Below are 60948 nucleotides of genomic sequence, written 5' to 3' on the forward strand. Positions count from 1 at the left end.
TCAAAATGGCTAAGATCAAAAACTCAAGTGACAACACATGCTGGAGAGATTGTGGAGAAAGGGGAACCCTCCTCCATTGCTGATAGGAATGTAAACTTGTACAACCACTTTGGAAATCAATCTGGCGCTTTCTCAGACAATTAGGAATAGTGCTTCCTGAAGATCCAGCTATACCACTGCTGTGTATATACCCAAATTTTGCTCAAGTACATACACAACAAGGACATTTGCTCAACCATGATTGTAGCAGCTTTATTTGTAATAGCCAGAACCTGGAAACAAGCCAGATGTCCATTAACAGAGGAATGGATACAGAAATTGTGGTATTTTTACACAACGGAATACTACTCAGCAATCAAAAACTAGGAAATCATGAAATTTGCAGGCAAATGGTGGGGTCTAGAAAAGATCATTCTGAGTGAAGTATCCCAGAAGGAGAAAGACAAACATGGTATATACTCACTTAATAGACCTATAAGATATGATAAACATAATGAAATCTATACACCTAAAGAAGTTAAACAAGAAAGCAGGCACGGGGTAAGATGATCAATCCTCACTTAGAGAGACAAATGGGATGTGCATTGAATATAGGACAGGAGCCTACCGCAGAGGACCTCTGAAAGACTCTACCTAGCAGTGTATCAAAGGGATACTAAACCCCATAAACAAACCTTCTGCAGAGTGCAAGGAATCATATGAAAGATGGGGAGTTAGTATGACATGGAAAGGATAGGAGTTCTACAAGGACCAAATATATCTGGGCACAGGGGTCTTTTCTGAGACTGACACTCCACCAAGGACCATGTATGGATATAACCTAGAACCTCTGCTCAGATGTAGCCCGTGGGAGCTTACTAACCAATGTGTTTCCCATAGTAAGGGGAACAAGGACTATTTCTAACAGGAACTCAATGGTGGGCTCTTTGACCTCCCCAACCCCCCAATGGAGGAGCAGTCCTGTTAGGCCACAGAGGAGGACTTTGCAGCCAGTCCTGAAGATAGCTGATAAAACAGAGTCAGATGAAAGGGGAGGAGGTCCTCCCCAATCAGTGGACTTGGAAAGGGGCAGGGAGGACATGAGGGAGGGAGGGTGGAATTGGGAGGGAATGAGGGAGCGGGATTCAGCTGGGATGCAGAATTAATAAAATATAACTAATAATAAAAAATAAAATTAAATTAAAAAATGAATAATAGGAATAGAAAAAGGTGAAGAGTCCCACCTCAAAGGCAAAAATATATATTTTCAACAAAGTCATAGAAGAAAAATTTCCCAACCTAAAAAAAAGAGATGCCTACAAACATACAAGAAGCATGCAGAACATCAATTAGATTGGAGTAGGAAAAAAATACTCCTACCACATAATAATCAGAACACTAAATCTAAAGAACAAAGAAAGAATATTAAAAGTTGCAAGGGGAAAAGGTAAAGTAACTTACAAAGGCAGAGTTAGATTCAAGGTCTCAACAGAGACTCTGAAAGCTAGAGGGGCTTAGACAGATGCCTAGCAGCCTCTGAGATTTCATAGATTCTAAGCTAGATTATTGTACCCAATAAAACTCTCAATCACCACAGATTAAGAAAATTATAAGACAAAACCAAATTTAAACAGTATCTATCCACAAATCCAGCACTATATCAAATACTAGAAGAAAAACTCCAACCCAAGGGTGTTAACTACATCCAAAAAACCACAAAAAAATAATTCCGCATCAGAAAAAAGGAAGGGGAACACACACACACACACACACACACACACACACACACACACACCATCACCACCACCAACAACACCACCATCAAAATAACAGGAATTAACAATCATTGGTAATTAATATCTCTCAACATCATTGTATTCATTCCCCAATAAAAAGACAAGCGAACAGAATAGATGGGAAAATAATATCCAAGGAAGGCATAACAATAATCAAAGATGTGCAAGTTTTCCAAAGAGGAATATCCAAAATCATATATGCCAAGTACTCTTATAGTGTTTTCTGTAAATGGAGGTTGTTGTGGCCAAAGGATGGCCAGAATATTGATGGAAAAACAAATTTTTCAAAAAAAGATAAGCAACTGGCTGTTTTTCAAATCCCCAAAGAGGAAATCAATATACACACCAAGACAACCAGATGTATAGAAATTTATTTTGGAGTATGCAGATTTTTTTAAATAGAAAATTCAATTATCTTTTTATTTTTTATTTTAATTCTTTATTAATTATACTTTATTCACTTTGTATCACCCCTGTGGTTCCCTCCCTCCTCCCTTCCCAATCCTTCCCTTCCTCCACCCTTTGCATCCATGCCCCTCCCCAAGTCCAAGGGACTTCCCCAAGGGAAGGTCTTCTTTTCCTTCCTTCTGATCCTAATCAATTAGGTCTTATCAGGAGTGGCTGCATTGTCTTTTTTGTGGCCTGGTAATGCTGCTTTCCCATAATGGGGAGGTGATTAAAAAGCAAGCCAATCAGTTCATGTCAGAGATAGTCCCTGTTCCTATTACAATGGAACCCACTTGGATACTGAACTGCCATGGGCTATAATCTGTGCAGGGGTCTTAGGTTATCTCCATGCATAGTCCTTGGTTGGAGTATCAGTCTCAGGAAAGACCCCTGTGCTCAGATTTTTTGGTTCTGTTGCTCTCCTTATGGAGTTCCTTTCCTCTTCAGATCTTACTATTCCCACTTCTTTCCTAAGGTTCCCTGCACTCTGCCCAAAAGTTGGCCATATGTCTCAGCATCTGCATTGATAGTCTGCAGGGCAGAGCCTTTCAGAGGCCCTCTGTGTCAGGCTCCTGACTTGTTCCCTCTTTTCTCCTTCTGGTGTCCATCTTCTTTGCCTTTCTGGATAAGGATTGAGCATTTTAGCCAGAGTCCTCCCTCTTGATTAGTTTCTTTAGGTGTACAGATTTTACTAGGTTTATCCTATATTATATGTCTATATGAGTGAGTATATACCGTGTGCATCTTTCTGCTTCTGGGATAGCTCACTCAGGATGATCTTTTCCAGATCCCACCATTTACCTGCACATTTCATGATTTCCTTGTTTTTCATTGCAGAGTAAAACTCCATTGTGTAGATGTACCACAATTTGTGCATCCATTCCTCCACTGAGGGGCATCTGGGTTGTTTCCAACTTCTGGCTATCACAAATCAGGTTGCTTCAAGTATGGTTGAGCAAATGACTTTATTATGTACTTGAGCCCCTTTTGGGTATACGCCTAGGAGTGGTATGGCTGGATCTTGAGGAAGCACTATTCTTAATTGTCTGAGAAAGCACCAGATTGCTTTCCAGAGTGCTTGTACAATCTCACATTCCCACCAGCAGTGGAGGAGGGTTCCCCTTTCTCCACAAACTCTCCAGCATGTGTTGTCACTTGAGGTTTTCATCTTGGCCATTCTGATGGGTGTAAGGTGAAATCTCAGGGTCGTTTTGATTTGCATTTCCCTAATGGCTAATGAGGTTGAGCATTTCTTTAAATGCTTCTCTGCCATTCGATATTCCTCTACAGAGAGTTCTCTGTTTAGCTCTGTACTCCATTTTTTAAATAGATTACTTGATTTGTTGCTGTTTAACTTCTTGAGTTCTTTATATATAGTGGATATTAGCCCTCTGTCAGATATAGGGATGGTGAAGATCCTTTCCCAATCTATAGGCTGTCATTTTGTTCTGATGACAGTGCCCTTTGCTTTACAGAAGATTTCAGTTTCATGAGGTCCCATTTATTGATTGGGACTGTTATTCTTAGAGCCTGTGCTGTTGGTGTTTTGTTCAGGAAGTTGTCTCCATTGCCAATGAGTTCAAGGCTCTTCCCCACTTTTTCTTCTAAGTGGTTTAGTGTGTCTGGTTTTATGTTGAGGTCTTTGATCCACTTGAAATTTAGTGTTTTCCAGGGTGATAAGTATAGATCTATTTGCATTTTTCTACATGTAGACATCCAGTACCACAGACACTGAAGAAATCCAAACAATAATTAGGACTTACTTTAAAAGCCTATATGCCACAAAATTTGAAAATCTAAATGAAATGGACAGTTTTCTTGACCAATTCCGCATGCCAAAGCTGAATCAAGACCAGGTAAATCAATTAAATAGTCCTATAGTTCTATATCCCCTAATGAAATAGAAATAGGAAAAACTCTACCATGCAAAAAAAGCCCAGGACCAGATGGTTTCAGTGCAGAATTCTACCAGACCTTCAAAGAAGAGCTAACTCCAGCTCTCTTCAAACTATTCCACAAACTAGAAACAGAAGGAACAATACCAAAGTCATTCTATGAAGCCACAGTAACCTTGGTACCTAAACCTCATAAAGACCAAGCAAAGAAAGAGAATTTCAGGCCAATCTCCCTCATGAACATCGATGCAAAAATACTCAACAAAATACTTACAAACTAAATACAAGAACACATCAAAAATATCATCCACTATGACCAAATAGGCTTCATCCCAGGCATGCAGGGATGGTTCAGTATGTAGAAATCCATTAATGTGCTCCACCACATAAACAATCTGAAGGAGAAAAACCACATGATCATTTCCTTAGATGCTGAAAAGGCATTTGACAAAATCCAACATCCATTCATGTTTAAAGTATTGGAGAGATCAGGGATACAAGGCACACACCTGAACATACTAAAGGCTATATACAGCAAGCCTATAGCCAATATTAAACTCAATGGAGAGAAACTTAAACCAATCTCACTGAAATCAGGGATAAGGCAAGGCTGCCCACTCTCTCTGTATCTCTTCAACATAGTTCTTGAAGTCCTTGCTAGAGCAATAAGACAATTGAAGGTGATCAAGGGAATACAAATTAGAAAGGAAGAAGTCAAAGTATCATTATTTTCAGGTGATATGATAGTATACCTGAGTGACCCCAAAAAATCTACCAGGGAACTCCTACAGCTGATAAACACCTTCAGCAAAGTGGCCGGATACAAAATTAACTCAAAAAAATCAGTAGCCCTCCTGTATACAAAAGACAAAAGGGCTGAGAAAGAAATTAGGGAAACAACACCCTTCACAATAGCCACAAATGACATAAAGTACCTTGGTGTGAACCTAACCAAACAAGTCAAGGACTTGTATGAAAAAAATTTCAAGTCTCTGAAGAAAGAATTAGAAGAAGATATCAGAAGATGGAAAAATGGCCCATGCTCATGGCTTGGCAGGATTAACATAGTAAAAATGGCCATCTTACCAAAAGCAATCTACAGACTCAATGTAATTCCCATCAAATTTCCAACACAATTCTTTATAGACCTTGAAAGGAAAATTCTCACCTTCATATGGAACAACAAGAAACCCAGAATTGCTAAAACGTTTCTCTACAGTAAAAGATCTTTAGGAGATATCTCCATCCCTGATCTCAAGTTGTACTATAGAGCAACAATACTAAAAACTGCATGGTACCAGCATAGAAACAGATTGGAGGATCAATGGAATCAAATAGATGACCCTGACATAAATCCACACGCTTATGGACATCTGAATTTTGACAAAGATACCAAAACCATTCAATGGAAAAAAGACAGCATCTTCAACAAATGACGCTATTCGAACTGGATGTCTACATGTAGAAATTCAGCTATCTTTAAGCAAAGTTGAAAGAGATTGAGTTCCTGTGGTGTGAAAGGAATCCATTGCGATCATCCTATCAGAAAACACATGGAAACAAATGCCACATATTCTGTGGACAGCATGCTCTGGTGCAGACTGAAGACTATCTATTCCTTGTTCAGCAGCTGGAGAGGCTTTTGTTTTATGAACCAGTGTACTGTGTTTCAAGAATGGAAAAGAAGGCAGGTTCTGAGATGGAAGTAATTGTTATTCTGAAAATTGAAACCAAAGACATCCAGCATGGTTTATCCTGGTAGAATAATTAAAAACTAAGCAATTCCCGGGAACCCTTTTTTAATAACTAACAATGTTCTGTGACACATTTTTATCACACCCTTTTGTCTTTAAGAGGCCTGGATCTATGAATATATACATAGAAGACACTAAGTCAACATGCTGCAGACACACTTGCATGTCCATATTTATTGCCGTACTAGTCACAGCAGTTAGGAAATACAGGCAGCTGAGATGTCCTCGGGATGAAGAAAGTCTGATAAAATATAGTTTTAAGGTCTCTGCTGAGAGTGATACTCCAACCAAGGACCATGCATGGAGGTAACCTAGAACCCCTGCACAGTGTAGCCCATGGCAGCTCAGTCTCCAAGTGGGTCCCTTACTAGGGAGAACCAGAGCTGTCTCTGAAATGAACTCAGTGGCTGGATCTTTGATCACAGCCTCCTAAGCAGGGGAGTAGCTTTACCAGATCACAGAGGAAGAAAATGCAGACAGTCCTGATGAGACCTGATAGGCTGGGGTCAGATGGAAGAAGAGGAGATCCTCCCCTATCATCGAACTTGGGGATGGGCATAGGAGGAGAAGAGGAAGTAAGAGTGGGATTGGGAGGGGATGAGGGAAGGGGCTAGAGCTGGGATACAAAGTTAATAAATTGTAATTAATAAAAATAAATTAGTTAAAAAAATAAAAATAGTTGTAAAAAATAAAATCATGACATCTGTAGAAAGTGGATGGAGGTAGATATTATGTAAAGTGAAATAAGCTTGCTTTGCATAAAAATCTCCTTAATATATAAAAACTATATTTAAAATTGTGAGGGGTTATGGAGGAATTGGGTGGGGAAACAGGGAATAGCTATGATAATGTTTCACTGTATTAATGTCTAAAAATTCAAAAGTAAAAATGCCTTAAAATTATATATGTGTGTATAAATATGTATATAGATTACATACATGTGTATGCAACTTACAGCAGTAGAAAATCACCACAAGAAGGAAAAATGGTCATAATAATAATATATAAGAAAATCCATAACAAAACCCACTGTTTATATCCTAAGTTTTAAAAAACTTTTGGAAATACAAGATAGGATAGAAATGACAATGAATCTGGTAAAAAAAAAATGTTATAAGAAGTATACAAACTTACCTAAAATTGAGCTAAAGTTATCACTGAAAATAAATATCTATTTGTTGATGGAAAAAAAAACAATATCCATTATTCTGCTGAAACATGAAATACACATCAACAACAAATAAATGTTGCCTCATGTTAAAGAGCTGGAAAAAAGCTTTCTAAGCAAACAGACCCAGGAAACAAGCTGGAGTAGCCATTCGAATACCTAGTAAAATAAACTTTCACCGAAAATTAATCAAAAGAGATGGGGAAGGACACTTCATACTCATCAAAGGAAAAACACACCAAGATGATGTCTCAATTCAATTATATATATATATATATATATATATATATATATATATATATATATACATATTCCTCAAATGAAACACTACTAAAGCTTAAATCACAAATTGACTCCCCACATATTAGTAATAGGAAAATTCAACACTCTTCTCTCACCAATGGACATGTCATCAAGACAGAAACTAAACAAATAATGAAACTAACTGACATTATGAATCAAATGGATATAACAGATATCTACAGAACATTCTACCCAAACATAAAAGAATGCACCTTCTTTTCAGCACTTCACAGAACCTTCTCCAGATATTACCACATAGCAGGTCACAAAGCAAATCTCAGCAGATGCAAGAAAATTGAAATAAACTCTTGTATCATATCAGACCATCTTGAATTAAAGCTGCACTTCAACAACAACAGAAAGCCTACAAAATAATTGACACTGAAAAACTCTCAACACAATGTTCACTGGTTCAGGGGAGAAATAAATTAAAAACTGTAGAATTCAGTGAAAATGAAGGCACCATATACCCAAACTTATGGGATACAATGAAAGCAGTGTTAAAGGGAAATTTCATAGCACTAAGCTTCTACATGAAGAAATTAGAGAAACCTCATACTAGCAATTTAAAAGCACACCTGAAAAATTCTAGAACAAAAAGAAAAAACCATGTCCAAGAAGAATAGACATCAGTAAATAATCAAACTCAGGATTGAAATCAATAAATTATAAATAAAGAGAACAATAAAAAGAATCAACAAAGCCAAGAACTGGTTCTTTGAGAAAATCCATACTATAAACAAACCCTTAGCCAAAGTAACTAAAAGGCAGGGAGACAGCATCCAAATTAAGAAAATCAGAAATGGAAAGGGTGAAGTAACAACAGACACTTAGGAAGTCCAAAGAAGCATTAAATCATTCTTCAAAAGTCTGTACTCTACAAAATTGGAAAATCTGAATGAAAATGATGATTTTCTTTATAGATACCACTTCCCAATGTTAAATAGAGATCAGGTAAACTATTTAAATAGTCCTATAGCCCCTAAGAAAGAAGCAGTCATTAAAAGTCTGCTAACAACAACAAAAGCTCTGGGCCTTATGGTTTTAGCAAAGAATTCAGCCAGCTTCAAAGGCGAACTAATACCAACACTTCTTAAGCTATTCTACAAAACAGAAACAGAAGGAACATTGCCAGACTCATTCTGTGAAGCCGCAGGCACCCTAATACCTAAACTAAACAAAGATTCAACAGAGAAAGAGAATTTCAGACCAATCTCCCTTATGAACGTTGATGCTAAAAATTACTCAATAAAAAATTCACAAACTGAATCCAAGAACACATCAAAAACATCACTTACCATGATCAAGGATGCTTCATCCCAAGGATGCAGGGATGGTTCAACATATAAAAATCCACCAATATAACCCACCAAATAAACAAATTGAAAGAAAAGAAAAACCCACATGATCATCTCATTGGATGCTGAAAAAGCCTTTGACAAAATCCAACACACCTTCATGTAAAAAGTCTTGGAGAGATCAGGGATACAAGGGAGATCCCTAAATACAATAAAGGCAATATACAGCAAGCCAATAGCCAACATCAGAATAAATGGAGAGAAACTTAAAGCAATTCATCTAAAATCAAGAACAAGACAAGGCTGCCCACTCTCTCCTTCAATATAGCACTTGAAGTTCAAGCTAGAGCAATAAGAAAACTAAAGGAGATCAAGAAGATGAATACAAATTAGAAAACGGGAAGTCAAAGTATCACTCTTTGCAGATGATATGATAGTATACCTAAGTGACACCCAAAATTCTACCAAGAACTCCTACAGTTAATAAATACCTTCAGCAAAGTGTCTGGATAAAAAATTAACTGAAAAGAATTGGCAGCCTTCCTTTATAGAAATAATAAACACTCTGAGGAAAAATTAGGGAAACAACAGCCTTCACATTAGCCACAAATAATATAAAATATCTTGTTGTAACTCTAACCATGAAAATAAAAGACCTGTATGACAAGAACTTCAAGTCTCTGAAGAAGAAAAAAAAATGAAGATATTAAAAAATGGAAAGATCTCCCATGCTCATGGATTGGTAGGATAACATAGTAAAACTGGCCAGCTTATAAAAAACAAACCACAGAATCAATGTAATCCTCGTAAAAAATACAAACACAATTATTTACAGACCTTGAAAGAACAATCCTATACTTCATATGAATAAAACAAAAACCCAGAATAGCTAAAACAATCCTGTACAATAAAATAACTTCTGGACTTATCTTCATCCCTGACTTCAAGCTGTACTACAGAGCAATAGTAAAAAAAAAAACCAAAAACAAAACAAAAAAAAACTGCATGGAACTTCAATAGAAACAGGCTGGTTGATCAATGGAATTGAATGAAATACCCAGACATAAACTCACACACCTACAGATACCTGATTTTTAACAAAGAAGCCAAAACCAAACAATGGGAAAAAAATAAAGTACTTTCAACAAAAGGTGCTGGTCTAACTGGATAGCTACATGTAGAAAAATGTAAATAGATCCATATTTATCACCTTGCACAAAACTCAAGTCTAAGCATATCAAATACCTAAACATAAAACCAGATACACTAAATCTAATAGAAGAACAAAAAATGGGGAATAGCCTTGAATTCATTGGCACAGGAGGCAACTTCTTGAATAGAACACCAACTGCTAAGATCAACAATTAATAAATGGGATCACATGAAACTGTAAAGCTTCTGTAAGGCAAAGGACCAAACAGCAGCCTGTAACATGGGAAAATATCTTCACCAACCTTACATACAACAGTATATCCAAAATATATAAAGAACTCAAGAAATTTAACATCAACAAACCAAATAACCCAATTAAAAACGGGGTAGAGAACCTAAACTGAGAATTCAAAGGAATCTCTAATATCTGAGAAACACTTAAAGAAATGTTCAATGTCCTAAAAGTCATCAGAGAAATGCGAATCAAAATGACTCTGAGATTCCATCTTACATCTGTCAGAATGGCTAAGATCAAAAACTCAACTGACAGCACATGCTGTTGAGGATGTAAAACAAGGGGAACACTCCTTGATAGCTGGTGGGAGTGCAAACTTGTATAACCACTGTGGAAGTCAATCTGGAGGAATCTCAGAAAACTGGAAATGGATCTACCTCAAGAACCAGCTATACCACTCCTAGGCATATACACAAAAGATGCTCCACCATACAACAAGGACACTTGCTCAACTATGTTCACTGAAGCTTTATTTGTAATAGCCAGAAACTGGAAACAACTTAGATGTCCCTCAACCAAAGAATGGATAGAGAAACTGTGATAACTTTACACAGTGAAATACTACTCAGTCATTAAAAATGAAAACAATAAGCAGGAAAGTAGATTGAACTAGAAAAGATCATCCTTAGGAGGAGATGAGGGAGGGAGGGTGAGATTGGGAAGGGTCTAGGGAGGGGGCTATAGCTCAGATACAAAGTAAATTGTAATTAATAAAACAATAAATAATTTTTAAAAGAGATATTAACAGTTAAAAGAAGAAAAAAGCAGGACCAGATGGTTTCAATGCAGAATTCTACCAGACCTTCAAAGAAGAGCTAACTCCAGCTCTCTTCAAACTATTCCACAAAATAGAAACAGAAGGGACATTACCAAACTCATTCTACAAAGCCACAGTCACCTTGGTACCTAAACCTCACAAAGACCCAACAAAGAAGGAGAATTTTAGGCCAATCTCCCTTATGAACATCGATGCAAAAATACTGAACAAAATACTTGCAAACTGAATACAAGAACACATCAAAGATATCATCCACGATGACCAAGTAGGCTTCATCCCAGGTATGCAGGGGTGGTTAAATATACAGAAATCCATCAATGTGACCCACCATATTAACAAACTGAAAGAAAAAAAAAAACACATGATAATCTCCCTAGATGCTGGAAAAGCATTTGACAAAATCCAACATCCATTCATATTAAAAGTCTTGGAGAGATCAGGGATACAAGGCACATACCTAAACATAGTAAAGGCAATATACAGCAAACCTATAGCCAACATCAAAACTCACAGAGAGAAACTTAAAGTAATCCCACTGAAATCAGGGACAAGACAAGGCTGCTCATTCTCTCCATATCTCTTCAACATAGTTCTGGAAGTCTTTGCTAGAGCAAGAAGACAATTGAAGGAGATCAAGGGGATACATATTAGAAAGGAAGAAGTCAAATTATCACTATTTGCAGATGATATGATAGTATACATGAGTGACCCCAAAAAATCTACCAGGGAACTCCTATAACTGATAAACACCTTCAGCAAAGTGGCTGGATACAAAATTAACTAAAAATAATCAGTAGCCCTCCTGTATACAAAAGACAAAAGGCTGAGAAAGAAATTAGGGAAACAACACCCTTCACAATAGCCACAAATGACATAAAGTACCTTGGTGTAACCCTAACCAATCAAGTCAAAGAATTGTATGAAAAAAAAATTAAGTCTCTGAAGAAAGAATTAGAAGAAGATATCAGAAGATGGAAAGATCTCCCATGCTCATGGCTTGGCAGGATTAACATAGTAAAAATGGCCATCTTACCAAAAGTAATCCACAGATTCAATGCAATTCCCATCAAATTGCCAACACAATTCTTTACACACCTAGAAAGAAAAATTCTCAACTTCATATGGAATAACAGGAAACCCAGAATTGCTAAAACAATCCTCTATAATAAAAGATCTTCTGAAGGTATCTCCATCCCTGATCTTAAGCTGTATTATAGAGCAACAGTTATAAAAACTGCATGGTACTGGCATAGAAACAGACTGGTGGATCAATGGAACAAACAGAAGACCGAGAAATAAACCCACACAGTTATAGACACCTGACCTTTGACAAAGATGCCAAAACCATCAATGGAAAAAAAGACAGCATCTTCAACAAATGGTGCTGGTCTAACTGGATGTCTACATGTAGAAAAATGAAAATAGATCCATACTTATCACCCTGCAAAAATTGAAGTCCAAGTGGATCAAAGACCTCAACATAAAACCAGACACATTAAATCAGTTAGAAGAAAAAGTGGGGAATACCCTTGAAGTCATCAGCACCGGAGAAAGCTTCCTGAAGAGAATACCAACAGCACAGGCTCTAAGAGCAACAATCTTAGATAAATGGGACCTCATGAAACTGAAAAGCTTCTGTAAAGGAAAGGACTCTGTCATCAAAACAAAACGACTGCCTACAGATTGGGAAAGAATCTTCACCAACCCTTTATCTGACAGAGGGCTAATATCCTGTATATATAAAGAACTAAAGAAGGTGAAAAGCAGCAAACCAAGTAATCCAATTAAAAAATGGGGAACAGAGCTAAACAGAGAACTCTCTGTAGAGGAATATCGAATGGCAGAGAAACACTTAAAGAAATGCTCAATGTCATTAGCCATTAGGGAAATGCAAATCAAAACAACCCTAAGATTTCACCTTACACCCATCAAAATGGCCAAGATGAAAACTCAAGTGACAACATATGCTGGAGAGGTTGTGGAGAAAGAAGAACCCTCCTCCACTGCTGGTGGGAATGTAAACTTGTACAACCACTCTGGAAATCAGTCTGGCGCTTTCTCAGACAACTAGGAATAGTGCTTCCTCAAGATCCAGCCATACCACTCCTAGGCATATATCCAAAAGGAGCTCAAGTACATAATAAGGACATTTGCTTAACCATGTTTGTAGCAACATTATTTGTAATAGTCAGAAGCTGGAAACAACCCAGATGCCCCTCAACTGAAGAATAGATGCAGAAATTGTGGTACATCTACACAATGGAGTATTAATCTGCAATGAAAAATAATGAAATCATGAAATTTGCAGCTAAATGGTGGGACCTGGAAAGGATCATCCTGAGTGAGCTGTCCCAGAAGCAGAAAGACACACACAGTATATTCTCACTCATATAGACATATAACATAGGATAAACCTACTAAAATCTGTACATCTAAAGAAACTAATCAAGAGAGAGGACCCTGACTAAAACGCTCAACTCCCATTCCGAAAGGCAAAGAGGATGGACATCAGAAGAAGAAGAAAATGGGAAACAACCTAGGAACCTGCCACAGAGAGCCTCTGAAAGGCTCTGCTCTGCAGACTATCAAAACAGACACTGAGACTTATGGCCAACTGTTGGGCAGTGTGCATGGAATCTTATGTAAGAAGTAGAAATAGTAAGATCTGGAGAGGACAGGAACCCCACAAGGAGAGCAACAGAACCAGAAAATTCGAACACAGGGGTCTCCCAGAGACTCATACTCCAACCAAGTACCAGGCATGGAGATCACCTAGAACTCCTGCACAGATGTAGTCCATGGCAGTTTAGTGTCCAAGTGGGTTTCATAGTAATGAGAAGAGGGACAGCCTCTGCCATAATCTGATTGGCCTGCTCTTCGATCACCTCCCCCTGAGTGGGGAGCAGCCTTACCAGGCCACAGAAGATGACAATGCAGTCACTCCTGATGTGATCTGATAGACTAAGATCAGAAGGAAGGAGAGGAGGACCTCCCCTATCAGTGGACTTGGGGAGGGGCATGCATGCAGAAAGGGGAGAGAGAATGGGACCGGAGGGGAGGAGGGAGTGACTTATGGGGGGATACAAAGTGAATAAAGTGTAATTAATAAAATAAAATAAAATTTAAAAAAAGAAAAGAAAAAGAAAAAAGATATCCTGAGTGAGGTAACCCAGACCCAGAAAGATACACATGGTATGTACTCACTTCTAAGTGGACATTATCTATAATGTGTAGGTTAGCCACACTGCAATCCACTGACCCAAAAATGTCAAGGAGGACCCAAGAGAGGATGTTTGAATCTTAGTCAAAAGAGGACATCTGAAGTAAATGGAGGGAACTATCTAAGAGAGGGAGTAGAGAGGCTAACAGGGGTGAGGATCAGGAGTAGGGAGAGGGAGGTCAGAGGTGGAGAACAGGAGAGAGAATGGAAATCTGTGAGGTAATATCTCTGGGACACGGAAGGTTTCCTGGAGTCTATAGAGGTGACGTTAGCTGAGATCCCTAACAGAGGGAGCTATGGAGCCTGATTTTCTGTAGCCAGGTGAGAATTCCACTTACAGAAAGTGTGGGGATAAAGATGAAGCAGAGATTGGGAGAATGTCTAACAAATGTCTGGCCCAACTTGAGTCCCACCTCATGAGAGAAAGCCAACCCCTGACACTATTAATGGTATTCTGCTTTGCTTGCAGACAGGAGCCTAACATATCTGTTCTCTAAGAGACTTCACCTAGCAGCTGATGAAAGCAGGATACAGCAAAACATTAGGTGGAGCTCTAGAAGTCCTGTAGAAGAGTTGGGGGATGGATAGAGACACCTGGAGAGGTCAAGGACACCTCAAGAATACCTACAAAGTCAACTAACCTGGCCCATGGGGGCTCACAGAACCACCATCCAAAGAGCATGCATGGACTGGACCCCTACAGATATGTAGCTGATTGGCATCTTGGGCTTCATGTGGGTTTGCTAGCAAGTGGAACAAGGCTGTCTCTATCATGGATTGTGTTGCTTGCTTTCCTCCAGCTAGGAAGCCTTGTCTGGCCTCAGTGGAAATGAATGTGTTTAGTCCTGATTCACCTTGTAGTACTTACTGGCATGGTTGGTATGGGGAGGGGGAGGGCTCTCATTTTCTTGGGAGAAAGGGATGAGGGAAAGGGAGAAGAGGGTGGAAAGTGGGGCCTGGAGGAGAAGAGGGGGTGGCTGTGATGAGGAAATAAAGTAAATAAATAAATACATTAATGAGAAAAAAATTAAAGATACTTAATGATAGAAAGGTAATGTTACACTTTTATATATGAAGCTGAGTATCCATTACTCTGAAATACTGATAGAAACATAAAACTTTTAGTGTGTCAGATAATTTATGTTTCTTATAAATAAAAAATAAAAACACACTTGTGTTTATACAAAATTAAGAATGAGAATTGATGTAATCCTTAAAGATTACGTTGTTTGTGTGAAACAAACTGTTCAATAGTCACTAGAGAACATGATAATACTCCCTTGTGTGCTCCAAGTCACTTTTGACTCTCTAGACTTATCAGAGACCTAGCAAAAACAGCAATAAAAGACAGCTTAGAACTGTATGATCAGAATAACTTTGGATTTCTGCCTGCACTCTGGACTGATTCTGAGTTTATGAGGTAAGATTTAGGTTTTGTGAATTAATCTGATTTATTGATTTCCCTTTACTGCTTGAAAACATGTATATGTACTCTTCAAAATTGTGTCCCCCAGCTATCATTTAGAAATAGAGTAGACATATTCAGTTGGCACCTTTGAGTGGATTAAATTAATTTTTTCTTTATGGCTACATTGGCATAATTTCAGTTTTAATTTATACAACAATAATACCAGAATTCTACACAGGTTTAACAGCATATACTTAGCATTCAAACATAATGTTTAAAAAAGTTAGTCTTTGAAATGATTTAACAGAGCAATATCAAAATATCTTTTGGGAAAACTACTTTGTGTATTATTGAATTCCCTGCAGCATTGCAGACACTAGACACTTTCGATAATGACTAGAATATCAAGGCCAGAATCTCGGTAAGTGAGTCAGCTTCATCTCCAGCTATGAGAACCTAACAAAGTTCACTGTTTACCTGTCTAGTATCCAAATGTATTCACTAGTACACAATGGTAAAAGTCACATTATTTCATTCCAACATGTTGCAGTTAGATAATATTGTTATGCTAAGAAAAGATTTTATGCAGATAAATAAACAACATCACAATACTGTTCTGATGTTTATGTAACACTTTGCATAATGCTTGGATTGATATTTTAGTGGATGAACAAAGTAATGGCTTAATTAGCATTGTTTAGAATGATAAATTTATGCAAAGGTTTAGTTTCAACTTTTTTATTTTTTCTTCTTTTCAATGAGATTGTATAAGGTTTTTTATTTTTTCTTTCTTTCATTTGTATTTATTTATTTATTTGATTATTATAGTTTATTCTCTTTGTATCCCAGCTATACCCCCATTCCTTACCCCCTCCCGATCCCACCCTATCTCCCTGTTCTCCTTCCATGCCCCTCCCTAAGTCCACTGATAAGGGAAGTCCTCCTCCCCTTCCATCTGATCCTAGCCTAACAGGTCTCATCAGGACTGGCTGCATTGTCTTCCTCTGGTACAGCCTCACCTCCCCCAGGGGGAGGTGATCAAAGAGCCAGCCACTGAGTTCATGTCAGAGACAGTCTTTGCTCCCCTTACTAGGGAACCCAGTTGGTAACTGAGCAGCCTCTGGGCTTCCTCTGAGCAGGGAGCCTAGGTCCTCTCTATGCATGGTCCTTGGTTGGAGTATCCGTCTTTGCAAAGACCCCTGGGCACAGAATTTTGGTTCTGTTGCTCTCTTTGTGGAGCTCTTGTTCCCTCCAGGTCTTTCTATCTCCCCCTTCTTCCATAAGATTCCCTGCACTCTGCCCAAAGTTCGGCTATGAGTCTCAGCATCTGCTTTGATATCCTGCTGGATAGAGTCTTTCAGAGGCTCTCTGTGGTAGGCTCCTGTCCTGTTCCCTGTTTTCTTCAGCTTCCGATATCTATCCCATTTGCTTTCTGAGTTGAGGACTGAGCAGCTTCCCTAGGGTCCTCCTTCTTGTTTGGCTTCTTTAGGAGTAATAATTTTTGTATGTTTATCTTATATTAAATGACTAATATTCACCTATAAGTGAGTAATACCATTTGTGTCTTTCTGCTTCTGGGATACCTCACTCAGGATGATCTATTCTAGTTCCCACCATTTGCCTGCAAATTTCATGATTTCCTTGTTTTTAATTGCTGAGTAGTACTCCATTGTGTAAATGTAGCACAATTTCTGTATCCGTTCCTCTGTTGAGGGACATCTAGGTTGTTTCCAGACTCAGACTATTACAAATAAAGCTGCTACAAACATGGTTGAGCAAATGTCCTTGTGACAGACAATGTAAATCATGTAAATAACTAGAGATCTCTTTATACACTGGCCATCAGAACTGAATGTTTAACCTATTTTCTTTCTATTTACAAGATATCCTACTCCATTGTACCTAATAAGTAATTTCATTTGAGGAATAGTTACAAAAAGAATAAACCAAATCCAACTTGGAGATTCACATTCTGATTTTATTAATATAGACAATCTTAGATAAATTACTGGACATTTTCCAACTTAGTATCTGCAATAGTAAGTTGGAAATAATAAAAATACTTAATAATTTTATGGATATTTAATAGAATTAAATGCACAATGGTAATTTTGTGCCCATCATCTAGTAAGCATGACATAAATGCCACTCAGGCTCAGTGTTCCAGCTGAGACAGAAACAATTTGAGGTTTTATGTGTTTGTTTTTTATATACTAAGACAATTTTAAATATTCTCTAAAGTTTCATTTTTTAATCTTTGAATTAAAAACATATTTATGACATATGACATATGGATTAAAAACATATTTATTTGCTTGAGACTATTGTTCCACCTTTTAAAAAAAGGTAAATTATAGAGCTCCATTGCACATAAACCAATAAACATTGAACACAATCCTTAGTATAAAATAAAACAAAATTTAAGTTTAATTTTTTTCAACTTGCCCTTTCTTATTGTTAAATTATTTACTTTACAGATTGTAGCTTCCCACCTCTCCTCTCCTCCCAGTCCCTCTCTCTCACCTCTCCCACCATCTACCCCTTTTCTCCTTCTCCTCAGAAAAGGGAAGGCCTCCCATGGATATCAACCAGCCTTGGCATATCAAGTTGCTGTAAGACCAGGAGCATCTTCTTCTATTGAGCTAGACAAGGCTAGTTAGGGGGAAGGGATCCAAAGGCAGGCAAGGTAGTTAGAAACAGCCCCTGCTCCTGATTTAGGAGTCCCACATGAAGACCCAACTGCACAACTGTTACATGTGGGCAGAGTGCCCGGGTCTGTTCTGTGCATGCTCTCTGGTTGGCAGTTCAGAATCTCCGAGTCTCTATGGGCCCAGGTTAATTGATTTGGTAGGTTTTTTTGTGGTGTCCTTGACCCCTCTAGCTCCTTCAATCCTCCCTCCCTGTCTCCCACAGGATTCCCAGAGCTCCACTTAGTGTTTGGCTGTGGGTCACTGCATCAGTTCCAATCAGTTGCTGGGTGAAGCCTCTTTATGCTAGGCTCCTGCAAATATAGCAGAATAGCATTAATAGTGTCAGGGGTGGGCTCCCAATCATGCATGGATCTCAAGCTGGGCCAGTCATCAAGCTGGGCCCCTCCCTCAAGTTATGCTCCATCTGCTATCCCTGCACATCTTGTAGACAGGACAAATTGTGGGTCAAAGGTTTTGTGACTGTGTTGTTGTCCCAGTACCTCCATTGGAAGTCTTGCCAGGTTACAAGACATAGCCAGTTCAGGCTCCATATCCCTCATTGCTAGGAGTCTTAGCTAGGGTCACCTTCATAGAGTCTTGGGACTGTTCTATATTTCTAGCTCATCCAAGAGATACCTCTCCCACCCACCACCCCTGCAATCCAGTTGTCTCTGTCAGTAATCTCTCCATTTGTCCTCCCACAACTCATTCCTCCTGTTCTCAACCCAACCTCATCCCCCACTCTACCCAATCTTCCTCCTTCTATCCACCCCCAATGTCTAATCGATTTCCTCTTCTCACTAAAATTCCAGCATCCCCCCTTGAGCCTTTCTTGTTATTTAATTTTTTTCAGTCTGTAAATTGGAACATGGTTATTCTGTATATTATGACTAATATCCACGTATAAGTGAGTACACATCATATTTGTTTTGATAAGTGTGGGTTACCTTTCTGTTTCCATCCATTTGCCTGCAAATTTCATGATGTCATTGTTTTTAATGACTGAATAATATTCCCTTGTGAATATATATTTTCTTTTTTAATTTTTTATTAATTTCACCTTATTTACTTTGTATTCTCCCCTGTAGTTCCCTCCCTCCACCCCTCCCAATCTCTCACTTCCTCCTCCTACCCAAGTCCACTGGTAGGGGAGGTCTTCTTTTCCTTCCTTCTGATCCTAGTCTGTTAGGGCTCATCAGGAGTGGCTGCATTGTCTTCCTCTGTAGCCTGGTAAGGCTGCTCCCCCCTCAGGGGGAGGTGATCAAAGAGCAGGCCAATCAGTTCATGTCAGAGACAGTCCCTGTTCCCATTACTATAGAACCTACTGGGAGACTGAACTGTCATGGGCTACATCAGTGCAGGGGTTCTGGGTTATCTCCATGCATGCTACTTAGTTGGAGTCTGAGCCTCAGGAAAGACCCCTGTGCTCAGACTGTTTCTCTCCTTGTGGGGCTTCTCTCTTCTCTAGATCTTACTATTTCCCACTTCTTTTGTAAGATTCCCTGCACTCTGCCCAAGGTTAGCCATAAGTCTCAGCATCTGCTTTGATAGTCTGCAAGATAGAGTGTTTCAGAGGCCCTCTGTGTCAGGCTCCTAACTTGTTCCCTGTTTTCTCCTTCTTCTGATGTCCATCCTCTTTTCCTTTCTGGATGGGGATTGAGCATTTTAGCCAGAGTCCTCCCTCTTGATTAGTTTCTTTAGATGTACAGATTTTAGTAGGTTAATATACATTTTTTAATCCATTGTTTGGTTGAGGAACATCTAGGTTGTTTCTAGTTTCTGACTATTACAAATAAAGCTTCTATGAACAAAATTGAGCAAGTTTCCCTGTGGTATGGTGGAGTATCTTTAGGATATATGCCCAAGAGTGATATAGCTGGGTCTTAAGGTAGAACTATTCCCAATGTTCTGAGAAACTAAATTGATTCCCAAAATGATTGTATAAATTTGCCCTCTCTCCAGCAACGGAGGAATGCTCTTTTTGCTCTCCATCCTAACCAGCAGGAACTATCATTTGAGGTTTTGATCTTAGTCATTCTGACAAGTATAATATGGAATCTCATAGTCATTTTGATTTTCATTTCTCTGATGACTAAGAATGTTGAACATTTTTTAAGTGCTTCTCAGCCATTAGAGATTCCTCAGTCAAGAATTTTGTGTTTAGATCTATATTCCATTTTTAATTGAGTTATTTGGATGTTCAATTTTTTAAATTATTTTTATTTTTATTAATTACAGTTTATTCACTTTGTATCCCCCCTGTACCTCCCTCCTTTCTCCCCTCCCAATCCCATCTTCCCTCTTCCCCACCGGTGACCCTCTCCCAATCCACTGATAAGGGAGGTCCTCCTCCCCTTCCCTCTAATCCTAGTCTATCAGGTCTCTTCAGGAGTGGCTGCATTGTCTTATTCTGTGGCCTGGCAAGGCTGCTCCCTGCTCAGGGGTAGCTAATCAAAGAGCAGGCCAATCAGCTCCTGTGAACTGCCATAGGCTACTTCCATGAAGGGGTTCAGGCCATCTCCATGAGTAGTCCTTGGCTGGAGTATCAATTTCAGAAAAGACCCCTGTGCCCAGACTTTTTGGATCTGTTGCTGTCATTGTGGAGCTCCTGTCCTCTCCAGGTCTTACTATCTCCCACTTCTTTCATAAGATTCCCTGTACTCTGCTCAAAGTTTGGCTATGAGTCTCAACATCTGCCTTGATACACTGCAGGGTAAAGCCTTTCAGAGGCCTTCTTTGATAGGCTCCTGTCCTGTTCCCTGTTTTCTCCTTCCTCCGATGTCCATCCTCTTTGCTTTTCTGAATGGGGATTGAACATCTTAGCCAGAGTCCTCCTTCCTGATTAGCTTCCTTTGGTGTACAGGTTTTAGTATGTTTATCCTATGTTATATGTCTAATATCCACTTATGAGTGAGTATATACACTGTGTGTCTTTTCTTCTGGGATACCTCACTCAGGATGATCTTTTCCAGTTCCCACCATTTACCAACAAATTTCGAGATCTCCTTGTTTATCGTTGAATACTATTCCATTGTGTAGATGTACCACAATTTGTGCATCCATTCCTCCATTGAGGGGCATCTGGGCTGTTTCCAGCTTCTGGCTATTACAAATAAAGCTGCTACAAACATGGCTGAGCAGATGTCCTTGTTGTATACTTAAGTGTCTTTTGGATATATTCCTGGGAGTGGTATAGCTGGATCTTGAGGAAGCACTATTCCTAGTTGTCTGAGGAAGCACCAGATTGATTTCCAGAGTGGTTGTATAAGTTTACATTCCTACCAGCAGTGGAGGAGGGTTCCCCTTTCTCCACAACCTCACCAGCATTGTTGTCACTTAAATTTTTCATCTTAGCCATTCTGATGGGTAAAAGGTGAAATCTCAGGTTCATTTTGATTTGCATGTCCCTGATGACTAAGGACATTGAACATTTCTTTTAGTGTTTCTCTGCTATTCAATATTCCTCTATTGAGAATTCTCTGTTTAGTTCTGTACCCCATTTTTAATTGGATTATTTTATTTGTTGCTGTTTAGTTATATAGTGGGAATTAGTCCTCTGTCAGATATAGGGTTGGTGAAGATCCTTTCCCAATCTGTAGGCAGTTGTTTTGTTCTGACAACAGTGTCCTTTGCTTTACAGAAACTTTTCAGTTTCATGAGGTCCACAGAGCAATAGTAATAAAAACTACATTGTACTGGCATAGAAACAGAATGGTGGATCAAAGGAATTGGATAGAAGACCCAGAAATAAACCCACACACTTATGGACACCTGACCTTTGACAAAGATGCCAAAACCATACAATGCACAAAAGATAGCATCTTCAACAAATGGTGCTGGTCTAACTTGATGTCTACATGTAGAAAAATGCAAATAGATCTATATTTATCATCCTGCACAAAACTAAAGTCCAAGTGGATTAAAGACCCAATGTAAAACCAGACACACTAAACCTATTAGAAGAAAAGGGAGGGAAGGGCCTGGAACTTATTGGCTCAGGAGACAATTTCCTGAATAGAACACCAACAGCATAGGCTCTAAGAGCAAAAATCAATACATGAAAGTTCAATTTTTAGTAATGTATTTGTCTATATAGCTTCCATGTATGAGCTAATGAGAATGATATACTTACAAATCCCTTTCTATACTATTTCCATCAACAGCCTTGACCTGGCAGCAGCTACACTGCCCCATGGCTTTCCAGGAGGATGGGAACCACACTGCAGTGACAGAGTTCATTTTATTGGGATTAACTGATGACCCAGTCCTTAGACTCGTCCTCTTCACCATCATCCTGTGCATCTACCTGGTGACTATGTCTGGAAACCTCAGCACCATCCTTCTCATCAGAGTCTCTTCCCAGCTCCATCACCCCATGTACTTTTTTCTCAGCCACTTGGCTTTTGCTGACATAGGCTATTCGTCCTCTGTCACACCCAATATGCTTGTCAACTTCCTAGTGGAGAGAAATACCATCTCCTACATTGGTTGTGCTATCCAGCTTGGTTCAGTTGTCTTCTTTGGATCAACTGAATGCTTCATTCTGGCTGCCATGGCTTATGATCGCTTCATGGCAATCTGCAACCCATTGCTTTATTCAACAAAAATGTCCACACAAGTCTGTGTCCAATTGCTCCTAATTGCCTACATAGGTGGCTTTCTTAATACATGGTCTTTTACTGTATGTTTCTATTCATTAGTCTTCTGCGGACCCAATGTTGTCAATCACTTTTTCTGTGATTTTGCCCCATTAGTAAAACTCTCTTGTTCTGATGTCAGTGTCCCTGCAGTTGTTCCTTCATTCACAGCTGGATCCATCATTGTAGTGACAGTGTTTGTCATTGCTGTCTCCTACATCTACATCCTCATAACCATCCTGAAGATGCGCTCCACTGAGGGCCGCCACAAGGCCTTCTCCACCTGCACCTCCCACCTCACTGCAGTCACTCTGTTCTATGGGACCATCACATTCATTTATGTGATGCCCAAGTCCAGCTACTCCACTGATCAGAACAAGGTGGTGTCTGTGTTCTACATGGTGGTGATCCCCATGTTGAACCCCCTCATCTACAGCCTCAGGAACAATGAAATTAAGGGTGCTCTGAAGAGACAGGTTGGTAGGAAAATATTCTCTTAGAGATATCTGTTGTTCTGTGGCATATGCTATTATAATAATACACCAAACTCCAAAATCAAATTTTTTTTTCTTTTGAACCCTTGAACATGCCAACATTCTTCACTGCCTCAAGGGTGCATCACATGAAGTAGCTCTGCTGAAGTGTGCTTTTCTCTTTACTTGAGAAATATCAAGTCACTGAAAGTAACGTATCTATTAAATCACATATTTGGTGTTAGAAATATTTGCCACCTGCTCCAAGCAAATTTATATATATAAACTATATATAAACTATCTCTTGCTGTTCAGTAGTCACCAGAGATTAATCTTCTATAATTATAGTTTTGTCCTCTCTGACCTGTGTATCCATTGTTTACATCTCCTGCCTGAAAACCAACAAAGTGCTCTCTCTGTGAGTTTGACCTTCAAAATAATTCACATGTAACTGTGATTGTGAAATGTTTTTCTTTCTTCACCTGAGTTATTTTCAATAGCACATGAATTCAAATTCCATCCATATTGCTACAATTAGAAAAAAACTCAATAGAGGCTTAATAAGCTAGTGTGTGTGTGTGTGTGTGTGTGTGTGTGTGTGTGTGCTTGAGTTCTAATTTCTTTGTACATACATAACTGACAGATACTGAATTTGTTTTTATATCTTGAGTATATTAAGTGAAACTGATTTTCTGAATGATGTATCTCATGAGTTGTTGACTTAATTTCATTTAGGTGTATACCCATAAGAGGAATTGCTAGGTCACATTGTTAGGTCAAAAAAGGTTCTACATTTTGCACTTTCAAAACTTCTGTACATTTACATAACAACTGTTGGGAGTTGCTGTTATACCAGCTGCTTTGATATTTAAATCTCAGTGGAAAGACTGCTTTTACCCGGCCTTAGCTGGAATCAGGGAAGAATTTCCAAATCTATCTCCTTTTGTTTGAGACAGCAGGTGGGATACCTTGTCAAAATCACACCTCTTGTTTCACCTCCTTGTGAATTTAACTCTTTGTGCTGAGCTGCTTTTACTCTGGCTTAAAAGCAGTCTGAAATAAAGCAAGGTGTCTAGCCTCTACTAGAGCCTCTCAAAAAGGTCTCATGTGTTGTGTGTTAGTTTATTAGTTTTAATCCTCACTCCCAACTCAAGAACTTTTTGACTCTGCCGGCGGGCTCTGGCAGATTGGCATCCAGACATGGGAAGGACACCGTGGGTGTTGGCAAGCTTGAATCATTAAGTAAAAAGGGCATGGTGAGTAAATCCGAGAATAAAAATGGGACAAGGCAGTAGCCTAGTGTTTTTTGTATGGAAATTAATTAAAGATAGTCTGTATATGCGGCAGGAAACTGAGAAAGTTAAACTTTCAGGCTTAGAGAGAAGGAGGTTAGAAAGATGGGAGGCTTCAAGACAAAATGATATTAGACCATCAGCTCCTCCAGAGGAGTTATATTTCCCTCCTGATGATAGTAATTTCTTGTCAGAAGAGGACTTTGAGGATGACTTAGATCCTGATGAGGTTGCAGAGTTGGAGGAAGAACCAGATCAGTATTATTCTGAGAGATACCCTCTGATTCAGGCTATGCATGGCAAAAAGTGTAAGCCTTGGCAAAAAGGAATTAAAAGATTGGAATGGGGCTTAGAGGAAATAAACAGAAAAATTGGGGAATTAACTACTAGGGAAAATGAGGCTCAATCCCCTACTCCAACTCCATCATTGATTGCAGTCTTGGACCCTCCTCTTAGGACTGCTACAGTAGCAGTGGCCCAAAAGACAAGGTGACCTTTTTCTTTGTCCACTGTGTGGGCAACTGTATCTCTCTTACAAGCTTCTTTACAGAAGCTAGGCAGAATGGAGAAGATATAAATTAGTTTTACGGTTTTCCAGTGCTAGAGCAGCATGATGAACAAGGTAATATGTTGAGAGTCCATGCTCCTATACCTTTTCAACAATTAAAACAATTGAAAGCTATATGCTCTCAATATAGTTCCACAGTGCCTTTTACTCAAGCTCTGTTGGAGTCCTTGTCTACTGAGGCCCTCTGCCCAGGGGACTGGAAACAATTAACAAGAGCATGCTTATCAGGAGGAGATCATTTATTATGAAAATCAGAATTTGCAGAGCATTGTCAAGCTGCAACTGAACTTAATCAAGCTCAGGGAATTCCTGTAACTTATGACATGCTTGCTGGAGAAGGAATCTACAGGGAACTAGAACAACAACTGGATTTTGATGTGGCAGTTTATGCTCATGTAAATGCTGCTGCCCAAAGGGCATAGAATAAACTTCCACAAACAGGTGGACAGGTGAAGGATTTGTCTAAAATCTGTCAGGGACCTGATGAGTTATTTCAAGATTTTGTGGCAAGATTAATGCAAGCAGCAAACCGACTTACAAGCAATGAAAATTCTGGATTATTATTAATAAAACAATTGGCTTATGAGAATGCTAACAGTGCCTGCCAAGCAACTTTGAGACCCCTTAGGAAGAAATGAGATATTTCTGATTATATTATGTTATATTCTGACATCATGCTGTCTTATACTCAAGGAGTAGCTATGGTTGCAACCCTACAAAAAAAGACTGTTAAAGAGGCAGCTTCTCAGTTTTTGCAATAAGAAAGCTAATGGTCAATTCTCCTACAAACCTTCAGTGGTCATAAAAATAAGATTCAACAAATAAGGTGTTTTGTCTGTCTGATTTAAAGGTATAAAACCATTCTAAACAACAAATGGATATTATTAATATCCCCAAATTTGGAAAACTAAAATGTTTTGCTACAATTGATATTTCTTCCATTATAAAGACTAATAATAGTACTACATGTATTAGTCAAGCTCTTCAGCATTTTTAATAAAACAGGTATGCCGGTATGCCATATAATCCTTAAGGCTGCATTTTTTTTTTCATTTTTTTATACTTTTTATTTTTTTTTAAATTACACTTTCTTTACTTTGTATCCCCCCTCTAGTTCCCTCCCTCCTTCCTAACCAACCCCTCCTTTCCTCCCCCTTCTCCAAGCAAGCCCCTCCCCAAGTCCACTGGTAGGGGAGGGTTTCTTTTTCTTCCTTCTGATCCTAGTCTGTTAGGTCTCATCAGGAATAGCTGCATTGTCTTCCTCTGTGGCCTGGTAAGGCTGCTCCCACCTCAGGGGGAGGTGATCAAAGAGCAGGCCAATCAGTTCATGTCAGAGACAGTCCCTGTTCCCATTACTATGGAACCTACTTGGACACTGAACTGCCATGGGCTACATCTGTGCAGGGGTTCTAGGTTATCTCCATGCATGGTACTTGGAGTATGAGTCTCAGGAAATCCCCTGTGCTCAGATTTTTTTGGTTCTGTTGCTCTCCTTGTGGACCTCCTGTCCTCTCCAGATCTTACTATTATTTCCCACTTTTTTCATAAGATTCCCTGCATTCTGCATAAGTTTGGCCATAAGTCTCAACATCTGCTTTGATAGTCTACAGGGCAGAGCCTTTCAGAGGCCCTCTGTGGGAGGCTCCTAACTTGTTTCCTGTTTTCTTTTTCTTCTGATGTCCATCCTCTTTGCTTAAGGCTGCATTTTGACTGAAGGTATTAACATTTTTCATCTCTGTAGATGATTATTAATATTTAACATTGATTTATCTTTTAGTTAAACAGCAGTTATTCCCAAAGTAATTGTGTCCCAAAATCACCACACAGAAACTAGGATTTATTTAATTAAACTAGCATATAATGCTGGGCAATATTTAGTCCACCCTAAACCTCCAAGCCTGCATAGCTTCCTCCTATTCAGATTTCTCACATTATACTTGCTTTTTAGTCATATCTTAAGTCTGGCTCATTTCTCCTGGTGTTTTCAGGTTCTCCATCTCAGATCTCTCCTCCTACTTCCTTCTTTCTCCTCCCCTCAGGACCAGGATCTCCCACTCCATTCTCTCCATTGCTCAGCATTAGCTGTTTGTTTTTATTGGCAATACTGAGAACAAATGGTAGCATGAGACAGGTAATGCATAAGCACCACAATGCAATGTCCAGATTGAAACCAGCTCGTGGAAAACAGCTAGAGAAATCATCATTTGAATAAACAAGGGTAAGTTGTATACCTTCAACTTACCCTTTCAGAAGAACATTATACCATCATTTTCCCCTTTACATCCCATAAAAGGCTCCTTTTCTCTCAATACAATAATAAGTTATGATAACTATTTATATAACTAATAAAAACTATTTTTATAACTAATAAAACAGTTATGAAAACTATTAGGTAAGATTTACATGTGTAATGTCCAGTCCATGTGCATTTGACTACTTAGGAAAAAGTATTTGATTTTCTATACTATCTTGACAAGTTTAGAGTTCTATACTTAAATTAATTTTTATATTATATATATTAAATATTATATTAGATCTATAAAATTTTCTTAAATTCTAAACAACTTAAGCTTAATTGTGGAACTATAACTATTTGGTCTTCAACCTCATCAGAGATTTGAGATGGAATAAAATTAGTTACTTGAGTAAATAGGAAGTATATGTTAGCAGCTTCAAAAAAAAATAGAAAATTGACAGAGACAGTTTGCTGCCTGAACAGCCACCCAAAACTCTATAATGTTGGAGCATCATTTTTAGCCTTCTGGCTCAGCATGTTTGATACACATATATATGAAGCAGAAACTATTTAGTACAATAGTTAGACAATACCCTGTCTTTTCAGAGTTCAGCAGTCGACTTGGCCTGCATATAAGTTTCCTCATTTTTGGCAGAATTCTGTCTGTCATGAAGTAAGGGCATTTTCTTTACCCAGGTCACTGGTTTGTCACATTTGATGCCATGTCCATATGGAGGTTCTTTTGATGCTCATCATCTTCTTGGAGGTAGGCTGAGTGCTACCACGAGATGACCTGTCTCATTGTCAAAGAATCTTTAAAATAATAAAAACATTTTAAAATGCCAGACTCTGTAGGTCTCTGAGGTTTTTGAAGACTTTTCTATCATTATATAACCTACTAATCTATAGAATCATATCTATCTGTTAAACCAAGGAAGTATATTCCTGAGATAAATTAGACTAGTGTACAACATGACTATGAGTTAATTAACTGACAATTTACCTGCATTAACTAATATCCTAACTTTACTTTTCTTGAATAAGAACATTAATAACTTATAACTATCTCCCAGTGACAATAAACATTCATAGGCCCAGAAAACAATAAAAAATTTACCCAATACCCTCTAAAGGAAATTGTATGCTATTCTCATGGATTTCTTCTAGCTGATTTTTTAGACATGTAGAAATCCTGTTAGAGGCCCAAAGGAAACTGGGAATATGGTTAATTAAGCAAGCATTAACATTTGTGGTCCAGTCTTTGAATGTTGAGAAATTTCAGGATTACTAGAAGTCCTGTTTGGAGCAGTGTAAAATGCTGGACCAACTGAGATTAGCAGCTTTTTTCAAAGCTCTCTTGGGAGCAGACTTGAAGAGAAACAGCAATTGAAGCAGCTGAAGCTAGAACAAACAGAATGCTGGAACATTCAAAATGCTGGAAGAGATGTGTCAATGTCTCAGCATGCTAGAATAATGAATCCTTTCAGGTTTGATCCAGTGTTGCCAGTGTCCAGTCCTTTTTTCTAAAAACATAATTTATCACAAGCATTATACTGTCCAAAAATTACAAATATGAGATGTGCAGGATGCACAGATCAATTAAGGATGGTTTTCTGCTCTTTGTATGAGCAGAAGAAAGGCATTATTTTCATAAGCCAGTCTGGGTTGTAAATCAAACTATAAACCAATTTTGTCTATGTCATTTAAAAGAATGGGATAATAAATTCTGAGGATATTGTAGCTAGGGATTTATTGGCCATGTATTGTTGAAGTTCTGGCTGAAGACATTTTTTTTTTGTTTTTTAAATATTAGTTACAGTTTATTAACTTTGTATCCCTCCCAATCCCACCCTCCCTCCCTCATCTCCTCCCTGCCCCTTTCCAAGTCCACTGATAGGGGAGGACCTCCTCCCCTTTCATCTGATCCCGGTTTATCAGGTATCTTCAGGACTGGCTGCAAAGTTCTCTTCTGTGGCCTAGCAGGGCTGCTCCTCCCTCGGGGGGGGGGGGAGGAGAGGTCAAAGAGCCAGCCATTGAATTCCTGTCAGAAATAGTACCTGTTCCCCTTACTAAGGTACCCATTTGGATACTGAGCTACCATGGGCTACATCCGAGCAGAGGTTATAGGTTATATCCGCACATGGTCCTTGGCTGGAGAAACAGTCTCATAAAAGATCCCTGTGCCCAGATATATTTGGTCCTTGTGGAACTCCTGTCCTCTCCAGGTCATATTAACTCCCTCTTCTTTCTTATGATTCCCTGCATGCTGCCAAAGGTTTGGTTATGAGTCTTAGTATCTGCTTTGATACACTGCTAGGTAGAGTCATCAGTTTCAGAATTGTTTCCATGTGAAGGGATCAGCAATTTATTTTACCTGTCTTGTTTAGACTTTTTGATTTCTCTCTTTGTATGTGGCCAAGATCTTCAGGGGTTCTTCCTCTGTCATATCTGATTTTTATTAGTTTTGATGGAGTCCATACTTTCTCTTCTCCTGTGTGAACATACACCAAACCCCTTCCCCACATAACACATTCCCTGTTCTCCATTTTGGAATTAGGACCTTTACATGCTGATCTAATTCAGCAGTCCTTTCTAAATTCCACTGTATCTTAGCACGTGTGCTGCTTATATCATTTAAACATTTTAAAATTGATAAATCATTATTTAATCTATTTTGGATAGATATTATATTCTCCTTTTGTTTTATTATCATCTTTTTAAAATTACTGTTAGATTTTTTTCATAAGCATTTGACTTATAGGATTGCAAGTTATATCTGTAACAGGTTTCATGTCATAATGTCTTCAATATTGTTGTATTCCAATGGATATACATGCTGAAGCACCTCCAGCCCCAGTTTGCAGAGGCATCTCCAAAACATTCACCATCTCCAGATTTAAGGCAAAAGCCCACTGGAATTCTGAATATTAATCTATGGCATGGTGCTTGTATTTCAGTTCTCCAAACTCTGAAATGTAGCACACCAACCATTGTATGACCTTGTTCCAAGACAGCACTAAGCAGTATCTGAATTTCTACTTTAGCATACAGACTTTCATTCAGTGATTGAACCTTGACAATACACATACAATATCCAATCTGATCAAATTTGCCTATATGTTGGTATAATGTTCTTTTGGAATGTATACAATTTACCTTTGTTCATTCAAGTGCTGATTTCTCTATCCCACTATCTGGTTTCAATCCAGACACTGGATTGTGATGTTTATTCTAATCATCACCTATTTCAAGTTTCTGTAAATATGCCACTGTTTGTTCTCTGTATTTGTCAATTAAACAACCAGCCAGTGCTGTGCAATGGAGAGAACAGGGTTGGACATCTGGTCCAGAGGGGAGGAGAAGAAAATGAGTGGGAGGAGAGGAGAGCAAATATAGGCAGGAGAGGTCCTGGAACGGTGAGAAGAGATGAACTGGACTTAAGGTATGACTAAAAGCAAGTATAATGGGTGAATTCTGAATGGGAGGAAACTATATGGGCTTGGAGGTTGAGGATGGAGTAATTATTGCCCAGCATTGTGCTCTAGGTTAATTAAGTAAATCTTAGTCTCTGTGTGGTGATTTGGGTATAGAGTTGGTTTAGGAATAACTGTTGTTTAACTCCAGATAAATCAATAATAAATATTAATAACCCATAATGCCTATAGCTGAAGACTTTCTCTCCAGCATCTCAACGGACTGCCATTTTGCAATATATTCAAGCCTCGGTGGACTTTCCTCATCTGGAACTACCTCTTTTGGTGTTTTGTATGTACCAGATGAGATTTCTCTGAAGGCTCTGTCTTTTGATTCAAAGATTCCCTCCAACCTCTGTTTTATGGCCTTTAATTTAGCATCTATTTTCTCAATCTCTTCTTTTTCCAAGTCTGTCTAATCCTGCTCTCTCCCAAAGAGGATATACAAAACTGTAATCATCAGTGATAAAATTATTTGTATGTTAAGAGAAACAAACTCAAATGGAATCCAGAAGCACTGTTTCATTGTGTCTTCCTCCATTTTCAACATAGAAAATTATCTTTTTAAATCTCAAAACCTCTACCTAAGGACTTTACTTTCTTAGACCCAGCTTCCCTTCTAGACCATATCAGTTCAGATGCTTGAAACTTTTCAGGATGTCTTTGGCTCCTGCTTCCAAGGAGAGGTTTTTTCCTGTTTCCATCACTGGATCCCTTTCTCATTCTGGGAAGTTGTTGGGTCCAGAAATGTTTACTCCTCAGACGAGCAAGAACCCCTTCTCAAAGGTATTTAGCTTCCTGCCTTGGCTAGGAAAGTCTGGCTTTGAGAAGCTTGCTGACTTAAGGTATTAACATTTTTCATCTCCCTAAACATGGTATAATATTCATAAAAACATAATAGTATCAGTTCTTAAGGAGTTGAACATTTACCACATATAATGCTATCAGTATTAAATGTCCTCTAAATGTATTGTTTCTTTTCATTTTTTTAATTTCCTCAGAGTAAGTATGCATATAATCCATCTCTTGGTGAGACTGATCAACTGACTTGGTGAATTGGGAGGTACAGTGAATCAATAGCTTAGAATGGCCCCTGTCTCTTCTTTAATGGATCTTCCTCTCTAAGTTACTCTAGTACCAGGTAGCTTATTGCCTTTGATGTTAGCTCTGTCACTAGAAATAAATAAAGCTCCATGATGTCATGGAGTCAACATGCACACTGAATGTTCCCACAGACTATTGGAGGTGTTTATCAAAAATAAACAGGAAATAAATAAGCAGGAAACCACTGCACTGTGCTTCTTGCTGAGGGCTGGCTCATGAGGGGTCAAGAGTTCAAACTGTTCAAAGTACTTTTTTAATTTTCAATTTCTTCCTGGGTTATTTAAAAATCCAGGCTAATAAAGTCCATCTATCTCTCACCATTTAAAGTGAGTACTGACACTGAAATCCAAAAAGGACTCTATGAAATCGATGCATTTTATTTACATGGAGAGTCTGGATCTGGACACTCTGCAATGTGAACCACTAGTGCACTCATTGGTCAAGAAGCATTGCCACACACATGCAGAAACAGAAGGTTGGGTGTCTGTGTGCTTATTAAGAAAAGGGGAGAAAGGCTTAATTACGCAAGGCAAGCCTTCAGGGATTGCTGTTTCTTGCCTCTTAAGAGAAAAGGCCATGAGCGTCTTGTACAAAAATGGCTTATGGAACCAGGTGATTCATTAAGTCCTGGTTTGTATTCCCGGGTGATACCCACATGCCCTAGCACACAGTGAAATTCTTTTGTACTTGTTTACTGAAAGTGAAAGAGACAACAAAATATATTTGACTTTGAAATTATGATTTATCTGGCTAGTTTGGGTAATGTGGTGATATTACTTTCCAACTGAAAAATTCTTCGGAATCAAATTTAAAAGAAGGCTTCAGATAGAAGGCTAGAATAGCAATAAATGAAATTGTTATATGGACTGATTGCCTATTTTGTTGAAAATAGAAAAAATGACGCTTGGGTTTTGTAGATGTGTATCTGACTTTTTAAAAAAGATGTATTAAAACTCATCCTCCCTGTTGCTCAGTAGAACAACTTGAGAATCTCCCCTGAAACATCTGCGCATGAGGCAGTCATTGAGCTAGGAGACAAAAAGCCAGAAAAGGTGGGGCCTGCAGTTTTGTCTCTCACTTATGATTTTTTCACCTACCTGGTATTTTTCCTGATTCTGTAAGAATCTTAAGATCCTTTTACTATTTCTGTAGAGAAACATTGACATTTTGATGGACATTACACTGAATCTGAAGATTACCTTGCAGTGTGTAATTATTTTAACAGTTTGGACTCTTCTAACTCAAATATAGCCATGTCTGTCTCAGGATTCGTTTTTACCTCACTTTCTTTCATTAATGTCTTACACTTTTCAGTACAGAGACTGTTTGCATCCTTCACTGATTTTTTGATAGACTTTATGTCCAGAAATGTAGAATCCACACAAATAAAGCTCCATGATGTCATGGAGTCAAAATGCACACTGAATGTTCCCACAGACTAGTGGAGGTGTTTATCAAAAATAAGTGACATTGGATAGGAACTGTGGCTCTGCAATTTGGAACATTTGTTGCCCTTCCAGAAAACCAAGTTTGGCTCCCAACATTCAATTCTGGCAGCTCAAAACCACCAGTAACTCCAGATCCAGGGAGTCTAACACCCTGTTCTGTCCTCCATAGACACCTGAATACATGTGGCATACATGGTTATAGATAAAAATAAAATTCAGTGTTTTAAAATTATGTAAGAACCTGAGCCACACTTGATGGCCTAGATACGTTATCCTTGAATGAACTCCAAAAGCCAACAAAAGAGAATTTCTGCAGTTCAAGGCTATCCTGGGCTACATAGTGAGTTTGAGACCAACATCTGATACAAAAGGAAATTATGTCTAAAAAAACAAAACAGAAGCAGAAACCCTAGTATCAGGGATCATGTAGACTGAAGAGGCTACCCTTTAACTAGACTGAACACCTAGTGGAGGGAGGGGAACACCAACCCACCACAAAACCCAAAAATTTACCCTGGCTACAAGATGTGCAGGAATAAAGATAAAACAGGGATTGAGGGAATGCCCAGCCAATGCCTGGCCCAACCTGAGACCCACACCACAGAAGAGAGCCAACTCCTGACATCATTAACAGTACTCAGCTATGCTTCCACACAGGAGCTTAGCATAGCTGTTCTCTAAGAGTTCCCTCTCTCTCTGCCCCCGTAGCATAGGAAACAGATTCTGAGACTCACAGCCAAACATTGAGCAGAGCACTGGGAGCCTTGTGGAAGAGTGGAGGGCAAGAAGAGAAGGACCCAGAGGGGGCAGGAGCTCCACAAGAAGATCAACAGAGCCAACTAACCTGGGCCCAGGGAGCCTTGTAGAGACTGATGCACCAACCAAAGACCATACATGGACTCAACCTCAGCCCCTTACACGCATGTAGCTGATGGGTAGCTTGGCCATCATGTGTGCCCACTAGAAAGGGGAGAGTGGGCTGTCTCTGATATGGGCTCTGTTGCTTGCTTTTCAATCACTGCCCCCTGGTGGGGCTGCCTAGCCAGACCACAGGGGAAGAAGAGGTGTTAAGTACTGAGGCAACTTGATGAGCTGGTCTGAGCTTGTGGGGGGGGGGGTGAAAGGCAGGCTCCCATTACCTGAAGACTAAGGGTGGACGTACAGGAGGAAGAGGGAAGGATGATAGTAACAGGAGGAGTGAAGAGGCTATGATCAAGATATAAAGTGAATTAATTAATTAAATGAGTTAATACTTAAGAGGTCTAATTTTAGGAAATTAAAGCATGAGCACTCAGGGCCAGCATACAAGGGCCAGGATTATAAGAATTACCAGAAATTGAACTTAGTACTTGCTAACATTTTCTATTTTTCAGTTCTAAAGCTTGAACTCAGGATCTCACACTTATTAGACAAATATTGTACTTGTTAGAAAACGTACGAATGTTGGAAAGTGTGCGCCTGTGGAGGTTACACGCGGGTTCACAAATCACACCACAAGATTGATTCCACATGGGAGGTTTATTAGGGGAAGGGGGTGTTGCAGAGAGAGAGAGAGAGAGAGAGAGAGAGAGAGAGAGAGAGAGAGAGGAGAGAATAAGAGAGAGAGATGGGGAGGGCTCCAGTTCTCTTATAGGGTGACCCAGGGCATACGCAGGTAGTTCCAGGTGGTCAGCAGGTGGTCTGGGTGTCTTCACAAATGCCTGATAACTGGTCTGTCAGGTCCCTTGGGGCTGCCTGTAGAAGTGCCTGCTTACTGATCCCAACAGTACTATCAAGCTACTTCTCCTGTACCAACTTTTTTACTCCAAAAAGATTGCTTATTAGATTTTAATTTTGGGCTTTCAGTGAAAACATGTTAATGGATTTATTTGTCTCCGAGTCCTCATGCTTTAATTTCCTAAACTTAGACTTCTCTTTCACACTCAGGAAAAAATGGTAAAGAGTTCCTACTTTGTGGGCTATAACAGTGTCACGGGCATAGGACAAAGACAAGGTTAAGTCGGGTGGGATTAAGAAGAAATTGAAAATAGTTCATCTATATTATAAATATGAGGTTTCTACATCCTTTACTTAGGCTTTGAACCTCATACTCCCACGATGAAAAGAGTATAATCAAATACTGGACAATTTTGTCAATGTGTTGTCTTGTTTTTAGGTCAGCTGTACAAAGATCCATCCATAGCAGACTGGGATCAGCAGCAGCGCCCACTCACAGAAACCGAGTCATGGATTATATCCTTACTTTTCTGTCTTTCTCCTTGTTTTCCACCCACTTAACAACATCTACTCCTTTATTAGCTACATTTTTAATAAAGTTGTTCAAATTTATTCAATTTTCTTAATAGTGTTTCTTTGTAGTAAATAATGTATTAAAATAGGAGAAATTTAAAATGTAGAACGACATAATCTCATTTCCATTTAACTTATCCTTCTTAGCTTTCAGTCTTCAGTATAAATTTTTATTGAAAATACTATGCACTTTCCTGGAATACACAAGTAATTTCTGTTTTGCTAGAATTTGTAAAAATCTGTAGCACCTTGCGCCTCTGATCCCATCACATTAAGGAAAAAAACAATTGAATTCTAAGTCTTACCTTCCAGCTTCATAATTTTCTCAGTATTTGCTTTATACTTCTCATAGCCTAGCAAAACTCATCTTTTCCAGTCTCATGATGATGATCATGTAAGTCAAAGTGGATCTTGCCCACAGGAAAAATGTGAAGTTCAATTTGAGAAAATATTTCTCGTATTTTTTAACAAGTTCAATAATATACCAACAGAACTAAGACTCTTGCATATCCATTAACAGTAACACAGAGATTTTTAACACCCCTCTAAGTCTCTGTAACTACTGATATTTACATCATGCATGTGTATTAAATGTGTATGCAAATATGGCTAGAACTCAAGCCAAATTTTATAACTATGTTCTCAAAACCCAATTTAAAAATGGAAAATTACCAGAATTTTGAGAGTTATACTTACTCTTGGATATGTATAACCTAGGTAATATTTGCATAGTATCTGTTAGAAAGGTTGACTCCATACATTAACTTAAGGTCGGTAACTTGAAGACATCCTCTAGATGATGACAGTGCTGACATCATTAGACAGGCTTTGCTGGAGTGTACACTAGGTGCAGGATGCAAAACAACAGTTCTGGATCTACACTCCTCTGTAAAGACAATTATACTTCAAGGATCACTTTTCTTATCTGTAAACAGGTTACTTTGTAATGACTATTATCATATATTCATTGTAAAACTGAATTTAAAAGCCTCAGAATTTTGGAGACCAACTCCTTACATAAAAAGACCTACTTTCTATCTTTGCCCAGGCAATTTATCCACAAAATAAAATAATGTTGCTATTTACCTAGGTTGTTTTGAGAAATAAGTGAATTCATATATAATGACTAATGTTTAGCCTGACACATAGAAGGCACAAATACACACACACACACACACACATACACACATAGCATAAAGGCAAAGATTTTGACAGCTTACAGAAGTTTATAGTAGCAATGATTATTCCTATCACAAGTGATTATCACACAAGTGATATACAAATGTATAAAGGTAAGAGGTAGTGCAAAGAAACAGAATTTAATATTAAGCAATCAATTAAGCATCATGTGATAGATGGTAAGTGTGCCATGAGTAAAGGAAACATCACAATTTTCTTGAATTCAAAGAGAGTCTATGAATCTAACAGATGCCTTCCTCAGAGCATCCTTTACATCTCTGTTCCTCAGACTATAGATGAGGGGATTCAGCATAGGGATCACCACTGTATAGAATACAGACAGCACCTTGTTCTGTTCAGTAGAATAGTTCGACCTGGGCATCACATAAATGAATGTGATGGTCCCATAGTAGAGTGTGACCACAATGAGATGAGAGGTGCAGGTGGAGAAGGCCTTGTGGCGGCCCTCAGTGGAGCGCATCTTCAGTATGGTGATAAGAATATAGATGTAGGAGACAACTATAACAAGCACTGTCACCAAAAGAATGGCGCCAGAAGAAAAAGAGGGGATGATGTCAATAATGGAGACATCTGAGCAGGACAGTTTCAGCAAAGGAGAGAAGTCGCAGAAAAAGTGGTCTATCTGATTTGGTCCACAGAAGGACAGATTTAACAAACAACCAGTAAATGTCCAACCATTCATGCAGCCACCAACATAGGAAGCTGCCAATAATAGAAAACAGACTCTGGAGGACATGAGTGTCGAGTAGAGGAGGGGTGAACAGATGGCTATGTAGCGATCATAAGCCATGGCAGCCAGTAGGAAGCACTCAGCTGACCCAAATGACACTGTAATACAGAGTTGGGCCTCACAGGCAGCCACAGGTAAAGCCAGCCCATGCCCAAGGAGTTCCACAAGCATTATAACTGAGACTGAGGTTGAATATAAAATGTCTACAAAAGCCAGGTGCCTGAGAAATAGGTACATGGGTGTGTGCAACTGGAGAGAAATTCTTATCAGTGTGATGATGCCAAGATTGCCTGCTAAGGTGACAATGTATATGCCTAGAAATACACAAAAAAAGACTATACACAGTGTAGGGTCTTCTGTTAGTCCCAAAATAATTAGTTCTGTTACAGCAGTGTGGTTATCAGCCTCCATCTTTTACGTGAATTGTTCCTGTTGAAGAAAATAAAAAATATTTTTATTTAGAATGTTTTCAATTTATACATTGCTAGTTAATTTGATTGTCCTCACAACGTGTGGGTTTTCTCCTCTGCTCAACACATAAATATTGTGTTCTTGTAATTGTGGTTTTGTCCCTCTGTCTTTGAAAGAAATGAGAATGATGAGCTTCATTCTCTGTCATTCATCACTTTTTGCATGTACTATTTCTTAAATCCTACTACTCAATACTTCACAATTAGTATCTCTATACAATGGTCCAGCTCTGTAATTTTAATTATCTATTTATTCGCATGATGCTCATTGTTATTGAAAATCTCACAAACAACTCTCACACTGTGTTTCCATACAAAACTAATCCTTTTCTTTAAGCACTCCACCTATATTTTATAGCTGAGTGATATCATTCAGCTTCTCCTGTCTTTAATTCAGGAGCCTTCCTAGCCTTTTTTCATTGTACTGTATATAATAAAATATAATTGCAGCGGGGTGCAGTGGCACACACCTATAATCCCAGTACTCAGGGAGGCAGAGGCAGGTATATATCTGTGAGTTCAAAGCCAGCCTGGTCTACAGAGCAAGTCCAGGACAGCCAAGGATACACAGAGAAACCCTGTCTCAAAAAAATGTATTTTACATTACATATTTATTTACATTACATATATATTTATATTACATTTATATTGCATTCCATTCATTTCCAAATTTTACAGCTTTGTTAACACAAAAACACAGCTGTCACCCCAAAGGTCACAGAACTAGTTTATTTTGGAGTCAAATATAAGTGATCATGGTCCAGGAACATGGAGTCAGGTTGCCCTAACTACCATTATCCTACGTGACAACAGTTTTATAAGGATTTTTGTAGTTACAGAACAACGGGGGGAAAAAAGCCATAAATCAAGTCACTTTACAAATGTATCTGTGGAAACATGGTAGGTAGCTCAGAAGAAGAGTGGGGAAATCTCTGTTATAGGTCAGCTGTTATCTAACTACACCCTTAGCTTTGGGGTTGGTAGAGGCTAATAATCTAAGAATACATACCTATAGATTTTGCATAACAGAACAAATATGTTATATTAGATGCAGAAATGGTAAATGAATCGCAATTAATGGGTATATGATAGCCCAAGAATATTTAAGGTAAGTTTATTTTTTTTTTCAGTTCACATCCTCATCTCTTTTTTGTAATCACTGTGGTCAAAGCTATGGCTTTGTATTTTGCTTTCTACCTTTGTATTTTGCTTACATTTTTTCCTCTCTTCTTTCATTGTTTTTATTTTATTTTTCACAATAATATAAAATGGTGATCCCTTTATTTATAAATTTTTTCAGTACTTTCTCAAATCTTCATAATATAACCTCATTAAAACAGTGCACAACACACATGTCCTTGAACATAATCTTGTCTCTTAGGGTGTTTTTGCCCACTGCGCACACCAAGGCAACTGTTCTCTGTTTTGGGTGATTTTTCCTCATTTTTTGACATTATTTTCTCTATAAAGCCTTCTCTGACTCCTATGGATAGATTAGATTATCTCTCTCTGTGTTATAAATATCTCATTTGAGGACACTGGGCTTTCCTTGATGGCCTTTGGTCTTTCATTCTTCTCAAACAGCATATAGCCCCATCAATAGAGGTTTTATATTCCTCATACAAACATACAGTGCTTGGGCATAAAATTGAATTTAAAAGTAGTAAACACAGGCACAAGCAGTGAACTGAATAGGCTCTGGGAATCAAGATATGAATATAAATTATGTCTCCTGTCAAGAAACACAGGTTTCAGAGAGAAAAAAGCCAATGAAATAACACTACCATAGTACTATAAAGAATGGTTCTTTATTCTGATTTTTAAAGCATTATATAAAAACATTGGAAAAAATCGAAAATTCAAAATAAACAACATACACATCAACAATGAGAAATTTGGTACATTTATAAGTCTTTCCCTTTCCTTTAATACATATCAACTTGCATTTTAATATATAATATATACGTATACACATGCATTTACACACACATACACCAACACAGTATGTTGCTGTGTCTCACAAGTTAGCCTCAAATCTCAATCCTCCTGTTTCAGCTTCATGAAAGATATGCATTACAATTATGGGTAGCCACAATGCTCAACTTAGATATATTTTAATAGTGCTATATTTAGTTAAAGTGGAACTATAAGAATTTAGTTTACATTATGAATCCTTACCCATATAATTTTTGAGATATGCATGATAAGCATGAGTAAAACATAAATTAAATGATAACATTCTTTTCAGATATTCATCTTTTACAATTGTAAACTGTCACATCTAGAAAACCCAGAAATATCTCAACCACCATGATACTAACATGAAAAATATGATAAGTTATTATAGTCATCCCATTCTTACTTGGTTCTCTTAGGGCAGTAATTCAAAACACTTATCTTTTGGGTTCCAAGATAGGTTTATTGTCTAATTTTCAGTAATGGAAGCCACTAAGCCAAATCACTCCCTATAGCTCATTGCTTTGTAGCATTCTTTGTTATTAAAGAGTTTATGGTACTGCATACCCTGATATGAAATACTTCAGGGATATGAAATACTTCATGGAACCTATGTCATTCTCCTGGGCTTGATATCCAGAGCACTGTAGTCTACATTCAATTATTTCTCTGAATGAATCTCCCAATAGCATATAATCCCATCCAATTATATACTTTTCAAGACTCATGACAAAGGATGCTATGATTATCTCCTCATACTAGATATAATACTCATGGTATACAATTTTCTGGTGACAGTGTTTACGCAGCTTTTGGGGATATTTAAATTTTACCAAAAACAGTAATATCAGTACTAAATATATTTCAAATATATCAATTCCTTAAATGTTTTAATTGTTTTTTTAGTAAAAATAAGCATTTAATTTCTTTGATGATTCTTCCTGAGTCCATCCAGTAAGTTAACTGTGAAGAACAATGAATCAATAATTAAATATCTGTAGCCTATTCAAGAATTTCTTCTATCTTCTCTCCTCTGCTTTCTGACTGTGTTCAAAGAGCACTAGTAATAGACAACTTACTACCTCGATGTTAGCTCTATTATTAAAACTGTTTTTTGTTGTATTAACTGTCAATATGCAGTGGTACAAACTATTTCATGCATGAGATACTTGAATATAGCTACCATGCCTTCATGGCCTTGTCTGTTTCAAAAGGAAATATTCACAATTTCTTAGAAAAATCATTCTAACTCTATCAAGTTTGCTGGGTCCTTTGCCATCTCTCTCTTCAGACTCTGAAGTACTTTGGTCTAAAGAACAAGAGTATGCACAACAGACCATCTGTGCTCTGTGCTTCCAGCATTGATGTTCAGTGGTGACAATCCCACTTTCATATACCAGTATTAGGAGTCATTCTGTGCTGCCTGCAAAGTCCTAGGAAATGGAGTCAGACAAGGCAGCTTGCCAACTCTGTTAACCTGCACATGGCAATCTCTTCTGCTCCCAGTTTTGTGTGCTCAGTGACATTATTTATCCATACACTGCAGCTTTGTTTTGAGATTAAAAGAAATGGTATCTACAAACCAACAGAGGTATTTTGTCATAGAGCTGTGCTAAATAACTTTTTTTCCTTTTATAAAAAGTAATTTTTTTTTCTCACATAACATATCCCTTCCTATAGTCCTCCCAGTTCTGTCCACCTCTCCTTCCATCTGGATCCACTCCATTTCTGTCTCTCATTAGAAAACAAACAGCCATTTAAGGAAATATAATAAGTATATTATAGTATAGTATAGTATAGTATAGTATAGTATAGTATAGTATAGTATAGTATAGTGGATAAGATAAAACAAAAACTAACATTGAAATTGAATAAAAACAAACAAAAGGAAAGAGCCAAAGAGAAGACTCAGAACCCACTCATTCAAACAATCAGGTATCCCATAAAAACACTAAATTGGAAGCCACAGTATATATGCAGAGGACCTGGTACAGACACATGCAGACCCATGCAGACCCTGTGCATGCAGACCTCCATCTCTGAGTTCATATGAACTTTGATCATGTTGACTTTAAGGGTCTTGTTTTCTTGATGTCCTCTATTCACTAGGGATGTTACATCTTTCTGCCTTTTCCACAAAATTCTCTGACCCATGAAGGGAGGGATTTGTTGGAATTAAATAAAAATGAAATATTGGTGATTTCAATTGTTCCATGTTTTGAAGAGAATAACTTTCCTTTCCACATACTAGGGCTTCTTATCATACATCTCCATGTAAGCACAGTCTCTAATGCATGCCCAGGTCTGGACTAAGATATTCTTATGTGTGCTTGCTGACCCCTACTTGCCCTTCTCTCTCTCCCTACTAAATACTTAAGTTCCTGACCTGTAGACTGGTATTTTTCCTTGTCACAGTGGGTCAGAGGCTCTGACCACTTGAATACCCTTTCTCCTTACTCCATCAGTCACTTGTGATGATAACTACAGGGCATAGGACTAGACACCCAATCCAATCTAAGTATCAGTCTTTTCCTCCAGGTTTCTGAATTCATACTCTTAGCTCTCAAGCTTAGCAGGGTTTTTGGGTGCAATAGACCCATATTTTCTAAGGTTTCAAGCTCCATCTAGGTTGGCTGTCTGAGGAACACTATGGGGCCTCTCTTCCCACCTTCTTTAGCCAATGAAAACCCTTATCAGTAAAACCCATGGCACTTGCACTTACCATTTAGAAGCAGAGTTGTGACAGTGAATTCCAAAAGAGACTTTATGAAGGTGTTTTCCATTTACTTTTATAAAATCTTAGAGGTTGAATACAATTTGAACTATTGAATACTTTCACTGGGGAAGGAAACACATGCAGTGGGAACGATGATGGATGTCTTTGAGCATATGAGGGGAGAGAAAAGTAACTCAGCAAACATGGCAAACCCTTGGGGCTATTGCTGCCTGTCCCTTTGAGAGACAGGGCCTCATTTTTTTTTCTGTACAGAAATAATATCTGAATGAGGTGACTCATTAAGGCCTGGATGACCCTCTCTAAGGAGCACCTACACGCTTTGATGCATTTTGGAATTTTTTTTCATTGTTTACCAAAAGCCAATGAAATGATTTTTGGGTTTCTCAGAAGAATATAAGAAATTCATAAAAAAATAATTAATTTTAAAAATTGAAGTGAGCTAGTGTAGTGATGTAAAAAGACTTTCCAATTAAACTTTAAATCAAATTGAAAAGCCATGTTCAGAATGAAGGATAAATTAGTAAATAATAAAAATATTACTTTCAACTACTGTTCATTTTCCTGAGGAAAAATTAAGATAATGCTAGAATTCTGTATATAACATGCACTCTTTTTTAGGTAACTTGAACCTATTTCTTCCTACAACTTAATAAGCAACTTAAGAAGGCCTTCCAAGGCATCTGAGCATCCACACTGCAGTGCAGGCAAGAAACCAAGCACATTAAATACTTGACTTAATTCACTCAAATGTAAGTGTTTGATGTTGGCATCCATCATTTCTACAAATATTTGATGAAATCAGAATACAAAGTACCTAAAATTGATTTATTATGCTCTACATAACTACCATTGTCTGCCCTCTTATTCTGTGCCACGTATTTATTTCATGCCTTCTCTAGGATTATTTGTCCACAAGTACATTCTTCAACAAAAAGCCATCAGAGTATTTTTCTTTTTTGAATGAAAGTAAGGCATCACTGTGGAACTTGAAATGGTCCTGTAAGGCAGCTCTAACTTCTGTCAAGTACATTCTAATACCTACAACTTGTAAAAATAAAGGTACCTCTGACTATAGACTCAGATCTACAGACCTTACTTTCATTTCAATTATTCACCAAAACTATGATATATTTTCAGTATCTCCCAAACATACACTGACAATTCTGACTGCACAGACACGTCACAGTCTTCCATTTAGATGCACTCCCATGCATATTAAAAAAAAGAACGGCCTTCCAGCTACACCCCTCCAAGGCATATATTCAAAACAGGCTCAAGTACACAATAAGGACATTTGCTCAATGATGTTTGTAGCTGCTTTATTTGTAATATCCAGAAGCTGGAAACAACCCAGATGCCCCTCAACTGAGGAATGGATACAGAAATTGTGGTACACCTACACAAAGGAATATTACTCAGCAATAAAAACAAGGAAATCATGAAATTTGCAGGTAAATGGTGGGAACTGGAAAGGATCATCCTGAGTGAGCTGTCCCAGAAGCAGAAGGACACACAAGGCATATACTCACTCATATAGACATATAATATAGGATAAACCTACTAAAATCTGTACACCTAAAGAAACTAATCAAGAGGGAGGACTCTTGCTAAAATACTCAATCCCCATCCAGAAAGTAAAGAGGATGGACATCAGAAGAAAAAGAAAACAGGGGACAAGTTAGGAACTTGCCACAGAGGGCCTCTGAAACGTTCTATCCTGCACACTATCAATGCAGATGCTGAGACGTATGGCCAACCTTTGGGCAGAGTGAAGGAAATCTTATAAAAGAAGTGGGAAATACTAAGATCTAGAGAGGATGGGAGCTCTACAAGGAGAGCAACAGAACCAAAAAATTTGAGCACAGAGGTCTTTCCTGAGACTGATACTCCAACCAAGTACCATGCATGGAGATAACCTAGAACCCCTGCACAGATGTAGCCCATGGCAGTTCAGTGTCCAAGTAGGTTTCATAGTAATGGGAAAAGAGACTGTCTGTGACATGAACTGATTGGCCTGCTCTTTGATCACCTCCCCCTGAGGGGGGAGCAGCCTTACCAGGCCACAGAGGAAGACAATGCAGCCACTCCTGATGAGACCTAATAGACTAGGATCAGAAGGAAGGAAAAGAAGACTTCCCCTATCAGTGGACTTGGGGAAGAGCATGTGTGCAGAAGGGGGAGGAAGGGATGGACTGGGAGGGGAGAAGGGAGGGAGCTACAGGGGGGATACAAAGTGAATAAAGTGTAATTAATAAAAAAATTTAAAAATGAAAGATAAAAATGTAAGTTCTACTACATCTGCAGACTCCGTGTGTATGTGTGTGTGCCTGTGTATGTGTATGTGTGTGCATGTGTGTATGATTGTATGTATATGATTGTGTGTACTTTCATGTGTGTGTGTTCATGTGTGTGTTTATGTGTCTGCTGGAAGGAGCCTACATCCTAACATCAGCGCTGTAGACCGTGTTACTAGAGTTAGACAGCCACTCAAAGAATAGCAAGAACCCATATTCCCTAGAACCCTGGTATCAAGCTCATTGCCATGAATCCCACTGTGACCCCAGAAATTGTTAATAGAGTATCTATACATTCACTAAGGAAGGGGAAGGATCCGCTGGTCCTATATCCCACTACAAAAGAAAAGTAACTCAAAAACTGTCATTTATATAAATTAAATTAAAGACATTAAAGTTCTAGTGCTAAGGTAAAAGAGATACTTTCTTTGGGACAAAAAGTCCTAAGTACAGCATTAGAACCATAAATTGTAGAGAATTTCAAAATATAAAATGCTTCTAGTTGCTCTGAGTTTGTAAATTCTGAAACCATATGTTGTAAATAATTAAATCTTTTTCTTCGTGTCTACAACTATTTTCCTTCTTCAACTGGTATTCAAGTCCACATAAATTTTAAAATTAACTTTAAGAAATTTACAAAATTTCTCCAATTTCATCATAATTTCAATGACAATATGGTTAAATTTATTTCTTATAATTGCACTTTATATTATCTTACTGATTTTTAAAGATTTATTTTATCCTTACAGAATGCCCATATGAATGCAGGTGTCTTGGAAGTCCAGGAGAAGGCATCAGATCCCTTTGAGGTGGAGTTACTGGCAGTTATGAGACACCAAATGTGGGTACTGAGTATTGAACTTGGGTCCTCTGGAAGGCAATACAACATTTAACCACTGGACCATCTCTTGAGCCCCTTTCTATATTAAATTTAAGGAAGAATACAAAGTAACCAGTGGTGCTATGGCATTTTTGTACAAATACATCATTATACTTTAACCTTTATCACCCAAATACTTATTCTCTCCCTAGTGTCCCCTCCTATTGGTCCTTAATCAACCTCTAAACAGTCCCTCTTTCTGCTAGAATGTCCTATCCATTCTGTTTTCCTCTCTTCACCCCCTGCATCTCTCTTCCCTTAAGATTGTTTTTCCCTTTCATTGTACCCCGTTCTGCTTTCACATCCCATACACATACATATACACATAAAAATACACCTATATCAAAATTAAATATAGATCTAATATATGCAAAAATGTAATATTTGTATTTCAGGATACTAAGTAAACATTTTTTTTAGTTATCTCCTTCTCTGTCCGTATTGCAAATGGCATTATTTCATTCTTCATAATTAAAAAATATAAATGTCAGTGTATGCATATGCAGGCTTGTGTGTGTGTGTGTGTATGTGTAAAACACATTTCTGTGTCCATGTTTATCAACACCTAGATTGATGCCGTAGCACAGCTATTTTGAATTGTGACATGATAAAGACCAGCGTGTGAGTATCTTCTTAGCATGTTGATTTAGGTTGCTCTGACATATACCAGGACTTGGATAGATGGGTCATATCAGAGTTCTAATCTTGAGTTTTTAAGAAAACTCAACAATTGATTTCCATAGTGATTACCCAAGTTGACTTTCACTGTGATTTGCTTTCTTCACTGAAACCAGGATGAGATGGATTTTCAAAGCAGTTGTAGTTTCATTTCCCAGATATTTGTCAACTATTTGATATTTCTTCTTTTATGAGCTATAAATTGAATTCATTTGCTTTTCTATTGACTGAATGGTTTGTTTTTTCAGTGTTTAATATTTTACTTCCTTAAAGAGTCTGGATATTAATCCTGTGCCTGCTATGCAGTTGGCAATGTTACTCATTCTGCATGAGGTCTCTTCACTCAGATAATCATTTCTTATGCTATGTCACAATTTTTACAATACCCTTGGTACTTCTAATGGGTATCTACTGTGCTACCACTGTCTTTCACAGAGTTCTTCATATGTCTGTTTCTTTATTGTAGTTCTCTAGAAGTTTTAGGTTTCAGGTCTCATGTTTGTATCTTTGATTCATTTTGAATTGAATTTTTTGCAGAAGGCAAGTATGGTTTCATTCTTCCTCCTATGGAAATCCAATTTCTCCAGCATGATTTGTTAAAGAAGTTTGTTTTTGCCAGTCTATTTTTTGAGACTTTTGTCAAAATTGGACTGCAGTAGCTATGTGCATTTGTTTCTGTATTCTTCATTTTATCAAACTGATTTATACATCTGTTTCTATTCCAGCACAATACTGGTACTATGACTCTGTCATATGATTTGAGGTTATTACAGTGATACCTCCAAGATTGTTCTATCAGTCAAAGATGATGGCCTTCCCCAATAGAAAGATTCTTCAGTCAAGGACACATGTGTTGCTAAACTCCCCTGCTAGAACCTTCAAAAGCAAGTCCTCAAAATAAAGCTATAGGGATCTCAATAATTGGACAATAAGATTATATGAAATCTAAAGCTTCTCCATAGCAGAAGGGCTGACATCAGAGCAAAGAGATAGCACACATAATGCAAAAGAAGTCAAGGTAATAGACATGAAAGCAGAAGACGGTATTAATTCTGGAGGAGAGTCGGGAGAAAGCACCAAAGAAGGAGAGGATAGTAAAGGTGGAGGATAAATTTGAGCAAAGTATAATGATTCATACATACAAAAACACATAATGAAACTCATTACTTTGTATGTTAACTATAAAAAGTAAAAAGGGAGGATAACACAAAAGGTTGTATCTAATAACATAAATTTTATAACAAATGATGTTGGCTTTGTTTTAAGAGATATTTATTTAGAATTTATGCTGTGCAAACATTTTGACCATATTTCTATTTCTTGGTCTGCATTTAAAAGAAACAGTGATACAAGGAAGCACTGAGAATGGTATAGTTGAACCAATAGTTATAAAAAAATCTTTATATGAGTCACTTCAAAGCATGAAGGGGATTGAAACATTCATGAATTATCTCAAAAACATTTGTAATTAAAATTGTTTAGAGCAATGCAAAAAGAACAGCACATATGGAAATTAGGAACAAGGAAAGGGGTTTTGATTCATCTGAAAAGGGAACATTAGCTTAGATACAATGTTGGCTTTGTAAAAAAAAAGTGTTTTTAATAACTGCGTTGATGTCTAACTTGGGAGTCCAGTGTTCAGAGTGAAAACACATTTATGTGAAAACGTCAGTAATGAACTAAAATGTACATCACTTTTACAAGAAACAAATGTCACATCTCTTTCTGTAGCACCCTAAGGCATGACTACAAAAGACAAAATGAGGCTCAGGACAGTAGTTCTAAGCACCTGCTTCTCAGAGATGTCACAGATGATCAGAGCCTAGCCTATGCTAATTACAATTATCCAAATCAAGTTACAATACCAATTAGATCTTTGCAATTGTGATACTGCTTCTTAGTAATGAAGAGAATGAAGCTCCTGGGATTTTAAAGAATATCTCAGCCAGCAAAGCATATATGAGACAAAAAAAAAAAAAAAAAAAAAAAAAAAAAAAAGCACCAATTTTCTTGTCTTACTGGATTTTCTCCCACTGGAGTCTCAATAGTATGCTATTAAAGATGAATGTGTCTAGTTATGAAGTATTTATGATCTAACATCACAAATGATCCCAAGTCCTGCATAAGAAAGTCCTGCTATAGGAGGATGATTCCCGGAGCCTGTTCTTGCTGTAGTATTTGACCATAAGGTAAATATCCAATCTTTCTTTTATGTTGATACATAAATGTTCCATGTGGAGGCCTCAAGTGTTCTTCTGAACTAGTCAGTCTCAGGCAAGAATACCACCTCCACTTCTTTTATTAAACAACATCATATGTATTCCTTGAGAATTTGATACAATGTCTTTTATCATATTCATCTTTTCCCAGACTTTCTCCCACCTCCATACTTAAGCAATTCATATTCCCTCTATCTCTCTCTCTCTCCTCCCTCCCTCTCTCTCTGTGTGTGTCTGACTCTCTCTCTATTTCTCTTTTCTGTCTATCTCTGTCTCTGTATGTGTATCTGTCTCTTTGTCTATGCCTCCTCTCTCTCTTTCTTATTTTTTCTAAGCCTAGCCTCTCTAGTTAGTGCTGGCATAAACTCCTGGGTGTGGTGCCTGTCATGGGTGTGATCTATATACTAGGTGTCACTTCATTGAAGAATACTGACTCCTGCACTCTCAGAAGTAATCAAATGCCAATAACAGCTCAACTAGTGGTGGGACTTTGTGCTCACCTGCCCTCCTCCACACTGGGTTCTTTGTCTGTCTTGAGCTCACACATCTCTTGTGGGTGCTATCACAATCACTGTAAGTTCATGTGTGCATCTGCCTTATTGTGTCTAAAAACACTGCTTTCTGGAAGTCATCCACTTCCTCTGGCTCATAATCTTTCTGCCCCCTCTTCTGCATAGTGCCCTAAAACATTGAGGGAAGGGATATAATATAGATGTTTCATTTAGGGCTGAGAACTTTGAAGTCTCTTATTCCCTGTACATTGTCCAGTTGGAAGGGGGGAGGGTCTCTGTGTTAATTACCATCTACTGCAGGAAGAAGTTTCTCTGATGAGGGTGAGTGATGTGCTGATCTGGGTATAGCAATAAGTTACTAGAGGTCATTTTATTATTTGTCCTTTTAGCTAACTCGCTAAGCACTACTTAAATACAAGTGGTAGTGACTCAAAAGCCTACACCTACATTCATCCATGAATAGACACTTAAATTACTTTCTTATCTTGGCTACAGTGAGTAATATTGAGAGAAACACAGAAACATGATACAGCTCCAACATAACAATTACTGTGGATACAAACCCAGAAGTATAGTCACTGCTCCATACAGAAATTCTACCTTTAGAGCATTGGAAATCTCTATATATTTTTCAAAATGACTGTGATAAGTTAAAATCCAAAGCAGACTGTGCACAAATGTCATCCTGGTGATTTAATTTAATTTAATTTAATTTAATTTAATTTAATTTAATTTAATGTACCTAATGATTAGAGATATTGAATGTATCTTTTGTTTTATTACCTAAGTTGGCAACCCATAAATTCATAGAAAATATATTAAGATGCTTTCTAAATTATAAGCTATCTTCACTTTACTGTTCTGCTGATTCTCTTCATTAAATTACTCATTCAGTTTTTATTAAATTAACTGATTTCATGAATTTTCTTTCATATGAAACAATCTGATTCTCCCATGTGGCTAACATAAGCATCTTGATCTTTTGCTAACATATTTCCTAAGATACTATAATATAATATTATATAATACATTATTTTGTTCATTCTGCACAATTCTTAAAGTTCAAATAATGACCTCATATAGAATTTTTGCCTTGCTTTTCTCAGAATTAATCTCCATGTGAAACGTCCATTTATAATAATCTGTAATTATATTAGCTAGCTGGTGTTAAGCTGCCCCAATAAATTCACTTGGAAATTTAGCGTGAGCTAACACAAAAGCCCCATGTCTTACTTCCAGTGCATGCACAGGGTAGTCCCTGTTCTCACACTTGAATTCCTGACTGGTGTGAGGTGCCACTACATTGAAGGTGTTTCATGTGAAAGGTGTCACTGTGGGGAGGAGGAAAGAGTTGCTCACTGGCACTGCAGCTTGATCCCGAGAAAACACCATTCCCTTTCACAACAGCTTGGCATGCATTGCCCACAGTGGCACATACTACAAGAGGACTAGGAAGGGTGGCTCCAATGGGACTGAGAAATAGGGTTGAATTAGGTACAGTACACATACATCTGCCATTTCCACCATTTGGGAGGTCTCAGAACCTTCTGTGCATTCATTACAGCTCCTGGCTTGATCAATTATCACATCTGTGAGTGAGTCCTGAGTTCTTATCTGGGTTACTGTTCAGTTAGTACCTGTGGCCTTAAGGTAAATGATGATTAATATTCTGAAATCATGCATGATGAAACTTGGTTTGGGAAAATTTGGGGGATAAAACGTCAGACCAAAGTGAGACCCACATTTATTTTTAGTGGGCTAAATGTGGAATGGAGTATAACAATCACAGGGTCACTTAGTGTATTCTGATAGCCACTATTTTTTTTTTATTTCAATAGGAACCATCTCAAAAATGATGGAGACTGGAAACCACACAATGATAACAGAGTTTGTTGTTTTGAACCTAACTGAGGACCCCACCCTTTGTTGTATCTTCTTTATACTGTTCCTGGGGGTCTACCTCACCACTATATTGGGCAATGTCAGCATTGTTGATCAGAAGCAGCCCTCAACTTCACACTCCAATGTACCTCTTCCTCAACCACTTGGCCTTTGTGGACATTGGGTACTCCAGCTCAGTCATGATTGTGAGTTTCCTCAGAGAGCGAATTGCCATCTCTGGCTGGCTGCATAGTCCTGCTTGGCTCTGATGTGGTCTTTGGTACTGCTGAGTGCTTCCTGCTGGCTGCCATAGCCTATGACTGCTATGTGGCCATCTGCTCACCCCTGCTCTACTCCACTCTCATGTCTCCCATGGTCTGCTTCATCTTACTGGTTATTTCCTATGTGGGTGGATGTTTATTGAGCCTGAATTTCTGTGGACCAAATAAAGTCAACCACTTCTTCTGTGACCTCCCACCACTGGTGGAGCTTTCTTGTACCCATGTTTACATTGCTGAAATGTCTCCTACCATCTCAGCAGGCTCTATCATCATCATCACCCTATTCACTATCATTGTTTCATACCTCTACATCCTTCACTCCATCCTCAAGATGCGCTCTACTGAGGGCAGGTGCAAGGCCTTCTCCACCTGCACCTCCCACCTCACTGGGGTCATCTTGTTTTATGGGACAGTTACATTTGTTTATGTCATACCAGAGCCAAGCCATTCACTCAACCAAATTAAAGTGGTGTCTGTGTTCTACACAGTGGTGAGCCCCATGTTGAATCCCTTGATCTATAGTCTGAGGAACAAGGAGGTTAAAGGGGCCATGAAGAAACTGATGATGACAATATAATCCTCATTTTGAATAAATTCAATAGGGATCCATAAATTACTAAGCACTCATCTGGGGAACATGTGTGACAAATATGTCATATTATATTATACTATTTATTATATAATGCCTATAATCTCATTTGTTTGGGTTGTGTTAATATATAAAAATCATATATGCATGTAGATATATGTACATATGTGTGTACATATATATTGAGGCCAGAAAACGTTCTCAACTGCTATTTCTCAGAACATCATCCATCTTGATTTTTTTTTTAAATACTGTCTCTCAGTTGCCTAAACCTTGCCACAAAGGCTAGGCTGATTGACCACCGAGTCTTTGTCTTTGTATCCCACTGCGATTACAAACATGCACTAAGCTGTCTAACTTACAAGCAAACTCAGATGCTTGTAAGGCAAGCACTGTACTGACAGAGCTATCTCCCCATCACCTATTAGTTATATTTTATGTTCATATACAGTCTATGTGTTATTAATATCATCTGTAATTTATCACTGTCTAGAGTCACACAATAAAATAGGTCATTTTCCCACATGTCTGCTGGGGTTCAAATTAAATGTATAGCAGGGCAAGGGGGGCACACGCCTTTAATCCTAGCACTCAGGGAGGCAGAGGCAGATGGAACTCTGAGTTCAAGGCCAGCACTGGTCTACAGAGCAAATTCCAGGACAGCCAAGGCTACACAGAGAAACCCTGTTTCTAAAAACAAAACAACAACAAAAAAATTAAATGTGTACATTTCAAGGTTAGGGTACTTTTTCTCCCCTCCAGAAATAATTAAGGGAATCTGTGGTTTTAGACTTTTTCTATTAAGAAATAAATATAGCTACATGTTATTTTGTAAATTACCATCTTGGAAGTGTTCCACAGCCAGGAAACTGATGACAATGTCTTCCATGTTCCTGTATGTGAGAGGTCTTGTATCTCTTTTTTAGTAAAGACATAATAGTTTGAAATAATGAAGGTTTGTAGTAAATACATATCAATGAGAATAAAGTCATCTGACTTTGAAATTTTCTATATCTTTACAGATTCTGGTTTGTTTATTTTTTTGTTTTACTTTTTTGATATGTTGTTGAAACGTATTTTAAGAACACTTTTTGCAGAACTTTGATGCAGCTCTATATTTGGAAGCTTCATTACTTTTGTGAAGTTTAGCTGTTTTCTGAAGCAATGTTTGCACTACCTTCTGGATGCCATGGCCTGTGATCACTGTGTGGCAAGCTGCTTGTCCCTGATCTTCTCAATCCACACGTATCTTCATTGTCTCATTTAAGCTCCCTTATCTCCCTGTGTGGATGTGTGAACGTTTGAAATTTTACTAGTTGAGTTTTGGGTTTGTACTCTAGAAACCAAAGAAGAAAGATCACTTCTGTGATGTTTCTCCTTTGCTGAAACTTTCCTGCTCAGATGTCCTTCATTGAGACCATCCCCTGCATATCTTCTGGCTCCATCACCATTATCACAGTGTTTGTCATGGCTGTCTCCTCATTTACATCTATATCACCATCCTGAAGATGTGATGTAGTCAAGACTTTCTTCACCTGCATCTTCCATCTCATTGTGTTCACTCTGCTCTATGGATCCATAGCGTTCATTTACATGGTGTTCAAATACATCACTCCACTGACCAAGACTAAGTAGGGTCCATCTTTTACACAGCTGAAGCCCATGTTGAAGTCACTCATCTTCTGAAGAAGGCAAGTGTCAGAATATATACTTAAGATCTAGTCTTTGGGAGGGGCAAGATGGCGGCGCCGGGAGGACTCTCATTCTGAGCAGCAGTACAGCAGGATCAGCACAGTGAACAGGAATCAGAACTCTCGGCCATAAAACACAGTCATTGTGTTTCCCAGGTGAGAGGATACCCCACGGTGGGGGATTCAATCAGCTTTTAACTCACCCAGCTAAACCACGGAAGAGATCCCGGTTCCGCCAGACGCTTGGCTGCCGCCCGTCAGCCCCAGCCCCGGCCCAGAGCCACAAGCCAGTGTCTCTGGTCAAGGTCCCAGACTGAACCTTGGGCACCACACTATCAGAGACTGGAATTTTCAGTCGAGAGATAACCCCAGGGTACAGGAAACGATTGGGACCGGCCTTAGGTCACCCAGACATCCCCTGGAAAAGACTCGGGCGGGTTCCATGGGCACCCCAGGAGCCAGCCCGGAGCCAGAGCTGGGGACCCAGGTTCCGGCACAGAGCCCTACCTGCCTGCGCGCCTGATTTGCCGCCGGAGATAGAAACGGCGGGTCTGATCTCAGAGCACTCAGCTCACCCCCAACCTGAAAAGATCCCCGGAAAATTACGCAGCTTAGGGAGCCACTCGGGCTCCCAAAATCCGCAAAGGCAGACACAGGCAGTTTCTGCGCACCAGACAGCTGGCAGAGACTGAGCCGCCATCACACAGCTGTGCTCCAGGCACAGGCAAATTTCTGTGGCCAGCCAGCTGGCGGACACTGAGCAGTGTGCACCAGGGCAAAAAAGACACTAGGAGTCCGTGTCTCCAGAGAATCCACGGGGAAGGAAGGAAACTGTACTGATCTAAATCACCCAATCCTTCCCTAGAAAAAGTCTAGCAGTCTAGTGGGGCCCAGGCGCCAGCACTCAGCTGTGCTCCAGACACAAGCACAAACAGTTGAGGCGCGCCTGATGTCCAACTGGGTCACAGCAGCTGATCATTAAATTTGCAACAAGAAACCCAGAAACAGGGCAGCTGCCCTCAGGACTTCCCTGGGTGAGAGGAGAACCCTCTCGACTAACAAAGACCACAGTTACCACTCAGGTCTATATCCCTGAGGTGAGCAACTCCTGAAAAAACACCAGCCATCCAGGGACTATACCCAAAAAGCTGAGAAGACATCCTTCAGGAAAAACCAGCTTTCTGCAAAGGCGATTCTCTCCACCACAGGATCCCCAGGAACCACCAGAAAATAACCCCAAACTCCTAAGATAACACAATGGGTAGAGGCCAGCGTAAAAGCTCAAGCAACAAAAGACAGAGCAATATGGCATCTCCAGAACCCAGTTACCCAGGGGCAAATAGCCCTGGACACCCCACCATAACTGAAATCCAAGAAGATGACCTAACAAGTATGCTCATGAAGATGATAACAGAGGAAACAAATAAGATTCGTAAAGACATAGAGGAAGATAAACTCAAACAGAATATTGCCATCCGTAAAGAAATAGAGGAAGCTGCAGCCAAACAGTTTATGGCCTTTAGAAAGGAAATGCTTAAAACACTGAATGAAATGATAGAAACAGAGTTGAAGGAACTAAAAGAAAAACAGGAAAGTACAATCAGACAGGTGAAGGAAGTAAACAAAACAACTCAAGACCTGAAGATAGAATTGGAAAAATTAAAGAAAACACAAATGGAAGAAATAATGGAAAGGAAGAATCTAGGGAAGAAAACAGGAACTACAGAGGTAAGCATAACCAACAGACTACAAGAGATGGAAGAAAGAATCTCAGGTGTAGAAGATACAATGGAAGAAATCGATGTATCTGTCAAAGAAAATGTTAAATCCGAAAAATTCCTGACACAGACCGTCCAAGAAATGCAAGACAATATGAAAAGACAAAACCTAAGAATAATAGGTATAGAGGAAAAAGAAGACTCCCTTCTCCAAGGCCCAGAAAATATTTTCAACAAAATCATTGAAGAAAATTTCCCCAAGCTAAAGGAGAGGCCAATTAGAATACATGAGGCCTACAGAACACCCAACAAATTTGACCAGAAAAGAAAATCCTCCTGCCACATAATAATCAAAACAGTAAGTATACAGAACAAAGAAAAAATACTAAAAGCTGCAAGGGAAAAAGGCCAAATAACATATAATGGCAAACCCATTAGAATCACACCTGACTTTTCAACAGAGAGTATGAAAGCCAGAAGGGCCTGGACAGATATCATGCAGACCCTAAGAGAACACAGATGTCAGCCCAGGCTACTATACCCAGCAAAACTCTCAGTCCTCATAGATGGAGAAAACAAGATATTCAATGACAAAAACAAATTTCAACAATACCTACAAACAAATCCAGCATTACAGGAGACACGGGAAGGGAAATTCAACCCAAGAAAGCTAGCTACATTCAAGAAAACACAGGAAATAAATAATCTCACTTCAGTAAAACAAAAAGCAACCAAGCACACAACCTGATGACCACAGCCAACATCAAAATCAAGAGATCTAACAGCCACTGGTCATTAATCTCTCTCAACATCAATGGACTCAACTCTCCAATAAAAAGACACCGATTAACAGAATGGATACGTAAACAAAACCCAGCAATCTGTTGCATACAAGAAACACACCTAAGACACAAAGATAGACATTACCTGAGGGTAAAGGGTTGGAAGACGACTTTCCAAGCAAACAGACCCAAGAAGCAAGCAGGAGTAGCCATTCTAATATCTGATAAAATAGACTTTCAACCAAAATTAATCAAAAGAGATGGGGAAGGACACTTCATACTCATCAAGGGAAAATTCCACCAGGAAGACATCACAATCCTGAACATCTATGCCCCAAATACAAGGGCACCCACATTTGTGAAAGAAACATTGATACAATTTAAAGCACATATAGATCCACACACATTAATAGTGGGAGACTTCAACACCCCACTCTCAACAAAGGACAGGTCAACAAAACAGAAATTAAACACAGAAACAATGTCTCTGACAGAGGTCATGAATCAAATGGACCTAACAGACATTTACAGAACTTTACACCCAAACACAAAAGAATTTACCTTCTTCTCAGCACCTCATGGAACCTTCTCCAAAATAGACCACATAGTGGGTCACAAAGCAAGCCTCAACAGATACAAGAAGATTGAAATAATCCCATGTATCTTGTCTGATCACCATGGAATAAAGCTGGACCTCAACAATAACAGAAATAACAAAAAGCCTACACACACATGGAAACTGAACAACTTGTTACTAAATGACAGCTGGGTCAGGGAAGAAATAAAGAAAGAAATTAAAGTCTTTCTAGAAATCAATGAAAATGAAGACACAACATACCCGAACTTGTGGGACACAATGAAAGCAGTGCTAAGAGGAAAGTTCATAGCACTAAGTGCCTTCAAGAAGAAATTCGAGACAGCTCATTCAAGCACCCTAATGGCTCACTTAAAAACCCTAGAAAAAGAAGAAGCAGACACACCAAGAAGGAGTAGACGGCTGGAAATAATCAAACTCAGGGCTGAAATCAATCAATTGGAAACAAATAAAACAATTCAAAGAATCAATGAAACCAAGAGCTGGTTCTTTGAGAAAATCAACAAGATCGACAAACCCTTAGCCAGGCTAACTAAAAGGCAGAGAGACACCACCCAAATCAACAAAATCAGAAATGAAAAGGGGAATATAACTACAGACACTGAGGAAATCCAAGCAATCATTAGGACTTACTTCAAAAGTCTATATGCCACAAAATTTGAAAATCTAAATGAAATGGACAATTTTCTTGATCGATTTGACTTACCAAAGCTGAACCAGGACCAGGTAAATCAACTAAATAGACCTATATCCCCCAAAGAAATAGAAGCGGTCATCAAAAGTCTCCCATCCAAAAAAAGCCCAGGACCAGATGGCTTCAGCGCAGAATTCTACCAGACCTTCAAAGAAGAGCTAACACCAATTCTCTTCAAACTATTCCACAAAATAGAAACAGAAGGAATATTACCAAATTCATTCTATGAAGCCACAGTCACCTTGGTACCTAAACCTCACAAAGACTCAACAAAGAAAGAGAATTTCCGGCCAATCTCCCTTATGAACATTGATGCAAAAATACTTAATAAAATACTTGCAAACCGAATCCAAGAACACATCAAAGATATTATCCACTATGACCAAGTAGGCTTCATCCCAGGTATGCAGGGGTGGTTCAATATATGGAAATCCATCAATGTGGTCCACCATATTAACAAACTGAAAGAAAAAAACCACATGATAATCTCCCTAGATGCTGAAAAAGCCTTTGACAAAATCCAACATCCATTCATGTTCAAAGTATTGGAGAGATCAGGGATACAAGGCACATATCTAAACATAGTAAAGGCGATATACAGCAAGCCTATAGCCAACATCAAACTGAATGGAGAGAAACTTAAAGCAATCCCACTGAAATCAGGGACAAGACAAGGCTGCCCACTCTCTCCATATCTCTTCAACATAGTGTTGGAAGTCCTTGCTAGAGCAAGAAGACAGTTGAAGGAGATCAAGGGGATACAAATTGGAAAGGAAGAAGTCAAATTATCACTATTTGCAGATGATATGATAGTATACGTGAGTGACCCCAAAAACTCTACCAGGGAACTCCTACAGCTGATAAACACCTTCAGCAAAGTGGCAGGATACAAAATTAACTCAAAAAAATCAGTAGCCCTCCTGTATACAAAAAACAAAAGGGCTGAGAAAGAAATTAAGGAAACAACACCCTTCACAATAGCCACAAATGACATAAGGTACCTCGGAGTAACCCTAACCAAGGAAGTCAAAGACTTGTATGAAAAAAATTTCAAATCTCTGAAGAAAGAATTAGAAGAAGATATGAGAAGATGGAAAGATCTCCCATGCTCATGGCTTGGTAGGATTAACATAGTAAAAATGGCCATCTTACCAAAAGCAATCTACAGATTCAATGCAATGCCCATCAAATTACCAACACAATTCTTTACAGACCTGGAAAGGAAAATTCTCAACTTCATATGGAATAACAAGAAACCCAGAATTGCTAAAACAATCCTCTACAATAAAAGATCTTCTGGAGGTATCTCCATCCCTGATCTTAAGTTGTACTATAGAGCAACAGTTTTAAAAACTGCATGGTACTGGCATAGAAACAGAATGGTGGATCAATGGAACCGAACAGAGGACCCAGAAATAAACCCACACACTTATGGACACCTGATCTTTGACAAAGACACCAAAACCATACAATGGAAAAAAGATAGCATCTTCAACAAATGGTGCTGGTCCAACTGGATGTCTACATGTAGAAAAATGAAAATAGATCCATACTTGTCACCCTGCACAAAACTGAAGTCCAAGTGGATCAAAGACCTCAACATAAAACCAGACACATTAAATCGGCTTGAAAAAAAAGTGGGAAATACCCTAGAACTCATTGGTACAGGGGGAAACTTCCTGAACAGAACACCAACAGCACAGGCTCTAAGAGCAACAACCAATAAATGGGACCTCATGAAACTGAAAAGCTTCTGTAAAGCAAAGGACACCGTCATCAAAACAAAGCGACCACCTACAGATTGGGAAAGAATCTTCACCAACCCTTTATCTGACAGAGGACTCATATCCAGTATATATAAAGAACTAAAGAAGCTGAAAAGCAGCAAACCAAGTAATCCACTTAAAAAATGGGGAACAGAGCTAAACAGAGAATTCTCTGTAGAGGAATACCGAATGGCAGAGAAGCACTTAAAGAAATGCTCAACCTCACTAGCCATTAGGGAAATGCAAATCAAAACAACCCTGAGATTTCACCTTACACCCATGAGAATGGCCAAGATCAAAAACTCAAGTGACAACACATGCTGGAGAGGTTGTGGAGAAAGGGGAACCCTTCTCCACTGCTGGTGGGAATGTAAACTTGTACAACCACTCTGGAAATCAATCTGGCGCTTTCTCAGACAACTAGGAATAGCGCTTCCTCAAGATCCAGCCATACCACTACTGGGCATATATCCAAAAGAGGCTCAAGTACACAAAAAGGACATTTGCTCAACCATGTTTGTAGCAGCTTTATTTGTAATAGCCAGAAGCTGGAAACAACCCAGATGCCCCTCAACTGAAGAATGGATGCAGAAATTGTGGTACATCTACACAATGGAATATTACTCAGCAATGAAAAATAAGGAAATCATGAAATTTGCAGGTAAATGGTGGGATCTGGAAAGGATCATCCTGAGTGAGTTGTCCCAGAAGCAAAAAGACACACATGGTATATACTCACTCATATAGACATACAACATAGGACAAACCCACTAAAACCTGTGCATCTAAAGAAACTAAGCAAGAGAGAGGACCCTAACTAAAATGTCCAATCCCCATCTGGAAAGGCAAAGAAGATGGACATCAGAAGAAGAAGAAAACAGGAAACAACCTAGGAACCTACCACAGAGGGCCTCTGAAAGCCTCTGCCCTTCAGACTATCAAAGCAGATGCTGAGCCGGATGGGGAACTGTTGGGCAGGTGAACGGAATTTTAGGTAAGAACTGGGAAATAGTAAGAGCTGGAGAGGACAGGGTCTCCACAAGGAGAGCAACAGAACAAGAAAATTTGAACATAGGGAACGTCCCAGACGCTCATACTCCAACCAAGGACTATTCATGGAGATAACCCAGAACCCCTGCACAGATGTAGCCCAGGGCAGTTCAGAGTCCAATTGGGTTACATAGTAATGTGAGGAGGGACTGCCTCTGACATAATCTGATTGGCCTGCTCTTTGATCACCTCCCTCTGGGGTGGGGAGCAGCCTTACCAGGCCACAGTAGAGGACAATACAGCCACTTTTGATGTGAACTTACAGACTAAGATCAGAAAGGAGAGGAGAACCTCCCCTATTAGTGGACTTGGGGAGTGGCATGCAAGCAGAGGGAGGAGGGAGGGTAGGATTGGGAGGAGAGGAGGGAGGGGCTTATGGGGGGATGCAGAATGAATAAAGTGTAATTGATGAAAAATTTAAGAAAAAAGGGAAAAAATAATTTAAGAACCTTAAATGACTTTCAAAATTGGAGGAAAACATGGAGTTAGTCAATTGGCTTGGAGCACGTCTCGCCCCTGGGG

General features: G+C 38.7%; 2 protein-coding genes and 1 pseudogene across 2 annotated transcripts; 2 read left to right on the top strand and 1 right to left on the bottom strand.

Moving 5' to 3' along the window:
* The first annotated feature begins 15457 nt into the window (after nucleotides 1–15457).
* LOC110540254 (olfactory receptor 5P6) lies at nucleotides 15458–23427 on the top strand. The gene is made up of 2 exons (XM_021627056.2): nucleotides 15458–15505; nucleotides 22347–23427. Exon 2 carries the CDS (start codon nucleotides 22376–22378, stop codon nucleotides 23318–23320), a length of 945 nt encoding a protein of 314 aa, XP_021482731.1. The 5' UTR covers nucleotides 15458–15505; nucleotides 22347–22375; the 3' UTR covers nucleotides 23321–23427.
* A 13678-nt stretch (nucleotides 23428–37105) lies between these two features.
* LOC110540253 (olfactory receptor 5P53) lies at nucleotides 37106–38056 on the bottom strand. The gene has a single exon (XM_021627055.2). It carries the CDS (start codon nucleotides 38042–38044, stop codon nucleotides 37106–37108), a length of 939 nt encoding a protein of 312 aa, XP_021482730.1. The 5' UTR covers nucleotides 38045–38056.
* Nucleotides 38057–51231: 13175 nt separating this feature from the next.
* On the top strand, nucleotides 51232–58132 carry LOC110540258 (olfactory receptor 5P4-like; annotated as a pseudogene).
* Nucleotides 58133–60948: the final 2816 nt, after the last annotated feature.

The sequence above is a fragment of the Meriones unguiculatus genome, chromosome 14, assembly GCF_030254825.1.
Source record: "Meriones unguiculatus strain TT.TT164.6M chromosome 14, Bangor_MerUng_6.1, whole genome shotgun sequence".
NCBI lineage: Eukaryota > Metazoa > Chordata > Mammalia > Rodentia > Muridae > Meriones > Meriones unguiculatus.

What these genes read in the sequence shown, in the direction of transcription:
- LOC110540254 (XM_021627056.2), top strand. Translation starts at nt 22,376, where the DNA reads ATGGCTTTCCAGGAGGATGGGAACCACACTGCAGTGACAGAGTTCATT.
- LOC110540253 (XM_021627055.2), bottom strand. Translation starts at nt 38,044, where the DNA reads ATGGAGGCTGATAACCACACTGCTGTAACAGAACTAATTATTTTGGGA.